The sequence below is a fragment of the Impatiens glandulifera genome, chromosome 2, assembly GCF_907164915.1.
Source record: "Impatiens glandulifera chromosome 2, dImpGla2.1, whole genome shotgun sequence".
In the NCBI taxonomy this organism is placed as follows: Eukaryota; Viridiplantae; Streptophyta; class Magnoliopsida; order Ericales; family Balsaminaceae; genus Impatiens; species Impatiens glandulifera.
Window position 1 is genome coordinate 21,307,953 of NC_061863.1, and position 72,089 is coordinate 21,380,041.

General features: G+C 32.4%; 4 protein-coding genes across 4 annotated transcripts; 2 read left to right on the forward strand and 2 right to left on the reverse strand.

The window, feature by feature from the left end:
- The first annotated feature begins 9,868 nt into the window (after positions 1-9,868).
- On the forward strand, positions 9,869-14,840 carry LOC124924491. The gene is made up of 7 exons (XM_047464523.1): positions 9,869-10,133; positions 12,926-13,062; positions 13,154-13,234; positions 14,030-14,104; positions 14,194-14,238; positions 14,317-14,508; positions 14,579-14,840. The coding sequence occupies exons 1-7, from the start codon at positions 9,869-9,871 to the stop codon at positions 14,747-14,749; spliced, it is 966 nt and encodes a 321-aa protein (XP_047320479.1). The 3' UTR covers positions 14,750-14,840.
- Positions 14,841-27,951: 13,111 nt separating this feature from the next.
- On the reverse strand, positions 27,952-30,290 carry LOC124926414. The gene is made up of 6 exons (XM_047466638.1): positions 29,690-30,290; positions 29,507-29,587; positions 28,682-28,756; positions 28,548-28,592; positions 28,278-28,469; positions 27,952-28,207 (listed from the first exon to the last, which is right to left on the reverse strand). Exons 1-6 carry the CDS (start codon positions 30,215-30,217, stop codon positions 28,037-28,039), a joined length of 1,092 nt encoding a protein of 363 aa, XP_047322594.1. The 5' UTR covers positions 30,218-30,290; the 3' UTR covers positions 27,952-28,036.
- Positions 30,291-47,060: 16,770 nt separating this feature from the next.
- LOC124927048 (serine/threonine-protein kinase AtPK2/AtPK19-like) lies at positions 47,061-48,781 on the forward strand. The gene has a single exon (XM_047467388.1). The coding sequence runs from the start codon at positions 47,348-47,350 to the stop codon at positions 48,716-48,718; it is 1,371 nt and encodes a 456-aa protein (XP_047323344.1). The 5' UTR covers positions 47,061-47,347; the 3' UTR covers positions 48,719-48,781.
- Positions 48,782-50,059: 1,278 nt separating this feature from the next.
- LOC124926132 (flocculation protein FLO11) lies at positions 50,060-52,947 on the reverse strand. The gene is made up of 5 exons (XM_047466307.1): positions 52,508-52,947; positions 52,201-52,306; positions 51,897-52,017; positions 50,818-51,813; positions 50,060-50,740 (listed from the first exon to the last, which is right to left on the reverse strand). Exons 1-5 carry the CDS (start codon positions 52,680-52,682, stop codon positions 50,318-50,320), a joined length of 1,821 nt encoding a protein of 606 aa, XP_047322263.1. The 5' UTR covers positions 52,683-52,947; the 3' UTR covers positions 50,060-50,317.
- Between the last annotated feature and the right edge of the window lie 19,142 nt (positions 52,948-72,089).

Here is a 72,089-nt window from a genome sequence, read left to right on the forward strand (position 1 = left end):
AAATATGACCGTTGGCATATTTCACTTATAAAAGGAGCAGCTGAAGAGGAGTAAATGCGGGACACTGTGGACAATTAATTTACAAGTGATAAGAGTGTGTTCTATCTCTAGAAAGCTTAAGTGCTAAGTTGAAGTGTGTATTTACAATTTTGGTTAAAATTGTACGGGTGTTATCGAGCAGGAAATAAGTCTCGATCGGATTGTGTTTGTATTCCTTAGTGAATATCCTTCTCGCGGTTTCGAGAGGAAGGGTGACGTAGGAGTTTTATCTCCGAACATCCATAAAAACCTGTCTTGTTATTTACTTTATGCCGGTTCTACATTCTAACCGATCTGTACTAATCCATTTACACCGCTATAACCGATTCAACACTACCTAAACCGAATCACTAAGATCCAAAACCAACCCAGCAACTTCCAAACCTTTCTTATCCAAAACCGGTTCTGCCTATCCTGTGTGTGTGCTGCTTCAACCTGAAACAAACCTCTTTCGCGCTTGAACCTGGTTCAAGGGTTTGTGACAGTTTGTGTAGTATTGAAACCCCGGTATTAATCTTTAACAGGATTAATCACCACCTTTTGAGTGAGACGCGCTAACTGGCCCAACCCCGGTCCTCCAGCCGCGACCTAGATCCTAACAATTGGTATCAGAGCAGTTAGTTTCAATACTCAAGCAAGCATGTCTTTCGATAGGCCCCCAATGCTAGAAGGTGATGACTTTGCCAACTGGAAGGCACGCATGCACCTACACTTAATCACCATGGATGATGAAATGCAGTTCATAATAGCCGAAGGACCGATAATCATATGATTTATGCTTCTAGTTCATCTTATATGAATTTTCTACTCTACTTCATGTCAGTAGGGGATCAAGTGATCCCCTACTAATCTTTAACAAGACATGTCTGATTTTGAAAATCTACTGTCTAACTGTTATTACACATCTGACTTATACTAATCAACACGTTATTAATATAGTAAGGTTACAATGGACAATTTTACCCTTACCCACAGATTTACATTTACTGTTATTACTGAAGGTGATCTTTGGTCTTGTGTATTTTGTTATTTCAGTCAATAGTCAGCTGTTTCTTGTCATGTGTCTGGAGCAACCGATGTTCAGATACCAAACAGATTCCTCTATGTAGCTGTCCTAATTTACCTACACATATATATATATATATATATATATATTTACAGCTTTGGTTCCCATATTCACTTGGGTCCACGGTTGATCAGTCCCTTGGGGATCCATATTTGAGTTATTTTATAGATCTTCCATTTTGAGTTGTTAACAGTGCATATGATTTAGACTCACCAGACGTCTTCCTGCCTACTGTTGATCCCTTGACTTTAGGAGGTGAGTTTTAATGAAAACTTCTTGACTTTCTGTAAAGAATCAAAAAGTCACCCTAATAGAGTTATGAACAGTAGAAATGTCAATAACAACTATCTCAGGATGAAAGGGATCAAGGTCACCAGTTTTGGTTCTTCCACTCAATAGTCGAGCGGACAGTCAACCACCCTCTACAAATTATCTTCTTTCTCTATATTCCCAACCCTAGTGAAGATAAGAAAGCTAGCGATTCAAGAGTCGACTACGAGCTCTAACATCAAGAATCTTGACTCTATTGAAGAGACTGTTGAGACTGCCTCCAAGTCAAAGAAGACAAGATTGGGAGAATCCTCTCCTGTAGAGGTATTTCCTAAGGTAGCCTCTGAATCTACTATGGTCATAGTGCCTGCCAAAGTCCTTACTATGGGACTGGTTAAAATACCAGATGTTGTATCTACTGGCCAGGTTGTTGAAACCCTAACTGTTAAGACAACTATTAACCCTACTACAGCACAATCGGAAGCACTAACTCCAAAAGTTGATGTCCTTATTTCAGCCGTATCTCTAGTGGCCATTAAAAGAAATATTCAAATTTCTAGAGAATTGTTTTTAGGGGAATTGTCCCTAATGCTGAACAGCCTGCCAAAGTTGTAGAAAAGGGAAAAGACCATATTGTCTATGTCCCCGAACCTCTCTCCACTGTGAAACAAGCAATCAATCTCATCATGGAGGAGGTTAAGACAACGGCATCTGAGAGGCTGAGAGTCTTCAACAGGTGGAGCAATATAAGGCTTCACTGGAGGGTCGATCAATTCCTTTACGGTGTCGATCTCAATCAAAAATTTAAGGCATTGTTATTTATGGATAACTCTGTTCTAAAGTGGGCCTGCACTAAGAATGTCCAAGAAGCTCTGAAGAGGAAAGAATTGATCGCGGCCATCGCTAGAGGAGGTGCCCTAAACCTGATCCTAAGCCAAAGGCATGCCAACTATGACCCTCTGGAGATAACAACTTGGCTGGATACTAGGGTCAACATTATATTGCAACAGATCCTACACTCTTTTAGTTCAATTGCCTTATCGTTCATTCATGGCACAAAGTCCTCTAGTAATGCTGAACAACAAAGGGGGACTCTTAGGCAGTGTTGAACAATCCAGATGCCGTAGAGAAACTATTCTTTGTTGAAAAGTTGTCGTCCCTTGTTACTGAGCAATAAATCCCCTTGGTTGAAGTTCAGCAGCCTCTCCCTGTTATAGAGCAGTTGCCCATACAAGTCGATGAGCTGCAAGTCAACCAAGATGTTGAGCAATAATAGCTCCCTACTGTTGTTGAGCAACAGTTATCTCAAGTTGTTGAGCAGTCATCTTCCCATGCTGCTGAGCAGCACTCCTCTCATGCTTTTGAGAAAGAGATCTCAGAAGCTTCTCAACAACATTCCTTCCATGCTTTCGAGAAGGAGTTCTCCGATGCTGTTGGTCAAGACTCCTTATTTGTTTTTGTTAAGCAACTTTCTTAGGCTACTGTGCAGATCTCTTCAGACTCGGAGCCAAAACTCAGTCCGGCTATCGCGAAAAACCCTTCTACATCCAAACAACAATCCATCACAACTGAGCAGCAACTTCTTAGAGCTGCTTCAAGTCACTCTAAAGAACCCTCTAGGAATATCAAAGAAATTTATGATGACATCCAAAGGGTTGATGGCCTATCTCAAGCATTGATTAAGGTGCCTACTCCCCGAGCATCTTCGTCTTAAAAAGATCTAGCACCGTCTGTGATCTAGGAAAGCACTCATGTCCCTCCTCTTCAGATTCTTCCTGTCGGTTCCCATCTGACACAGTCGACTCCACATGCCTTAGAGGAGTCATCTCGAGAAATAGTGGATCTTCAAAGTATAATCCAAGACATCATTGCACCTCTGTAATAGAGCATTGCAGATATCGTCGATGAATTGAATTTCCTCAAGGAGCAGACGACTACTACCTCAAAAGCTTCGGCATCGAGAACTTTGGTGCAAGATAATATCCTTATCCAAGTTTCGAGAAGCTCTATTGAGGTAACGATCATCAACAAGTCCATGACTAGACTGAAATCTATTCTACTAAAAAATTCCTATAATCAACACACAGTTCTCTCCGCAAAAATTGATACTATCGGTATGCAAATTGCCGAGGTAACAAACTACCTCAAGAATGTAGCAGACAACCATATTGAAGATGCTTAAGCTGTTAAAAAGGGGAAAGTAGTCGAGGAAGAAGATCAGGTAGCGGGAAGCTTGGACGAAGAGGAAGGTTGTTGTGAGTCAACTAGGAGCGGACTCAAAAGAAATCAAAAGGGGGGATATCTTATTCTAATATTTTGTGTATTTATGTTCATATATAAATATATAATTACCTTTAAATCTCCCTACTCTTATAACTTAGTTTTAACATCATCAAAAATGGGAAAATTGTTAGATTAAGTTAAAGAAAGAAAAAGGGGGAAATCACTTAAATTAAGATTAAAGAATAAATATTTAATTAAGTTTAATTAAGAAAAACGCTTTAATTGATTAAAATAAACTTAGGATAATAAAAATCAATACGAAGTAGTTTTGATGATGAGTTAATAATTGAATAATACTAAGTTATGAAAATGTTTAAAGCGCATGTAAAGCTGAAGAGGCGCGAGCAGTTGACGTCAGCAAAGTTGAAGACGCGTTGGCAGCAAGGTTGCCAACAACACAGTTGATTTCAGCACGTTGGCAGCAGGCTTGCTTCAATAGTAGGGTTGAAGAAGCACTGATAGCCGGCTTGCGTCATCAGCAGTCTAAAGAAGTGCTAGTAGTAGCCTCGCTTCAGCAGCAGTCTATAGAAGCACTAGTAGAAACCTCACTTCAGCAACAGTATAAAGAAGCGTGAGTAGCGGCCTTACTTTAGCATCAGTCTGAAGAAGCACTATTAGCAGCCTTGCCTCAGTAGCAGTCTGAAGAAGCGTTGGCAGCATCATTGCTCCTTCAGCACAACTGAGTTACGCTAACAACCGTGTAGAGAACAGTAGCCTTCCTACGTCAGCATAGTAGAGTAGTGAATAGCAGCGTTGTACGAACAATTGTGTTCGCTATCAGCAGTCAGTCACGTCATCTTAATACGCCAAAATGTACAACTGCCACGTACACAACTATTCCACTAACCCGTGCAGTACTATCTAGTACATCATATTCTAAACGAATATTCCACGCACTACCATCCCGTACGCCATGATCCAACAAATATTATTCTTGCGTACTATCTCGTACACTTGGCGTACAACCATCAGAAAGCTGACACGTATCTATGAATTAGATTCGACCGTTGCTACACTTCAGATAGAAAAATATATCACAGTACAACGACAAATCTCTCTCCTACGCGATCTTCATTTCTCTCTTGGAAATTTTGAATCTATCGATCGCACAATCTTTGAATTGCTTAGCTTTGTGTTTACTTTCTCTCTTGTTGATTTTGTAAATCACTACGTTAAGTTGAGCGATATTTTACTATACTACTTGTGTGTATTTTCATCATTGTAAGTTGAACATAACGTTGTCTGTTCAATAGAGTGTGATAGCTAGAAGTTTAGAACAAACAGCTTTTAAGTCCTGAGTTCTGATTGGGTTTGTGTAGTCGCTATATAGATCAAAGTCTTCTAGTGGAATCCTATTGGAAATAGAAGAAGGAGTGACGTAGGAGTTTTATCTACAAACATCCATAAAACCGTGTGTTATTTCCTTACTGCGTATTACAGTCCGTTTTCTGCCGCTGTAAATCTATCAAGTACTTTCTACACTTGAATTTGTTCAAGAGCTTGCTAGGATTTTTTGAAGATTATAAACAAATTTTAATCTCTAATAGAATTAAAATCGCATTGAAAGTCAAAATTATTACAACAATATTCAACCCCCCTTATATTGTTGTCATTGATCTTAATAAGAACACTCGATGTTCTTGGACCGAGTCTTGTAGGACCAAGGACTGAAAGATAGGACCGAGAATCCTTGGTCCTGACCGTGACAAAGAACCGAGAAAATTGACCTAGGATCAAGACCAATGACCGATGTTCTTGAATTAGGTGCGATTCTTAGGACTAGTGTTCTTGAGTTGAGATCGAGAAATCCGACCGAACATTTTTTCCTATGACCAAGAAACCTAACCTAGGACCGAGACCCTCAACTCTTAGGACCGAGCATCCCACGCCCATGACCGAGGAACCTAGTCTCGTGCTAGTCTAGGATCAATATGTTTTTACACATAAACCGGTAATTTGAGCCAAGAAACTAGAGCCCTTGGCACCCTAACCTAGGAATCCTGGTCCCTCAACCGAGAATCACGAGCCCCAATTGAGAGCTCCATCGGTCTAGACCGAGCCTCTCTAGTCCCCGATTGATAAAAACGGACCCAAGCCTTAGGACACCGATCGTAAAGTCTATTTGGTTCCACTTTTCAAAATGCAAAATTATTTTTGTAATTTGAGGACCCCAATTTATTTTCAAATAATCCCAAAAGGTAGGGAAATGATTTCAAAATATTTTCGGGGTATTTCCCAAACAAATATTTTGACTAAGGCCTCGTTTGGTGTTTATTTCTAAATCCTAACTCATTTTTTTGATATTTTCAGGCTCTTTACTCAGTCTTTTGTTAGATAAGAGTGCTCAATGGCCATCACCTTGGCACCTAATTATAATAATTGAATATTATTTCAATTAATAAAGGCATCTTCTTTGTTTCATACTATTATTTATTTGTAAAAAAAGGTATTTTCTTAATATGAATTTGTTGAAGTCCATGGTATGATACTAGTATAAAATCGTTTATAATAGTGATCATGAGATAGGCCACTTATTATATTACATAACGTTCATATAAAAAAGGATCCTTAGTCATAGGTTTATTGAGATAGGATATCATTAAACTGGTAAGACTAGTGTGTGTTGCATTGCTTGATTTGATCAAGCGAGTGTTCCTATGACTCGGGACTATAATTGATAATCTGAATGAACATACATGTGGTTGTTGAGGCGTTAACAATGCATTGGAGTGTCCTGCATGAGACCCCTCATAGTAATATATTTATTCTATGTCAATGGTGCGTCTCATAGATACTATAATGAATTATCCTTAGACTTGAGGTGCTCAAGTAAAATCATATATATGGATCATGTACTTTAATACTAGTTACGATCGATCTATAAAAGGGTGATCAAGAGCTAGTGGTTAGGTATGTGGAAGATATATAGTGATAATGTGAGTAGCCAATAAAGAAGTCACAACTCTTGTACTAGGAACAAGAATGAATATACTCAAAGGACTCTTGTCGAAACACTACTTTCTAGTCCATGGCCATGGCATTATATCTCAGGTTGATGGTCTCTCGAGGATAGACTTAAGATAGTAGTAAGTTTTGGTATGGCAAGAAAAGTAGGCTTGAGTTGGATGCGATATTTCGGTCTAGTGGGAGCTGACAATCAATAACCATACTCAAATAACTAAGTTGAGTAAAGATGTGACGAGATGAACATTCACAAAATAAATAGTTGCGGACAGGTTCGACGCTTCGTCAAAGCTAATACCAGTAAACTTTCTAGAGCATTAGGAGTCACGCGCGTTTTACTATAAACATCCTCGTGAATGGATTATAATTAACTGGTTAATTATAATTAGTTAAAAACTCTAGGGGACTAATGAGTCACACGCAATAGAAGAGTTAAATTAAAATGTAAATGGAGAATAAATTATGAATTTATTCATGGATGATAAATATTAATAAATATTTAGAATAAGTTTTATTTTGGAGATAATATAATATTGATTAAAGATTTTATATTATTTATAAACCATTTAATTAGAGGAATTAATAGTGATTGATTAAATGTTTATATTTTAAATATGACATTTAATTATTAATTATTATTATTAATTTATGATAAATGGAAAGATACTTGAAAAAGGGTGATTGACGTTTTCTTTTATATACAAAATTTTTTAATTATTATAATTAAAAAATAAATTAAATATAATGAAAACATTATAAGAGATTATATAAAATAATGAGTTTTTCTAGAAAATAGATTTGACTCTCTCTTTCTCTAGAAAATTGTTTTCTCTTTCTAAAGTTTGTTCAAGAAAAAGAAAGTTGTTAGAATATAATTTTAGAAAAAGTTTTAATAATGAATGGATAAAAAACTAAATTCAATTAAATATATAAATTAAATTATATATATAACTGTTAAGTCATATCAAGTATATTAATTGTTTTAAAGATAACAACAAGGTGTTGTAGTATAGTGGTAAGTACTTTCACCTCTCGTACAGGTAACCAAGGTTCAAGGATTTAATACTTCAGTATTAAATGGTTATAATATTTAATACTATGGTATTAAATGGTTCTAGTATTTAATACTTCGGTATTAAATGATTTCAGTATTTAATACTTCATTGATAAATGGTTCAAGTATTTAATACTTCGGTATTAAATGGTTCCAGAATTAGATGAGATCGGTATTTAATACTTTGGTATTTAAATTAGGACCGGTTATTGATCAAAAGTGGTATCTAAATAAATGATTTTCATTACCTGATCAATCTCAGCTCCAAATTAAGCTTCCGCAATAGCGCAGTTTAGCAAGCAGTATATCACAAATCTAGGATAGGTAGACTGACGCAGCAACATAGACAGTCCTAAAGCAGATTGTCATATACCAAAATTATTAAAATCTTCTGAAATGAACGTTCATAGTACAACAGACTCCATTAAATGAATTTTGGTTTTCTCTCATCAAGAAAAGACAAGATCAATGAAGATTTTATCTGTTGTACCATTCTAAAGCTTAGTCAATAAAAGGAGGAAGAGTGTCATTTGAAGTCAACATGTCCATTGGTGAAGAAAATATGACCGTTTTTGTGTGTTTTGCATATATAAGAAGAATAAAGGAAGAACAGAATAAGAGACGTGAAGATATGGGCTCTCTTGCTAATCAAATACACTCTCTCTACAAACATATTCAAGCTTTTGTTTCAGCATATTTTTTTTTTGTGAGAGTGTCTTCATACCAAAAATCATTGTATCAAGTTCTTTGTAAGTTGATAGAGTGTCTATCAACAAGTGTTGTGTGTGCTAGGAGTTCGAAAGCAGGCAACAACTAAGTCCTGACTGTTAGACTGGGTTGTGTACAAGTGTGTTGTATTTAACCAAATCTTCTAGTAAATTTTCAACGGGCGCGAAAGACATAGTGCGAAAGCCCTTTTCTGAGCGTAACTAAACAACGAACTCCTTATGGAAACTCTGATGTTATTAAGTTTTTATACGTACACCAAAAGATTTTTTTCCAAATCTTTAAACCAAGCATCAAAGCTACATCTTTGTACAAATCTTTTTCTTAAATAATGTTTTATTTAAAAGAGATTTTTGGCGTGTAAACCAAGGCTATATTTTTATACATTTGACCAGCTCAGTCCGGTCCGATTTTTAAATCGGAACCTAAAAACTCGAGGAACCGAACGTAGGGGCCGGAATACGGGAGGGCGCGTACAATTTTTTGGCGACTCTACCAGAGATACGTTTGATTTTTAAATAATTTACTAGCTATATAAATTTTTATTTATAACATTTCAAACTTTCATAATAGTCCACTTTAAAGGGTTCATCACTCCAAAGGGTACCTATGCTTTATCCTAATAATTGTCAAGGACCAAACGGGTACATCACCCAAGATTACGTGAAGAAGTACCAGATCATAAATCTATACTTCTACGAATTACGTGAAGACCGGTCATACCGATCTATGACCAAGAGATGTTGTGTGAGGAAAACTTAGGGATCTTGAATTGATCCCCCTTCGACTTTGATACATCCGTCATGATGTAACCTTAGCGATGGTGGGGAGAAATTCCAAACCAAACCTCGACCACACCTTAGAACACAAAACCCAATTACTTTACCCAATCGTTGTTTGACGTCCCCAAATAATAGAACCTTGAAAATTCAACATGTACGTGCTTATTTATTATACATACATACATCTATAATAGATATAATGAACATCTCTAAGCATGTTTGCTTTATCAAAATCAAACAACATGTTTGTCAAATGATTATATAATCACATAATGACCCTAATAGAGAATGAAGATCTGTTCCTTTGGAGCCACCATTTCCACAAGACGGAATGGTATTATCGAGGCTACGATCTAAATGACGCCCTCAAGTACACTCACTTTCGAATCCGCCATAATTTTATGATGGAAATTCAGAAAAAATGAGATTCAATACACATGGCCTTCATCATAGAAGATCATTAGATCTGCCCGACTATTAAGGAATTTAGAGCAATCATGATGATCAATAACAAGAACATCCTAACGCTCAATCCTTTTATGGAGTCTATGTCTCTTAGTCGCCCTATTTATGAGGAATTTGGGTACACAAAGACTACGACGGACAAAATCCTGGCAAGGACATACTTGACCTTCCACGCTGGATAAAGATCAATACTTAGGACAGAGAGATTCCACTTAATTTATGTACCTCCCTACTCACCATGAAGATCTTGATGGACTACTTTCTCCTCGCCCCGTCAAGCAACCTCCCACCATACTCCAAGATACTGTAAGTGGCTTACCACCTCAGGAAAACAAGGATCCCACTAGAATTATCCCAGCTGCAACATTACTAGGTCTGAATGAATCCTACTTCACCTACTATTTAAGAAAGAGAGGGGCTCCCATCATTTTCTATGTATGGCTCTTAGAAAAACTGGAGTGCATACCTCCCCTAGTAGTGAGATGTGTGTCGCTATTCAATGTCGACGCATTAAGAGTGTCACGCTAGAAGAACCAATCCATCACAATGATTCCATACGCGAACTCCTACCATGGTATGGCATTAAGAAGATGACCTATTTAATGAGCGATCAACCCGTAATTGTACTTATGGGTCTTGAGTGGGTCACTTCCTACTACATCAACGAGCTTTTTAAACAGTTTCGACGAGGTTGTATGCCTCCATATCATGATTGCGTGATTGCAATAGACATGGTTATTGACCACAATACCTACGCAAGCTACCTAGATCTGTAGAATGATACAGTCAAGATGGGTATCCTAAAGGACATAAAGGATTATTTAGATCAAATTATGGAAGAGTATCGACGTCAACAAGAAGAAGAAAGAGAAGGTTCCATCACCTCTACCTACTGTAGTATGACTCGTTACCCTTAACTAAAAAACGGAAATGAGGGGACTTTAGCTTTACCACTATTATGTAGCCAAAGGAATTAGAAACTAGTAGATATAGTTAATGGAACTCACAAACCATGTAACACATAACTCTGAAATTTTAAATTGCAAAAAGTCAGAATTCTATAAAGCAAATATATTAAATACTACTTATGAGATGTTCATATTATATGCCATATTATTTGCATATACATTTTCTCTTGTTTTTACAATTACAATACTTACCTCAATCGTAGTTCGCTAGTCGCTTTGAATAGACGACCCCATAAAAAGAGACCCAAAAACTAGACGTTTTGTGCGACAATAAATGGATGAAGGAACTCCAAGAATTGACACGGTATCTCTGACCGAGTTTGCTTAAATGAAAGCTACTCTTCAACAAGTAACAGAACAATTGTCAGTATTAAGCCTACAATTCCTAGTCAGGATTAGTCATCCTCGTCACGACATCCACAACAATCTATTTCACCTATCTTCACACCAATCTGGTTTAACCTTCAAACTCGTCGTAACATGGAAGAAACCTCTCTTTATGATGAGTTGAAGATGAGGATAATAGGTCGATTAGGACCCCATTAGGAATTACTATCGTTGACCCCAATAACGTCCAAGAAGGCGTAAACCCTACGATTATTCTTCCTACGAAATACGAGGTACAAATGGCTCAATTGAATGTCAAATAAGACAAGAATCGAGCTTAGTTAAATCAATTAACCAAAGGTAGCATTGATGAACACTATGATTGGAAAAATGCTATAAAGACTACTAAACGAGCAGTCATCCCATTTGGTGTAAAGTTGACATCATTATCAAAATACGTCAGTAAGAGTGACCCAGCTGCTTTATTCCAGATATATACGACGACTATGACACATTTACATCTAAGAGAATCGGCGATTCTCCATCTTTTTACACAATATTTAGATGATGCAGCCCTACGTTGATATCACCCAAAGAGCGTAGTGTACCTTCAAACTATCGATGAACTCGCATCAACCTTTATAGAACGATTCAACATGCATCTCAATTTAGAACAACCTGAAAAGAAGCTTAAAACGTGAAACAATGTGAAAATGAATTTTTTTTTGATTTATCGAAAGATGGAAAGTAGTTGTTGAAGAAATCAATTTTTTGCCCAGCAAACAAAGACAAATTGATATAATCTATATATATATAATGATGCTTAATTTTTAAAGTGTCCGGATTGCCGGGTCGAGAGCTGTGATTAATTTGGATACTTGGGTCGGATTGTGGGTTGACCCGTTTTTAAATTTAAAACGGTTAAAAATAAAATTAAAAATGCTAGAGGTATGTTTCGAACTTACGACCTAACAAAACAAGTACAACTCTTTAACCAACTAGGCTACAAAGACTTTATATTTTAAATTCAACACCAAATTTGATAAACGCGGGACGTTTTAATATTAATATAAGTTCAACTTTTTAACTAACTAATCTATATATATAATGATGCTTAATTTTTAAAGTGTCCGGATTGCCGAGTCGAGAGCTGTGGTTAATTTGGATACTTGGGTCGGATTGTGGGTTGACCCGTTTTAAAATTGAAAACGGTTAAAAATAAAATTAAAAATGCTAGAGGTATGTTTCGAACTTGCAACCTAACAAAACAAATACAACTCTTTAACCAACTAGGCTACAAAGACTTTATATTTTAAATTCAACACCAAATTTGATAAACGCGGGACGTTTTAATATTAATATAAGTTCAACTTTTTAATTAACTAATATATAATGATTGTGGGTTGACTCACCCATAAACTTAAAATGGTTAAAAATAAAATAAAAAATGTTATTCGTAATTTTTTTTCACGATTTTTATATTATTACTCGTGCAAATGCACGGGTTAAATGCTAGTTTTGGATAATGCTAATAACCGCTATTTTGTTGGATTTGTCGTTAAAACCTTCCAAAAATGAAGAAACTCCTCAAGATTGGTAATAATCTCGATGAAGCCTTTGAAAGGGAAATAAATGAGGTTAGAATCATGAAGACATATATACTACTCTTGCGCGACCTCAGAGAAAAGACAAAATCGAAATTCATCGGATCACAACTGTTTGGCAAACTCCGCACTCTCCTAAGCCAAGTCCGAGCAAACCTATATAAAAAATAATAATTTAAATAATTAAATTAAAAATATATTTAATAATAAATTATAATATTAATAAAAATGTAAAAAATAATAATTAAGTTTAAATAGTAAACTGTATTATTTTAGAATGAGAAGAAGTTATATTTTATGAATTTATGGTTTTTCAAATTAAAAACCTTCCTTCATATAAAATAAATAAATAAATTATTTTCTCCTCCTCCCCATTCACTTACCTTTCCGTCTTCCATGGATAGATCAGAAGACAATTGTGAATAGATCCAAAATGGTAGCGAAACAAGTTATCAGCTCAAGATCTGCTCTCAGTTTGGGCTTCATCTCCCAATTATGGGTGGATACAAATTCTGTAAGTCAGTATTCTTTGTTCGATTTTCTTGTGTGTTTTGAAGAGGTAGAAGACTGGAAACCTGATTCAAACTCATAATAAACTTTCTCAGTGGCTGGTGGTGGTTATAGAGGTTCGTCCAAGCCTTCTTTCTGGGGAATCAGAAAGATTTCTTCTTGATGATGTTAGTCAGGTATATGATATATCATCTCACTTTAGTTGTAATTCTTACTTTTGTATATATATATATATATATATATATATATATATATATATATATATATATATATATATATATTGGTTATCTGAAGACTCTATCTGAATCATGATTCAATTTTACCAATACAGATCCTACCTGCATTCATACAAATACAACTCTGTAATCATGATTCAGTTTGACCAATATCGGATAGATAGTCGAGATATAAATTGCATTAAGAAGGCACCCAATTTCATATCCTATGATGGTTAACCTTGTTTGATAGCATACAAGTGCCAACCAACCAACATTGATACAAACACATAATCATACAAAATGGAAACCATGCAGTCAATGAGGAAATTCAAGCACTTTAGAAGAATTGGGTGTAGTTTCTGAACAATTGAAATATTGAAAGGATGCCCAGTTGCAAATGGCTTCTCCAAGTCCTATGAAATATCCTATATATATGTTACATCATGTTTCTATTATATACTATCTATAATCTAATCTTATGAAAACTACAAGTGTATCTAATCCTTATATGTTACATCACATTCTTACATTCTTATTGCGCCATTCAATTCCTTAATATTTGATTTGTATTTCTAGTTTACTTTGGCACAAATTATTATTGCTCCACTCTTCTTGTTAACTGGATATTGCTTATTATTGCTCCAATCTTATAGTTTTTCCTTTTATTTTGACAATATAGTGTAATCTATCATGTACAAGTACATAAATGTTCAGTTTGCTGATAGAATAAGTTATGATTATGTTGGGATCTAGGTAGGTGATGTTGTGCTCGTTCCAGATGAGAGCGTGATGGAAAATGAAATGAAAATGATTGGACTGGAGACGTTGGTATTACATGTTATTTATTAATTGAGACAAGTCCTATAACTGTATGTTCTTTTCTTTTTCGCTATTCAATTGATCTGGTCATTTGTCAGGTAGGATATGATGTGGTAACCGAAGGTCAACGAAATATGGGAAAGGTATTATCTTCCACCAATGTTGACAAATCGCTAATGAAAGCTCAATTTCAATATCTATCTACCAATCTTTCTTGCTAGGTGCGTGGTTATACCTTTGACATCAACACTGGAGCTATAGAGTCTCTAGAACTTGATTCCTTTGGAATATCTATCATCCCCTCAACTTTGGTAAGCACCTATTCTTTGTTTGTGGAGGATGTGGTTGAAGTTGAACCCGACATGGTTGTGGTTCATGAATCAGCAGCTTCACGCATACAAAGGCTCACCAAGGTATATCACTATTTTGCATTATATAGTTTGACTGTAATTGGATATGTTAAAGAGATTTTGATGTTGATAGGGTTTATGGGACACTCATCTGATGGGAAACTCGATTAATGACCCAATAAAAGATTCCGATATAGAAAGTACGACAGAACTTGATCAAAAAAGAAACCGAAAGCCAACAAAGTTGAGGAAGAAATGGATCGATGCATTGGATGGTTTGGAACTTCCTATGGACTTTTTGTGATTGGAGAAATGAACCCCATATATATTTTACATAGCTCAGTCTCTTTCTTTTTACAAGCATATATATAAAATTAAAATTTAGTTTTTTTTCTTAATTAATTTTTTTTATATATATAAATAAATAAATTGAATTAAAGAGGGAGAAAATATATAAATTAATTAGAAATGATAATGATTTTTTAATAGAATGAATTATCATAGAAATTATTTTTTATTTTCTCACTAATCTTAATTTATCTTTTCATATATTTAAATATATATAAATAAAATTTATTTATTTTTAGATTAATTTTTTTCTATAAATTAGATATAAAAAGATAATTATATATATATATATATAATAGAGTAAATAAAAAATTATATTAATAAGAGATAATTTATATAAATTAGATAGAGAAAAAAATTTATTTCTATTCATGTGCCTTAATATATATGAAAAAGATTTTAAACAAATATTATATTTATATAAATTAATTAAGAAAGATAGTTAAAATAGATTATAGGAGAGAGAAATTTAATTGACACTTTAAAATTAAACAAACTATCCAATATAATAATTTAAGTTTTATTTCAATACATATAGATAATAATTTAAGTTTTATTCCAATACATAAAGATATTAAGAAATAAGATTATAATAAACATCATCCTACTCCGCCCAATTATGTATTTTAGAAAAAGTTTTGTTATCACCGCTCAAATAGAAACCATCATCTTTAACCACCCAATAACAATCAGCACTACAAGTAGCAATTATATTATTATCAAACACATTGAATAATGTAGTTTTTCTATTCGAACTAAAATAACAAAAGTAGACAGTAGTCCCAAAAAAATTAATTCGAAAACTCCATTGGAAATCCATGCCTTGATGTAATGTGTGAAAACCGAGATCATCGATGGGGTTGGGCGACTTACATCTTATTATTAGTGGTGTTCGAACATTTGTCAGGTTGTTATTAACATGCACAGTCCTGTTGATATTATATTTAACTACTTTTTTGGTGTTATTCTCGCCGATAGCATAATTAGTTTGAAAAATAAATCCAATTAAGATAAATAGAATACTTAAACGTACAGACATGATAAAATTTAAATAACTCATAAGAAATTATTACTAAAGAATTCACATTCACCACGAAGCTTAGTATATTCATATAAATACACATATTTGAGCCATATTGAAATCGATAATAACTTTATATTACTGTAATATTACTTAAATCTGAAGTTAATAGAAATTTTTAATTTTGAATTATCCAAATTAATTATATCCTTAAATAAATAATGTTATTAATGGAAAGTGATATTTTTTATTCATGATGAACCTTTAAAGTGGACTATTATGAAAGTTTGAAATGTTATAAATAAAAATTTATATAGCTAATATTTTATTTAAAAATCAAACGTATCTCTAGTAGAGTCGCCAAAAAATTGTACGCGCCCTCCCGTGTTCTGGCCCCTACGCCCGGTTCCTCGAGTTTTTAGGTTCCGGTTTAAAAATCGGACCGGACCGAGCTGGTCAAAGGTATAAAAATATAGCCTTGGTTTACACACCAAAAATCTCTTTTAAATAAAACATTATTTAAGAAAAAGATTTGTACAAAGATGTAGCTTTGGTGCTTGGTTTAAAGATTTGGACAAAAATCTTTTGGTGTACGTATAAAAACATAATAACATCAGAGTTTCCATAAGGAGTTCGTTGTTTAGTTATGCTCAGGAAAGGGCTTTCGAACTATGTCTTTCGCGCCCGTTAAAAATTCACTAGAAGATTTGGTTAAATACAACACACTTGTACACAACCCAGTCTAACAGTCAGGACTTAGTTGCTGCTTGTTTTTGAATTCCTAGAACACACAACACTTATTGATAGACACTCTATCAACTTACAAAGAACTTGATACAATGATTTTCGGTATGAAGACACTCTCACACACACAAAAAAAATGTTGAAACAAAAGTTTGAATATGTTTGTAGAGAGAGTATTTAATTAACAAGGGAGCCCAGATCTTCATGTCTCTTGTTCTGTTCTTCCTTTAATCTTCTTATATATGCAAAGCACAGAGCAACAATCATATTTTTTCTTCACCAACAAACATGTTGACTTCAAATGACACTAGTCCTCCTTTTATTGGTTGAGCTTCAAATGGTACAACAGATAAGATATTCTTTGATCTTGTCTGTTCTTGATGAGAGAAAGCTAAAATTCATTTAATGGAGTCTGTTGTACTAAGAACGTTCATTTCAGAAGATTTGAATAATTTTGGTATATGACAATCTATTTTAGGACTGTCTCTGCTGCTGCGTCAGACTGTCTATCCCAAATTTGTGATATACAGTTTTCCAGACTACGCTGCTGCGAAAGATTTGGAGCTGAGATTGATTAGGTAATGGAAAACATTTATTTAGATGTCACATTTGATCGTCCTAATTTAAATACCGAAGTATTAAATATCGATCTCATTAAATACTGGAACCATTTAATACCGAAATATTAAATACCGATTTCATTTAATACTGAAGTATTAAATACTGGAACCATTTAATACCGAAATATTAAATACTAGAAACCATTTAATATCGATCTCAATTAATACAAAATGCATTTAAATAACTCTGGTCACCCGTGTGATAGACGAGAGTACTTACCACTGAACTACAACACATTGTTGTTATCTTTAAAACAATTAATATACTTGATATGACTTAGTAGTTATAAATATATATATATATATATATATATATATATATATATATATTAACTTATATATTTTATTGAACTTAGTTTTATCCATTCATTATTAAAATCTTTTCAAAAATTATATTCTAACAATTTCTTCCTATTTGATTATTTAATCTAAATATTCAAAACTTTGTAATCGTTGGCTACTTATATTAAGTTAATTTTCATTTAATTCTAACAATTTCTCCCTCTTTGATTATTTAAAATAAATTATCAAATTATGCTATCTATTTCTTAATAATTTCTCCATTTTTGATTATTTTATCCTAAAACTATCAAAACCAACCAAGTTTATAATTAAATCAGTTTAGACATTATTGTAATCCAACAATCCTAAAATATAATTCTAAGGTAAGAAAACTTAGACTCGAGAAGTGTCTTCGTGAGGATGTTAGCCACTTCATGCTTGTTTCCTTCATATGTTGTGTCCGTTAGTAGCCGACTATTCAGATGTAATGTTGATTCTTCCAAGCTTCTGTCTTGATTTATTTGCATTCATAGACAATAACAGATTTGGTACTCATTTTTCTTTGGTTCCGTGGCTTATTAGTCCCTTGAGAATCCATACTTTGATTATTTTTATGGATTTCCAGTTGTGTGTGAATATACTGTATTTGGCAGATTGCTCTCTACCTGCTGATGATTCTTTAGCTTCAAAGGATGGTTTTTGGTAAATATTTCTTGACTTCCTGTTAAGTTTTTCCTTGACATACCAACTGGTTGTCCTTCTCTCAGGTTTCAGGTAGCTTAAAGTTGGCTTTACATAAATCATCTAATCCTTTGAAGTTAAATCATTGCAGCTTGAATTAGTTTCTTTAGTAGTTAAACTACCCCTGACAAAACTCGTTGTCTTAAGTATGTCTTTTGTCGGGTTTAACTTTTCACAAGACTTGTTTGGGATAGCACTGTCAAATCCTAAACCGAATTTGTATTTGGTAGGCCTTAACATACTTATTTGTTGTCTAACTGCATCTCCAGACTTCGTCTAGAAACTGACCACATATGTCAAACGTTAGTTTTTAGAAAATAGAGTTTGAACATTTCCCTTGAGTTTCTAATTCTCAGATGAGAACTGAACCATTTTGTTTTCAAAAACTTTTTGTTCAGAGATTTAAGATGAAGAAGAGTTAACAGTTTCATATTTTAATTTCATCTCATTAAAAGAGTTTGACAACTTCTTGTACTAAATGACCATGTCATTAAGTGCAGCAGTTAAGTCATCTCTTGTAAATTCTTCAGAGAAAAAATCAAATGCCTCAGATTCTTTCTCAGCCGTGAAACATGTATCAACTTTATCATCACTGTCGCTGGATGATGAGTCATCCGAATCGCTATCGACCCATTTTCCCTTGCTTTCAGCAGCCATCAGAGTCTTCTGCTCTTTCTGGTTCTCCTTTATTTGGTCGTTTCCCTCACACACTTGGATTAACTTCTCTCAAATTTCTTTAGTAGAGGAGCATAGCTTGATCTTACTGAACATATTCTTGTCCAACGACTTATACAGAATATTTTTGGAAAATTATCCAAGTTATTCATCTTCTTATCTTCAGTCGTCCATTTGCATCTTGGCTTGTCAATCTTTATCGGACCATCAGTAATAACATACATCATGTCATCGTCTTGTGAAGCCAGATGCACCTCCATGCGAATCTTCCAATCAACATATTCTTCAATGCAGAACATGGGGGCTCATTGATGAAAGACATGATGATATTCGAATACTTGAGAATATAAACAACTTTCTTTGATACCACTTGTTAGGATCGGGATTGCCAAAGGAGACTGGAGTCTCATAAAAGTGAACGTTTACACACACGCTGATTGATAATAACATTATTAGAGGTTGATTATCTCGTTTATATTCTTCGCAAGACGTCATAAACTCTTGAACTGAGTTCATGTGTAGAAGTGTTTGTTTCGACTTGAAGAAATACGAAGGGATTAGGATAATGCGAAAAGAACACAAGACACAAGAGATGTTTATGGATGTTCGGAATAAACTCTCCTACATCACCCCTTCTTCTCGACCTCAAGAAGGATACTCTTCTCAACCTTGAGAAGAGTATTCAATAAAAGATTTGGTTAAATACAACACTTGTACACAACCCAGTCTAACAGCCATGACTTAGTTGCTAACTGCTTTCAAACTCCTAGCACACACAACACTTGTTGATAAATACTCTATCAACTTACAAAGAACTTGATACAATGATTTTTCGTATGAAGACACTCTCACACAAAAAAATATGCTCAAACAAAAGCTTGAATATGTTTGTAGAGAAAGTGTATTTGATTAGAAAGGGAGCCCAGATCTTCACATGTCTTGTTCTGTTCTTTCTTTAATCTTCTTATATATGCAAAACACACAACAACAGTCATATTTTCTTCACCAACGGACATGTTGACTTCAAATGACACTAGTCCTCTTTTTATTGACTGAGCTTCAGAATGGTACAACATATAAGATCTTCATTGATCTTGTCTGTTCTTGATGAGAGAAAGCCAAAATTCATTTAATGGATCCTGTTGTACTAAGAACGTTCATTTCAGAAGATTTGAATAATTTTGGTATATGACAATCTACTTTAGGACTGTCTCTGTTGCTGCGTCAGACTGCCTATCCTAGATTTGTGATATAATGCTTGCTAGACTGCGCTGTTGCGAAAGCTTAATTTGGAGCTGAGATTGATTAGGTAATGGAAATCATTTATTTAGATACCAAATTTGATCAATAATCGGTCCTAATTTAAATACCAAAGTATTAAATACCGATCTCATCTAATACTGGAACCATTTAATACCGAAGTATTAAATACTATAACCATTTAATACTGAAGTATTAAATTCTCGAACCTTGGTCACCCGTATGATAGGTGAGAGGTGAGAGTACTTACCACTGTACTACAACACCTTGTTGTTATCTTTAAAATAATTAATATACGAGTATAAAGGAAAAAAAAAATAGTTTTCAAGGAAGACAGAGAAAAGCTCTGAAGATTTCAGCAAATTCTCTCATCACGAACGACACGATCGACATGAACAACACAATTGGCACAAACGGAATGATCAGAACGATCGGCAAGATATCAAGGTCGCGGTTCACTTGTGGTGTTCGCAATTGCTAGTCGCTTTGGGTCGCTTTCGGCACGATCGACACGATCGGCACAATCGGCACAATCGGCACGAACGACACAAACGACACGGTAACTCTAATAACTTGGTCCTTCATTCAGCTGTAAAACTTGATTGGAAAGTTAGGGTTTCTGTTTTACCCTGTTATTCAATAGATAGGGTTTCTGGTGTAACCTGTTTTATAATTACTCTATTTTGTTGTTGTTTCTTATTCTTCAATAAAATGGGAAGAAAGAAATGCAATAAGAATAAGGAAGTCAAAGAATTTTTGTTGGAAGGTTTAATGGAGGCAGATGAAATTGAAATTGATAGGAATCTTGAAGAAATTATCCAGGAAAAACAGGAATGCAACAAAGGTCAGGAACCAATTGTTGATAAAAATTCTGAAGAAAATGTAGCAAGAAATCAGGGAAGAAAGAAGGAATTTGGAAGGTTGGTTATAATGAAAGAGAAAATCTCTTTGGACTGAAAAATCAAATCACAAAACTCCTAATGCACGCAAAGGAAGGAGAAATTATGCTCAATAAAGAAAAAAATGCAGCAAACAACCATCCAATTGAATGTACATTATCTTAAGGACTGGAATTTACTACAGAAGGAAGAGTATGAAAAGATAGTAAACTGGTCAGTTGAAACAATGAGGGAGCTGATGAAGTCCCATAAATCTAAGACCTATACTATCAGGAGCAATTCCAGCTGGACAGTAAACGAGGTCTGGAAAAATAATACAGGAAAGAAAACAGAGGATCATGCTTTTAAAGGAAAAATCTACTTGGGCAATGTTAAAATAAAAATGAAGGTACTCAATTCTCCTTTTGAATTTAAACTGCCAACTAAAGTGGAAGAAAAATATGTTAAAGAATGGGAAAATGTAGTGGTTGGAAAATACATAGGGAAGAATAGAGTATCATTCTCAGTCACCAAAAAAGCCTTAATGAAACAATGGGAGCAGAAGGGACTAGTTAAGATTTCTAAAAATATACACGATCTCTATTTTATGCAGTTCAAGAAGGAATCAAACTTGGTTGATATTCTGAAATATGGGCATACTTATATTGGATCAAATTGTATGAAGCTGGAGAGATGGTCTGAAAAAGTAAACCTGCTAAGAAAACCAAAAGAAACAGCCCATATATGGTTTAAGCTTTGGAACATCCCAACACACATGTACAATGCAAAAGTTTTAAGTCACATTGTAAGTTTATTGGGAAAATCATTATACATGGACCCAATTACAGAAGGAGGAGAACAACTTACCTTTGTTAGAATAAGCATTGAAGTGCATCCTCGAAGTACGCTGCCAAAGAACATGACAGTATTTGACAGAAAAAGAAAGTCTACAATCATGGAAATCTCATATGAATGGAGGCCAGATATGTGTGTTTTCTGTGATACTTTTCAACATGTTAGCACTAAATATGAAAAAGCAGTTGAGGAAGAGCATAAAATCCTAAAAGGCCAAGAAGAAGAAAAGTAGAAAAATGAAACGGAAGAATCAAGAATCAAAGAGCATATTGGGAAAGTTAAAGAAATCATCAAAGAAAAAATACAGAGAAAGAAATCAAGGAAGAATTAGAGAAGGAAGAAAGTAATGATATAGAGGAAGAAAGCAAGGTAGAATCAAATAATGAAGAAATAAACGAAACTGATGAAATAGGGGATACTGAAGAAGATAAACCTAAAGACAATGAAGATGAAGAGGCAGAAGATGAAATCAAAGATACAACAGAGAAGAAAAACACAGAAGAAACTAATGTTGTTGATCCTCAAACACGTAAAACTGAAATTGATAAAAGTAGTGACAAAAGCCTGAAATCCTGAAGAAGAATACATTTTATTATGTTAGTATGAGTTCATATAGATGAATATTAAACAATAAGAGCAGACAAACATCATCATCAACTTCAAATCAATCTCCCTTTATGAAGAACGCAAGAAGAATGGGACTTGAAAGAAGACAATATGGTCAAAAGGTGGATATGGAGACAACATAGGTTGGGATAGCTAGATTTTAGTCTTTGTTCATTATAATCTGTGTTTTGTAATGTGATTTGACTGCCACCATTCAGAAACTTTTGGGTCTTTTATTTGTCATCTTACAATCAAAACTAGAGTTTGTCTAGTTTTGATTATTGATCCCTCCCACTTTTGGGCCTTTTAATGAAATGGTGTTAAACTGTTTTCCCATAAAAAAAACAATTAATATACTTGATATGACTTAGCAGTTATATATATATAGTTTAACTTATATATTTAATTAAATTTAGTTTTATCAATTCATTATTAAAACCTTTTCTAAAATTATATTCTAACAACTTTCTTTTCCTTGAACAAACTTTAGAAAGAGAAAACAATTTTCTAGAGAAAGAGAGAGTCAAATCTATTTTCTAGAAAAACTCATTATATTATATAATCTCTTTATAGGATGATTTCATTACATTTAATTTATTTTTTAATTATAATAATTGAAATGTTTTGTATATAAAAGGAAATGTCAATCACCCTTTTTCAAGTATCTTTCCATTTGTTATAAATTATTAATAATAATTAATAATTAAATATCATATTTAAAATATAAACATTTAATTAATCACTATTAATTCCTCTAATTAATTGGTTTATTAATAATATAAAATCTTTAATCAATATTATATTATCTCCAAAATAAAACTTATTCTAAATATTCAATAATATTTATCATCCATGAATAAATTCATAATTTATTCCTCATTTACATTTTAATTTAACTATTTTATTGTGTGTGACTCATTAGTCCCCTAGAGTTTTTAGCCAATTACAATTAACCAGTTAATTATAATCCATTCACGAGTATGTTTTTAGTAAAACGTGCGTGACTCCTAATGCTCTAGAAAGTGAACTGGTATTAGCTTTGAAGAAGTGTCAAACCTGTCCACAACTATTTATTTTGTGAATGTTCATCTCGTCACATCTTTATTCGGCTTAGTTATTTGAGTATGGTTATTGATTGTCAACTCCCACTAGACCGAAACATCGCATCCAGCCCAAGCTTACTTTTCTTGCCATACCGAAACTTACTACTATCTTAATTCTATCCTCGAGAGACCATCAACCCGAGATATAATGCCATGGCCATGGACTAGAAAGTAGTGTTTCGACAAGAGGCCTTTGAGTATATTCATTCTTGTTCCTAGCACAAGAGTTGTGACTTCTTTATTGGCTACTCACATTATCATTATATATCTTTTACATACCTAACCACTAGCTCTTGGTCGCCCTTTTATAGATCGATCGTAACTAGTATTAAAGTACATGATCCACACATATGATTTTACTTGAGCACCTCAAGTCTAAGGATAATTCACTATAGTAGCTATGAGACGTGCCATTGACATAGAATAAATATATTACCGTGAGGGGTCTCATGCAGGACACTCCAATGCATTGTTAACACCTCAACAACCACATGTATGTTCATTCAGATTATCAATTATAGTCTCGAGTCATAGGAACACTCGCTTGATCAAATCAAGCAATGCAACACACACTAGTCTTACCGATTTAATGATGTCCTATCTCAATAAACCTATGACTAGGGATCCTTTTTGATATGAACGTTATGTAATATAATAAGAGGCCTATCTCATGATCTCTATCATAAACAATTTTATACTAGTATCATATCATGGACTTCAACAAATTCATATTAAGAAAATACTTTTTTTTACAAATAAATAATAGTATAAAACAAAGAAGATGCCTTTATTAATTGAAATAATATTCAATTATTATAATTATGTGCCAAGGTGATGGCCATTGTCATAGTCTTGATATTCCAATCATCATAGTCTTCATTTGAGAACATTGGGATTTTGTTTAGGAGAGATATTATTTTGGTATTTGCGATTTCTTGAGAATAGAAAACTTGGCTTTAATACCACTTGTTAAAATCGGTGACAACAATAGAAGGGGAGGTTGAATATTGTTATGCTAATTTTGACTTTCAATGCGATTTTAATCTTGTTATAGATTAAAATATGTTTCTATTCTTCAACAAATCGTAGCAAGATTTGAACGAATTTAAGTGCAGAAAGTACTTGCTATATTTGCAACAGCAGAAAATGAACTGTAAGACGCAGTAAGGAAATAACACACGGTTTTATGGATGTTTGTAGATAAAACTCATATATCATCGCTTCTTCCGTTTTCAGAAGGATTCCACTAGAAGACTCTAATCTCTATAGTGACTATACAAACCCAGTCAGAACTCAGGACTTAACAACTGTCTGTTCTGAACTTCTAGCTATCACACTCTATTGAACAAACAACGTTCTGTTCAACTTACAATGCTGAAAATACACTCAAGTAGTGTAGTAAAATATTCCTCAACTTAACGTAGTGATTTATAGAATCAACAAGAGAGAAAGTAAACACAGAGCTAAGCAATTCAGAGATCGTGCGATCAATAGATTCAAAATTGCCAAAAGAGAAATCAAGATCGCGCAGGAGAGAGATTCGTCATTGTACTCTAATGCCTTTTTATATCTGAAGTGTAGGAATGGTCAAATCTAATTCGTAGATACGTATCAGCTTTCTGATGGTTGTACGCCAGGTGTACGGGATAGTACGCAAGAATAATATTCGTTGGATCGTGGCGTACAGGATGGTAGTGCACGGAGTATTCGTTTAGAACGTGGTGTACTGGATAGTATTGTGTGAGCTAGTGGAAAAGTCAAGTACATGACAGTTGTACATTTTGGCGTATTAAGCTGACGTGGAAGACTGTTCATAGTGAACAAAGTTATTGGCGCAACGCTGCTGTTCGCTACTCTATTAAGCTGACGTAGCAAGACTACTGCTCGTTACACGGTTGTTAACGTAACATAGTTGTGCTGAAGGAGCAAGGTTGTTGTCAGCGCTTTTTCATACTACTGTTGAGGCAAGGCTACTACTAGCGCTTCTTTAGACTGCTGTTGAATCAATGTTGATGTTCGTGCTTCTTCAGACTGTTGTTGAAGCGAGGCTTCTGCTAGCGTTTCTTTAAACTGCTGATGACGCAAGTTGGCTACCAGCGCTTCTTCAACCCTGCTGTTGAAGCAAGCCAACTGCCAACATGCTGAAATCAACTGTGTTGTTGGCAACTATGCTGCCAACGAGTCTTCAACTTTGCTTACGTCGGCTCTGATGCTCGCGTCTCTTCAGCTTTACCTGCGCATTAAACATTTGCATAACATAGTTTTATTCAATTATCAACATATCATCACTACGTCGTATTGATTTTTATTATCCTAAGTTCATTTTAATCAATTAAAGTGTTTTTCTTAATTAAACTTAATTAAAGATTTCTTCTTTAACCTTAATTTAATCGATTTCCCCTTTTTTTTCTTTCTTTAACTTAATTTAACAATTCTTAATTTAGTCTGAAAATTGTAAGTTTGTATCTTTTGATACAAATTGTGAAAACATGATCTGTAAGTTGTTGTTAGCTCTATTAGAAGTACGAATCACAACCCCTAATCCTAAAACCAATCAATTGAGCCGTAAGACAGTCTATTTTCCAAAACGATTTCTAGGACAAGATTTGGGAACTTTCGAATTATGTCATCTAATAGCCTAATTTTTGTTTCAATAACTTCTAAATGATGTTTATAGTCAAACATGACCCAAACAAGAACATCAATCAAGCTCTGTAACAAACTTTAAAACTGAAATTTTAAATTTTATTTCAAAATTTTCAGTTCGATCAAACATGATCGGGATGGACGTTTTATGATTTTAAATTAATCCTAACATGTTTACAAACATGTTAGGCATATATTTGAATCAAAATTCAAGCTCAAAAGCTTAAGAATAATAAATTCAAAATTTTCAATTTTACAAATTTTATTTTGACATTTTAAAAAGTGATGATGACAAAATTATAATTTAAAAAAAATAAACTGTAATCTAATATATAAATTTAAAAAAAAAAACTTTTTAATACAATTTTATATTTTTGTTACTTTTACCTTAGAAACGTAATATCTATTTTATATTAATTAATTTTATATTATAATACAAATAAAATTATATCACTTTAACTTTAATAAATTTTAAACAAATAGAGATGAATAAAAAATATCACTTTCCATTAATAACATTATTTATTTAAGGATATAATTCATTTGGATAACTCAAAACTAAAAAGTTTCTATTAAGTTAAGATTTAAGTAATATTACGGTAATATAAAGTTATTATCAATTTCAATATGGCTCAAATATGTGTATTTATATGAATATACTAAGCTTCGTGGTGAATGTGAATCCCTTAGTAATAATTTCTTATGAGTTATTTAAATTTTATCATGTCCGTACGTTTAAGTATTCTATTTATCTTAATTGGATTTATTTTTCAAACTAATTATGCTATCGGCGAGGATAACACCAAAAAAGTAGTTAAATATAGTATCAACAGGACTGTGCATGTTAATAACAACCTGACAAATGTTCGAACACCACTAATAATAAGATGTAAGTCGTCCGACCCCATCGATGATCTCGGTTTTCACACATTACATCAAGGCATGAATTTCCAATGGAGTTTTCGAATTAATTTTTTTGGGACTACCGTCTACTTTTGTTATTTTAGTTCGAATAGAAAAACTACATTATTCAATGTGTTTGATAATAATATAATTGCTACTTGTAGTGCTGCTGATTGTTATTGGGTAGTTAAAGATGATGGTTTCTATTTGAGCGGTGATAACAAAACTTTTTCTAAAATACATAATTGGCCGGAGTGGAAGGATGTTTATTATAATCTTATTTCTTAATATCTATATGTATTGGAATAAAACTTAAATTATTATCTATATGTATTGGAATAAAACTTAAATTATTATATTGGATAGTTTGTTTAATTTTAAAGTGTCAATTAAATTTCTCTCTCCTATAATCTATTTTAACTATCTTTCTTAATTAATTTATATAAATATAATATTTGTTTAAAATCTTTTTCATATATTAAGGCACATGAATAGAAATAAATTTTTTTCTCTATCTAATTTATATACATTATCTCTTATTAATATAATTTTTTATTTACTCTATTATATATATATATATATATATAATTATCTTTTTATATCTAATTTATAGAAAAAAAATTAATTAAAAAATAAACAAATTTTATTTATATATATTTAAATATATAAAAAGATAAATTAAGATTAGAGAGAAAATAAAAAATAATTTCTATGATAATTCATTCTATTAAAAAATCATTATCATTTTTAATTAATTTATATATTTTCTCCCTCTTTAATTCAATTTTTTTATTTATATATATAAATAAAATTAATTAAGAAAATAAACTAAATTTTAATTTTATATATATGCTTGTAAAAAGAAAGAGACTGAGCTATGTAAAATATATATGGGGTTCATTTCTCCAATCACAAAAAGTCCATAGGAAGTTCCAAACCATCCAATGCATCGATCCATTTCTTCCTCAACTTTGTTGGCTTTCGGTTTCTTTTTTGATCAAGTTCTGTCGTACTTTCTATATCGGAATCTTTTATTGGGTCATTAATCGAGTTTCCCATCAGATGAGTGTCCCATAAACCCTATCAACATCAAAATCTCTTTAACATATCCAATTACAGTCAAACTATATAATGCAAAATAGTGATATACCTTGGTGAGCCTTTGTATGCGTGAAGCTGCTGATTCATGAACCACAACCATGTCGGGTTCAACTTCAACCACATCCTCCACAAACAAAGAATAGGTGCTTACCAAAGTTGAGGGGATGATAGATATTCCAAAGGAATCAAGTTCTAGAGACTCTATAGCTCCAGTGTTGATGTCAAAGGTATAACCACGCACCTAGCAAGAAAGATTGGTAGATAGATATTGAAATTGAGCTTTCATTAGCGATTTGTCAACATTGGTGGAAGATAATACCTTTCCCATATTTCGTTGACCTTCGGTTACCACATCATATCCTACCTGACAAATGAGCAGATCAATTGAATAGCGAAAAAGAAAAGAACATACAGTTATAGGACTTGTCTCAATTAATAAATAACATGTAATACCAACGTCTCCAGTCCAATCATTTTCATTTCATTTTCCATCACGCTCTCATCTGGAACGAGCACAACATCACCTACCTAGATCCCAACATAATCATAACTTATTCTATCAGCAAACTGAACATTTATGTACTTGTACATGATAGATTACACTATATTGTCAAAATAAAAGGAAAAACTATAAGATTGGAGCAATAATAAGCAATATCCAGTTAACAAGAAGAGTGGAGCAATAATAATTTGTGCCAAAGTAAACTAGAAATACAAATCAAATATTAAGGAATTGAATGGCGCAATAAGAATGTAAGAATGTGATGTAACATATAAGGATTAGATACACTTGTAGTTTTCATAAGATTAGATTATAGATAGTATATAATAGAAACATGATGTAACATATATATAGGATATTTCATAGGACTTGGAGAAGCCATTTGCAACTGGGCATCCTTTCAATATTTCAATTGTTCAGAAACTACACCCAATTCTTCTAAAGTGCTTGAATTTCCTCATTGACTGCATGTTTCCATTTTGTGTGATTATGTGTTTGTATCAATGTTGGTTGGTTGGCACTTGTATGGTATCAAACAAGGTTAACCATCATAGGATATGAAATTGGGTGCCTTCTTAATGCAATTTATATCTCGACTATCCGATATTGGTCAAACTGAATCATGATTACAGAGTTGTATTTGTATGAATGCAGGTAGGATCTGGATTGGTAAAACTGAATCATGATTCAGATAGAGTCTTCAGATAACCAATATATATATATATATATATACAAAAGTAAGAATTACAACTAAAGTGAGATGATATATCATATACCTGACTAACATCATCAAGAAGAAATCTTTCTGATTCCCCAGAAAGAAGGCTTGGACGAACCTCTATAACCACCACCAGCCACTGAGAAAGTTTATTATGAGTTTGAATCAGGTTTCCAGTCTTCAACCTCTTCAAAACACACAAGAAAATCGAACAAAGATACTGAATTCAGTTATGACTTACAGAATTTGTATCCACCCATAATTGGGAGATGAAGCCCAAACTGAGAGCAGATCTTGAGCTGATAACTTGTTTCGCTAACATTTTGGATCTATTCATCAATTGTCTTCTGATGTTCCCTTTATTATTGATCTCCTTCTTCTGTCTTATCCTCTCATCGCTATCTTTCAATTTCTCCACGCCAGTCTCCTCGCGAAGGTCGAAGAAATCAGAATCTGCATCGCTGCGACCCGATTTGAGCTCAATCTGCCGCTCACTCCGTTGGACGAAAAAATCATTTTGGTTCTGTTTTTCTGGCTCCTTCCAATGATTTCCGAATCTGGGTCGTCTATTTTTTAATTCGTTTGGTTTGAGACAAGAGATGACGAGTGGGTATCCTTTGTCTGAGGTTGAAAGTAGCTGCTGCAATCGACCGATTCTAGAACTGGAGATACATATATGTGACACAGATTGGACGGTAAAACAAGAATGGGGGAAGAGAATTGGCGTTGAAGAAACGCAATCGGAGATGGAGAAATGAAGGGAAGGCATGAGGAATTGCGTGAAGATTTCTCAGCTTATTTCTTGAGCAGTTCAATCAACTATCTATCATCCATGGAAGACGAAAAGGAAGAGAAAATAAATGATTATTTTTTTTTATATGAAGGAAGGTTTTTAATTTTTTTTTTTAATTTGAAAAACATAAATTCATAAAATATAACTTCTTCTCATTCTAAAGTAATATAGTTTACTAATCAAACTTAATTATCATTTTTTTACATTTTTATTAATACTATAACTTATTATTAAATATATTTTCAATTTAATTATTTAAATTATTATTTTTTATGATATAATTATTATCATAACTTTTTTAATTATATTTTATTATTTATTATTTATAAAAAATTAAATATAAAATTTTAAATGTTATTCATATTATAAATTTATAATTTTGATCTATGGTTTAAAAATTGTGTTAATTTTTTCATAGTAAATCTCTATTACAAGTAATTGAATTTAATTTTTTTTTTTTATCAAAATTTTATTATAAATAGTCTAATCTAACATTTTTATTGTGTTTTTTTACTACAATAAATTTTTATTATGAAAATTTTTATACAATTTTTGTTTATTGTGTTATCCCTCCACAACAAATCTATTATACTAAATTTAATCTAACTTTTGTATTGGGTTATCTCTCAACTATTTAATAAATAAATAAATAAATAATCTCAAATTATTTTACCATCATTAGATGAGATTGATTATATATATCTTAAATATTAAACAAGAAAGTTGTCTATATACTTTTAGTTTATGTTTTTTAAATTTATTTAATATTAATTATTAATAATTGTTATTATCTCATCTATCCAAATTTAAGACATTCAACAAAAGAATATAAAATGATATTATTTTAATCATGCTTCCATTGCCTTTTAATAAAACTAGCTACCACAGCCACACAATTGTAATCATCATTATTATTGAAAATTGAATTTAAACCTAAGATATACAAGACAACTAATTTTTGTTCAATAAGATGTATCAATTATATTCTAACAGAACCAAAAAGAATTCAATGTATGCAACATCTCTATAGAAACAATACCAGTGCTATGACCCTATTTAGTAACATTCGGAATTAAATAGAAAACAAATCTCCCCACGCCAAGGCAAACCTCACGACATCATTCAAAGTTATGGAATCCCTTCCGATGAAGAGAGTAGACTTCATATTGCTATAAAAATCGGGTAGTGATTGAAACAATATCAATGCTAGGTCTTCATCATTCATCTTTACATCAACCGTCTCCAAATCAAAAAGTATCGTGAAGAAATCATCGATGTGCTCCTTAATTGTTTTGTTGCCAACCATCTTATAGGTAAAGAGTTTTTGTTTCAGAGATAGCCTCTTGACAAAGGACATGCTCATGTAGATTTCCTCCAACTTTAACCATAGGGAATCAAATGTGCTCTCATTCAAAACCTTTTGCAACACTCTATCGTCAAGACTTAATAACAAGATTGAATGAGCTTTCTGCAAGATGTCTTTCTTCTCCTTCTCGGTGTAAGAGCTTGGCATGTTACCTTCTCCAAGAAATGCATCACCGACACCTTGTTGCACCATCAAGGCCCTTATCTTGGTCTTCCAAAGGAAGAAATCATTCTCCCCTGTGAACTTCTCAATGACAAACATAGTTTCCATTGATCAACTTTGAGAAAACTGATGTAAGTACTCAAAGATTCTTCCAAGAACTCCAAGAATTTACCCTAGAAGAAATCAAGTAAATTTCAGCAAACAAATGTAAAAGAGAAAATCAATTCAATAGAATCACAAGTGTTTACAAGATCATACACTTAACAAGAATTGCTCCAAGAAATTCAACATAAACTTTTGTAAGAACTCCAAGAATTTACCCTAGAAGGAATCAAGTAAATTTAAGCAAACAAATGTAAAAGACAATCAATCCACTAGAATCACAAGTCTTTACAATGATTACAAGATCATACACTCAACAACATATGAAACATCATTCCCAACATTTAGTGACATTATGTATTCAAATATTGATCCAAAAACATGATTCAAATCGTAATGGACTTGCGAGTTAACTCAGGTAAAATCAATAACACGAGAATTACCTTCTTCGTTCTTTCCAATTCTTCGGTCGTCTACCGGTGTTGCTAATGGTAACTGAGATCACAACGTTTGGAGAGAAAAAAAGAAAAGAGATGACTAAAGACTAAAGAGGGGGGATTTCAGGGATGCGGGAGGTTTGAATATATCAGGGTTATATTATATATATGCATTTAGGACGGTAGCTCATAATTTATAATGATATATTTAATTACAATTAAAAAAAAGTTTTATCAGGATATTAATTACAAACTATGTAAAATTTCATGCGTTGTGTAGTTATTGAGGAAGGTATAAATGATGCACAATAAAAAAAATTAAACAACCAAATTATACTATATTCTTACATTATACAAAAATATACGTGACAATAAATAATATGTGTACACTCATAAAGTTCTAAGAAACAAAGGCAATATTCCAAAAATGGAGTCATGCTCGTCCATATGTAAAGGTTCTTAATTAAGTTAAAACTAAAAAAAAAAAAAACACCACAAATACAAAAACAAACAAAAACAAAATATATTATAAATGATGGATAATACAATCATTTATCTCAATCGGATAAATACATATAAACACATTATTCAAATATATATTTGGTATATATTTGGCTGCCATGATATGTCTCATAATTTTTTTAACAATAAATAACCTTAAATTGTTAAGTTTAAAATATGTCCAAAATCTAAATTTACTCTCCCATTAAGACCCTAATTTGACAATTCAATTATTTATTTAAATTTAAAATAATATTTTATATAAGCCCGTATTCTTGGTTGGGTTACTGAAATAACTAAAGAGAGAAAAAAAATTATAATTAGTGATGATTTTGAAGATGTCCGAATATTTTTTTTTAGATTTAAATGATATATATATAAAAATAAAATAAAATTAATAATTTAACATATAAAATATTTTAATATTTTGGTTAATAAATTGATTAATTTAATGGATAAGAGGAAAGTAAAATAATGTTTGATTTTTGGGGGTTATTTAAAATTTTAAATAACCCAAAATCGAATTTAGGTTTTTCTAACCAAGCCTTGACTTGCCTAAAAAGAGGAAGATAGATTCCTATTGAGCATTGAAAGGAATATCTCCGAAACCAACCCCACAATTGAACACGGCCGCTCTCCGGATCACTCGGGGGGAAATGGCTCTAAGGTGCATTCAAAGCGTTAGGAACGATGGTCAAGGTTTGCCGTAACATAAATAAAGAGATGAGTTCGATTCAAACATCCAAACAGAACCACAGCTACCTCGGTTGTTGGAGGTCTCTCCGATCCTCTCCCTGTGGTCGAGCGGAAATCCTTGGCTTACTTTACTGAAAGCTGGGCATTAACAAATACAACATTAATTTATTTAATTTGAATAGATTTACTAACCAGCTCAATTAGATTGAGAAAATTAAATATTTAGAATTTAAATTGAGTAAATTAAGGGTCTGATTGGATTTGAGATTTTTTTTAAAAAAATTAGTTATTTAAATAGTAATGATGAGTTATGATAATGAATTTTTATTTTTGGATAAAGTACTTAGATGTATTAATATATAATGATAAAATAAAAAATAATAATTTAAAATAAATAATATTTTAGTATTTTTGTTAATGAACGGGTGAAACGAGAGTGAATTTTTTTTAATTATTTATTTTAAGTATATGATTGAAAGGTCTTTCTCCACTATCTTCAACAATTTATGAGCGTCTGCCGAACAGTCAGCCTAAAAGTCCTGATAGTGATCTAACTCCTGCCAAAGACTTCGCAGTTCAGCAAAATAGACCAACAGACTTCTATTTTCCTGTTTTGTTTCATGCACCTTCTTCCTTATCTAAAAGACACTTAGGCCTTATTACCTTTTTTATTATTTCAAAATAAAATAAATTGAATACTCTTACAGGCTTACAGTTAAATGGTTAGTAGGATAGTTTTAAACGTGTGTATATATATAGAGAGGAGTGATAGAGTAAAAAAATTCTCTCACCAAATTCCCTCACCTAATCATTTCTCATATATATAAAAGAAAATTTTAAATTAAAATTGATTTCTATGAACATTAAATTGAATATATATATATATATATATATATATATAAAAGAAAATTTTAAATTAAAATTGATTTCTATGAACATTAAATTGATTTGCGGAAGCGTGATTGAATCAAGCACTTATCTCCAGCTATTGTTTGTCTCCCAATAATCGTCGATGAACCTTCACTAGTAAAAAATGGTTTTTAACAATGGCAAAAACACTCGGTGAAAGCCTAATTGTCGTTGGTGATAGTTTTCACTGAGGGCGACAAATGCTCTCAAAAGGTGTCAGTAATTCAACTATCAATGAAGGAAAAAATAGTATTACCGATTGCATTTGCTGTCCTCGGAGATAATATTATCAACGATAGTGATTAGTTCTCTCGGTGATAATTCAATTATTTTACCAAGAGTAGAGCCAATTCTTTCGGTGATAATCTGAAATATTGTTGAGAGCCTTTCTTTAGCTCTCGGTGATACTCTTAAATGATTACCGAGAGCATACGTCTATTGCTCTCGATGATAATGAGTTTTTTTTAAATAAAATGTTTGTAAAACCGATTATACATATTTAAACCAAAACAATTTCAGAAATCATACACAATTTATAACAAAAATATACCAAATTTTATATACCAATAAACCAAAATCCTAGTTCATCCAAAAACTAAAGTTCTAAAAGATAAAAGCTATTTCTAATTAATATATCATAATAGTGTCTCGACTAGACAGATTTTTGATTCTAGAAAACCAGAGGGTTGCTCAACATAAACATCTTTATTTAGTTTACCATTTAAAAATACATTTTTTACATCTATTTGAAAAACTTTAAAATTCTTAAATGATGCATAAGCTAGGAAGATTCTGATTGCCTCAAGTCTAGCTACAGGTGCAAATGACTCATCAAAGTCAATGTCTTCCTCCGGTCTGTATCCTTGGGCATCCAATTGGGCTTTGTTTTTAATAACTAAGCCATATTCATTAAGCTTGTTTCTAAAAACCCATATAGTTCCAATGACCGATTGATCAGTCAGTCTTGGAGTTAGATGCCACACTTTATTTCTCACAAGTTGGTTTAACTCCTCCTACATAGCATTGATCCAATCTGGATCAAGCACTGCTTCACCAATTTTCTTGGGTTCAATTTGAGAAATAAATGCGGAGTTGGTCATTTCATCCATTAATTGACGTCTTGTCCTACGAGGAGAGTTAGGATTACCGGTTATCAATTCTGGTGGATGATTCTTGTTTTATCTGAAGTTGGGTCCTAAAGGATTAGTCATCTGACCAGATGGCTCTGCGATGTCCGAACTCTCAACATCTTGTTGAACAGGAGTTTGAACGTTTGGTTGGTTCTCAACCGAATCAGCCACATGATCAGACAATGGAATCCGTTTAGCCAGAGTTTCATCCTTACACACAGACTCAAGACTTGTCGCTTCCAATCTGCTAGCAAGGTCGATGGGATCAATGGGATTACTTTCAACAGACTCATCACAAACAACATGTAAGGATTCCTCAACAGTTTGTGTTTTGTTGTTGTATACTCTGTAAGCCTTACTTACTGAGGAATAATCCAACATGATTTTAGCATCTGCTTTAGCATCAAAAGCAGTCAGATATATAGTCCTTCCCATTATTATGAATAAAACATTTACACTCAAATATTTTAAAATAAGAAACTATAGGAATTCTCACGTAAAACAGTTCATAGGGTGTTTTGTCAAAACGTTTGTTAATTATCGACCATATATACTTTAAATAAAATATTTTATAAATATATAATATCTATATGGCAATCTTTTTTCTATTTTTTCTGTAAAATTAGAATTAAGAGGCTTCAATTTAAAGTAAAAAATAATTTCCAAAATATATGAGCTCAATAATTTATATTTTTTTTTATTGAAAATCATAAATTAGTTGGAGTAGAAAATGAGACATTTAATTTAGCAAATATATCTGATATACCTCACGGCAATAAATAGATCTTTTAAAAGCCAGATTTTTGCAAAACTAATGCATATCTTTTCTGAACCAATTTTCAAAGTAACTTGTTTATATTTAACAAGAAAAGATAGATCTAATTTCTTAAACCCTTATTTTCTTTCAACTTCTCTAACTAACTTACATTTTTTATTATTCTCAAATTAACTTACTTACTATTATTATTATTCAAAGTCAGTTTTCATATTTTAATTTTATTTATTTATTTATTTTTATTATATTTAAATTTATTATTAAATATATATATTTAAAATAATCATTTTTATTAATTTTTTTTATAAATTAGATTATTTATATTTTGATGTATATGTTTACATTATTATTTATATTTTAAATTATATTTTAATAAATTTTATAATTTTAATTTTAATATTTACATTTACATTTCAATTATTATTTATATAATATAATAAATATTCATTCTACTATCCTCATAAATAATTGATAAATGTTAATATATTTTAACCATGACTATATATAATAATTTATAAAAATAATTACAATTATTCTTCTCTAAATTATCTAAATTATCGACAATTTTACTTAATACATATTTGTCTACATATAACCTTTTTGGCAACACCTCCCACAAATTATGGTTTTTCTTAAGTTAGTCATCTCAATTTGAATACACTAACTTTGAATTCGATAATTTTTCTCTTTCTCAAAATTTCATTGGGAATAAAATTATCATATTTCTTTCAATTGAGAATGTCAAATATTAATTTTTTAAGTATATCTGAAATGAAATCGTTAACACTATATTTTATGTTAGGTTTATTAGTTGATAAACATTTTTAACTCATGTTTTTATTATTGTTTCTCAAATACTTAATCTCGTTATTTTCCTGTTTATTTGGTGACACTTTGAACAATCATGTTTTTTTATAATGTTTTTTTCATTATATTTAAACAATTCTTATTTATATAAAATATGATTAAACTTTTTAAAATAAAAATAAAAGTTATATAAAATAATAATTAAAAGTAAATATATATTAAAATATAAATAATTAAATTTATAAAATTAATAATTTAAAATATTAATTTATATATATATATATATATTAAAATATAAATAATCAAATTTATAATAATAATAATTTAAATATTTTAATAAAATAATAATTTAGATATATATATATATAATAATAAATTTAAATATAAAAAATTTAAAAAATAAAAAAATTGAGTTTGAATAATAAAATAAGTTATGAGAACGAATAAACAAAATAAGTTAGTTTGGGAAGTTGAACGAAAAACAGAGTTAGAGTTAGTTAAGAAATTAGATCTATATTTTCTTGTTATATATATATATATATATATATTTATTGATTAGTTTTTCTTTACCCTTCTATAGTTTTTAAGTAATTTTATAATCTTCAAATATTTATAATAAATAATTATGTGCTTTCACTATTTCTAATTGGAAAATTTTTAATTTGATAAATTCCTTAACAAATTAAATTACTTTAGTTTAACTTATTGAATTTTCATCCGAGATATGATTGGGGCAGGGAATTTGAGAGAAAAAATTACGTGGCAAAATCTTAATCCCGAAAAAATAACAATTTTTTTTTTCTATCATTATCATTTTTTTTTCAGTTAGTTATGTGGTGACACGTCATCTTCTCTCAAATTCTCTCTTATTACTCCTCTTTTCAAACAATCTTAATCACCACAAATTCTTATTTCTTAATTAAGAAATTAAATGTCACGAATACCTAAAAAAATCTCTAAATAGTTTTAAAATAAGAATACCAAATAAATCACACAATCCAATGTTCCCAAAATAACTTATATAACTTCCAAATAACTTTAAAAAACGGAGTATTTTAGTGGCTTATTTTGATATATTAATATAGGGTTGTTAAGTTTAAATTATAATCTTATTTTAGTTATAAAACTTATATTAACATTTTATTTTGTCTCCATAAAACTTGGCATTGTTTGATCTGAATTATCAATCACCAACCAGGCTCAACTTTTGTCAATAAAAAAATGTTTTATCAATAATCAACTCGTTTTATTTCTTCCTTAATTGTTTCATATCTATTCAATTTAATTTACATGTTTCTTATTGGAATATTAAATTTAGCTGAACAAATTCTGTAAAAAAAAACTCACATATTCCTTTAAAAAAATGTCTCAATTATTATTTGAGACTCTAACTTAATCAGTTTTATCATAAGAGGCTTAGAATTTTAAATTGCTACATTTGAGATTCGGATTTTAACATTTTTATCTTTATCCGGTTTGGTTTGTTTTGCTAAGCCGACTATTCATAAATGACATTTAATAATTATTTGACAAAATATATAATACCATGTTCGATACTATAACAGACTTAGGAAAAAAGTCCTCAAATGGCCAAAATTAAAATTTTAAATTTCAAACCTCAGCCGAGTCCACATATACTAATTAAGCCTTAAAAATCAACAAAACATATATATAATCTCTCACTTTTTAAGTAATTTTTTTTGAGTTTTAGACATATTTTCAGCCACAACTCCTTATACAATCATTGCCTGATGTATATGTATTGGGGAAGCTCCTATCGTCGTCAAAGTCGTGAGATGTCGAAGAAATGAAGAGTTGCAAGATTGCCATAATTTGCTACTGGTTAGGATATATGTACATATTGGTTGTTCATTAGATTTCTCGAGGTTGGTTTGCTGGAGTTCTAGATGTATCAAGGTCGATTGAAATTTTTAGAGGGAAGGTTTCGCAATGGATAAAGCTACGTCTGGAAAAGAAGAGAAAAATCCACTCAAGACATAGCACCGTATAACTAAAAAAATTATGATAATTAGACATCGTTTACAAAATTGAGAATTTGATCTATTCGGATTGAAAGTTTAACTAATTGGGTTATCTTATATTGGATGAGTGTGGGAGGAATGATTTGCCATCATGTCATTAGTTGAAAATAATGGTGTTTAATATTTGAAATGAAGGTCTAATTGAATTCGAATTTTATTTTCGGTTTTTTAATCGAATTTCAAACTAATTCGAATTAAAATACGGCAAATGAGAAATATGAGCCTCATCTTCCATGAATCATCCTTATCAGAGTATCCGACGAAAATGTCTTCAAGCTCTTTCAGTCTAACATCATTTTTACCCTTAAAATATTTGAAGACAAGGGGTGAACATTCTTCAACCTCCTCCATCAAAGGAAATCTGCCAAAGTTGAGACTTGTCACCAATGCATAATCTTTAATGCCCCAGCAGACCTCCTTATCATTGACCAAGAACCTTATCTCCTTCGAATTTGAGCTGATTTTTTTGATAAACATCTAATGGAGTATGGTTCATGAAAAATATAATGTCGAGGTTTGAAATATATACTGGAATTGGGTCTGCAAAACTCTATCCAAAAGATCATGGTGAGTAAACCTCTCCTTTATCTTTGCCAAGCTGGGACCGGTGGATTTCCATGAAACACGACCATTAAAATCATTAATAATGGTTCCGTTTGGTGCCATCTACAAAAACAGTAAAATCATATACACAATCATGTTTGGTGGATCAAAAACAGTAAAATCATATTAATAATTGAAGCCACGCACCACCCTAACGCCCCACGCCCCACCCACGCCCAAGCCCACGCCCCACGCCAAGCCCACACCCACGCCCACGTTCCACGCCCAAGCACACGCCCACGCCCACGCTCAACGCACTACCCCACGTCATCCCCACGCCCAAGCCCACACCCAAGCCCACGCTCAACGCACTACCCCACGCCCCACGCCAACCCCATGCCCAAGCCCACGCTCCACGCATAACCCCCACGCCCAAGCTCACGCTCCACGCAAAACCCCCACGCCAACCCCACGCCCAAGCCCACGTTCCATGCACAACCCCCACGTCATCCCCACGCCCAAGCCCACGCTAAACGCACAACCCCCACGCCCACGCTCAACGCATTACAATTCTCAGCATTCACAAACCATTCTCAAACATTCTCAGCATTTCAAATATTCACAAACTATTCAAACTATATCATTCTCATCATTTCAAACCATAAACTTAAACTAAAACCCTAAAACCCTAAAACATTTCATACTCAACATGCAAATATACCATTCTCAGCATTCAGAATAAGCAAAAACCATTCTCATCATTTCAAACCATAAACCTAAACCTAAACTAAAACCCTTCTCATCAAACATTCACAAATCATACAATTCTCAGCATTTCAAACCATAAACTTAAATTAAAACCCTAAAAACCATAAACATTTCATACTCAACATGCAAGAGAGGGAGAAATAGACGAACTAACCTGAGATATGTTGGGCGAACGTTGGGGAGTCGGGCTAGAAGTGTCCGGGGCTTGGCGATCGTCGAAGAGGCTGGCTGGAAGCGTCTTGGCTATCGTCGGGGCTCGAGGGGTTGCGCGTCGTCCTATGGCGAACGTCGGGGAGGGGTTGCGCGTCGTCCTTGGCTATCGTCGGGACTAGAAGCTTCGGGCTTGGGCGGGGAAGTGGGCGTCTGGGGGAAGGTGGGGAGGGGGAAGTGTAAAGGTCGGAGGGTCGGGAGCTGGGGAAGAAAGAGGGAAATTGATTTTTTTTTTTTAAAAAAAATGTTAGTAAGGGTAAAATTGGAAATTTTTTAAAAAAAATGTTAAAAATAAAAATGGAAATTTTTAAGGTTAAAAATGGGATTTTGAGGGTCATTTGATCAAATTTTCCTTTTTAAGTTGAGGCCAAATAAAAACTGAATTCATTTTTTATTATATATTTTATTAAATATAATAAAATAATTATATATTTTATTAAATTAAATTTAATAAATTGTTAACCCTTCAAAATTTATATCACTCTAACCCCTAAAATTTATTAACATTGAAGTAAAAAAAAAATACAAGTGCAATTATTATAATAAAGAGTACAATTTTTGTAGGTATGTTCAATATTTGGTCTAAATCCAATATCCGACCTAATTCGAATAAATCAAATTCGAATTTTAATATTCGGTTCGTTTCGAATTTTCTTAATTTTTTTTTAAAATTAAGGAACCCGAATTAAGTAATTCGAATGACCCGAAACCCGAAACGGAACTGATTAACACCAAGGAGAATTTTTTATTTATTTATTTATTTTATTTTTTTGACCAATCTGACATTGTCATCCTCTTCTCTAAATTTCTCTTCAAAATTCTCTCTTTATCATTTTTTTATATTTAAAAGAATATAGTCAAAAAAAAAAAAAATATCTTACATATTATTTAAAAATTGTCCCAAACTTAATTTTACTTTTATTTAAAGGGTTGAACTCGAAATGAGTAAACTAATATCCAAATTTTAACATTTTTAACTAAAAAGTTGTTGACATATAAAGAAGGGATAAATATATATTTTAAATTAATAAAATATTTGACAATTAAATTTATTTAAAATAAATAAATAAATAAATATTAAAATTGAAATATAAAATAGTTCAATTTAAAGTTGGAGACAAAATAGTAACCTAGATCCTTAAAAAATTAAAAAAAAAACATTATACATAATCTCCCAGCTTTTAAATAAACAAATAAAATAGAGTTGCATTTTTAAGGAATATTCCAGCTCCCATATTCCTCCATCCAATAATAATGTTCCACGTTAACGTCAAATATAAGTGGAGAATCGTTTTGAACAGTTTTTTCGGATTTTGACCAATAAAAGTGCGATCTGTTAACCGCCAAAGGAGAGAGAGAGAGCGCCCATATATATACCCCATCAAGAAAGGAATATATTCTTCTTCTTTGCAGAACCATTCTTCTCTTTGTTTGCCTCCTCCATTGCTACTCTTCCAGCCTTTCCCAAGGTAAGCATATTCAATATGTATAGCTTCATCTATTGAATGAATATGAATGAATGAATACTCACAAGTGTAATCGCCAATTCGATTGGCATAAGAGTCAGGGAAATCTTCTTTTCCTTTGTTTGTTTCCATTCTAGTAATCCCCATGGAGAATTTCACACAATACCCATGATTAAAACGATCTTGCATTTATTGATCTAATTAAAATATAGATCTTTAATACTATATGCATGATGATGCAGTTGAATGTGACATGTTTCTTTTTCTTTTGAATCTTGAGTAAAAATAATAATTTTAACCTTTTTGTTTTGAACTCAGAAAACAGATTTGATAGCAAGATATATTCATGAATTCAAGATTTATTGGGGGATCAGTTGTTTCCTGTAAGACAGGAAACAAGAACAGCAACAGCAGCAGCTTCTTCTGGATTTTAGTCTGCTTATTTCCAAAGACTACAACTTTGATTAAGTGTGTGGTTAGAATTCCTTCAATTAGCAAACCAGAGACCTTTGAAGAGCTCCCTTAGTATTAGTATTAGTAGTAATTGGAAGTTGGCCATCTGTATACTGCATTGAGAATCACTTTGTTGGACTTAATTGTCGGTATGGTTTCATCACAATTACCCACTTTGGCTGAAAATAGATTATGCAAATCTTTCCTTAGCAAACTTTTCACCCCAAAGAGCATCCCCAAGTATAATATCCGAGATGATCTACACCCAGATTTTTCTGATGTTTTTGGTCCTTTTGTGCCATCATCTCATGAAGTTGTTCAAGTCCTTTTATTTCTTCCTTAATTGTTTGTCATATCTATTCAATTTAATTTATATGTTTCTTATTGGAATATTAAATTTAGCTGAGCAAATTCTGTAAAAAAAAACTCACATATTCCTTTAAAAAATTGTCTCAATTATTATTTGAGACTCTAACTTAATCAGTTTTATCATAAGAGGGTTAGAATTTTAAATTGCTACATTTGAGATTCGGATTTTAACATTTTTATCTTTATCCGGTTTGGTTTGTTTTGCTAAGCCGACTATTCATAAATGACATTTAATAATTATTTGACAAAATATATAATACCATGTTCGATACTATAACAGACTTAGGAAAAAAGTCCTCAAATGGCCAAAATTAAAATTTTAAATTTCAAACCTCAGCCGATCGAATCCACGTATACTAATTAAGCCTTAAAAATCAACAAAACATATATATATAATCTCTCACTTTTTAAGTAATTTTTTTTGAGGTTTAGACATATTTTCAGCCACAACTCCTTATACAATCATTGCCTAATGTATGTGTATTGGGGAAGCTCCTATCGTCGTCAAAGTCGTGAGATGTCGAAGAAATGAAGAGTTGCAAGATTGCCATAATTTGCTAGTGGTTAGGATATATGTACATATTGGTTGTTCATTAGATTTCTCGAGGTTGGTTTGCTGGAGTTCTAGATGTATCAAGGTCGATTGAAATTTTTAGAGGGAAGGTTTCGCAATGGATAAAGCTACGTCTGGAAAAGAAGAGAAAAATCCACTCAAGACATAGCACCGTATAACTAAAATAATTATGATAATTAGACATCGTTTACAAAATTGAGAATTTGATCTATACGGATTGAAAGTTTAACTAATTGGGTTATCTTATATTGGATGAGTGATAAAAATGGGAGGAATGACTTGCCATCATGTCATTAGTTGAAAATAATGGTGTTTAATATTTGAAATGAAGGTCTAACTGAATTCGAATTTTATTTTAGGTTTTTTAATCGAATTTCAAATTAATTCGAATTATAATACGGCAAATGAGAAATATGAGCCCCATCTTCCATGAATCCTCCTTATCAGAGCATCCGACGAAAATGTCTTCAAGCTCTTTCAGTCTAACATACTTTTTACCCTTAAAATATTTGAGGACAAGGGGTGGACATTCTTCAACCTCCTCCACCAAAGGAAATCTGCCAAAGTTGAGACTTGTCACCAATGCATAATCCTTAATGCCCCAACAGACCTCCTTATCATTGACCAAAAACCTTATCTCCTTCAAATTTGAGCTGATTTTTCTGATAAGCATCTAATGGAGTATGATTCATGAAAAATATAATGTCGGGGTTTGAAATATATACTGGAATTGGGTCTGCAAAACCCTATCCAAAAGATCATGGTGAGTAAACCTCTCCTTTATCTTTGCCAAGCTGGGACCGGTGAATTTCCATGAAACACGACCATTAAAATCATTAATAATGGTTTCGTTTGGTGCCATCTGCAAAAACAGTAAAATCATATACACAATCATGTTTGGTGGATCAAAAACAGTAAAATCATATTCATAATTGAAGCCACGCACCACCCTAACGCCCCACGCCCCACCCACGCCCAAGCCCACGCCCCACGCCCCACGCCAAACCCACGCCCAAGCCCACGCCCACGCTCAACGCACTACCCCACGCCCAAGTCCACGCTCAACGCACTACCCCACGTCCCACGCCCAAACCCAAGCCCACGCCCAAGCCCACACCCAAGCCCACGCTCAACGCACTACCCCATGCCCCACGCCAACCCCACGCTCCACGCATAACCCCCACGCCCAAGCCCACGCTCCACGCACAACCCCCACGCCAAGCCCACGCCCAAGCCCACGTTCCATGCACAACCCCCACGTCATCCCCACGCCCAAGCCCACGCTAAACGCACAACCCCCACGCCAACCCCACGCCCACGCTCAACGCATTACCATTCTCAGCATTCACAAACCATTCTCAAACATTCTCAAACATTCTCAAAAATTCTCAGTATTTCAAATATTCACAAACCATTCAAACTATACCATTCTCATCATTTCAAACCATAAACTTAAACTAAAACCCTAAAACCCTAAAACATTTCATACTCAACATGCAAATATACCATTCTCAGCATTCAGAATAAGCAAAAACCATTCTCATCATTTCAAACCATAAACCTAAACCTAAACTAAAACCCTTCTCATCAAACATTCACAAATCATACAATTCTCAGCATTTCAAACCATAAACTTAAACTAAAACCCTAAAAACCATAAACATTTCATACTCAACATGCAAGAGAGGGAGAAGTAGACGAACTAACCTGAGATATGTTGGGCGAACGTTGGGGAGTCGGGCTAGAAGTGTCCGGGGCTTGGCGATCGTCGAAGAGGCTGGCTGGAAGCGTCTTGGCTATCGTCGGGGCTCGAGGGGTTGCGCGTCGTCCTATGGCGAACGTCGGGGAGGGGTTGCGCGTCGTCCTTGGCTATCGTCGGGGCTAGAAGCTTCGGGCTTGGGCGGGGAAGTGGGCGTCTGGGGGAAGGTGGGGAGGGGGAAGTGTAACGGTCGGGGGTCGGGAGCTGGGGAAGAAAGAGGGAAATTGATTTTAAAAAAAAAGGAAAAATGTTAGTAAGGGTAAAATTGAAAAAATTTTAAAAAAAATGTTAAAAATAAAAATGGAAATTTTTAAGGTTAAAAATGGGATTTTGAGGGTCATTTGATCAAATTTCCCTTTTTTAAGTTGAGGCCAAATAAAAACTGAATTCATTTTTTATTATATATTTTATTAGATATAATAAAATAATTATATATTTTATTATATTAAATTTAATAAATTGTTAACCCTTCAAAATTTATATCACTCCAACCCCTAAAATTTGTTAACATTGAAGTAAAAAAAATACAAGTGCAATTATTATAATAAAGAGTACAATTTTTGTAGGTATGTTCAATATTTGGTCTGAATCGAATATCCGACTTAATTCGAATAAATCAAATTCGAATTTTAATATTCGGTTCGTTTCAAATTTTCTTAATTTTTTTTTAAAATTAAGGAACCCGAATTAAGTAATTCGAATGACCCAAAACGGAACTGATTAACACCAAGGAGAATTTTTTTTTTTTTTTGACCAATCTGACCTTGTTATCCTCTTTTCTAAATTTCTTTTCAAAATTCTCTCTTTATCATTTTTTTATATTTAAAAGAATATAGTCAAAAAAAAAATATCTTACATATTATTTAAAAATTGTCCCAAACTTAATTTTACTTTTATTTAAAGGGTTGAACTCGAAATGAGTAAACTAATATCCAAATTTTAACATTTTTAACTAAAAAGTTGTTCACATATAAAGAAGGGATAAATATATATTTTAAATTAATAAAATATTTGACAATTAAATTTATTTTAAATAAATATTAAAATTGAAATATAAAATAGTCCAATTTAAAGTTGGAGACAAAATAGTAACCTTGATCCTTAAAAAATTAAAAAAATATTATACATAATCTCCCAGCTTTTAAATAAAAAAATAAAATAGAGTTGCATTTTTAAGGAATATTCCAGCTCCCATATTCCTCCATCCAATAATAATGTTCCACGTTAACGTCAAATATAAGTGGAGAATCGTTTTGAACCGTTTTTTTTCGATTTTGACCAATAAAAGTGCGATCTGTTAACCGCCAAAGGAGAGAGAGAGCGCCCATATATATACCCCATCAAGAAAGGAATATATTCTTCTTCTTCTTTGCAGAACCATTCTTCTCTTTGTTTGCCTCCTCCATTGCTACTCTTCCAGCCTTTCCCAAGGTAAGCATATTCAATATGTATAGCTTCATCTATTGAATGAATATGTATGAATGAATACTCACAAGTGTAATCGCCAATTCGATTGGCATCAAGAGTCAGGGAAATCTTCTTTTCCTTTGTTTGTTTCCATTCTAGTAATCCCCATGGAGAATTTCACACAATACCCATGATTAAAAATGATCTTGCATTTATTGATATAATTAAAATATAGATCTTTAATACTAGATGCATGATGATGCAGTTGAATGTGACATGTTTTTTTTCTTTTGGATCTTGAGTAAAAGTAATAATTTTAACCTTTTTGTTTTGAACTCAGAAAACAGATTTGATAGCAAGATATATTCATGAATTCAAGATTTATTGGGGGATCAGTTGTTTCCTGTAAGTCAGGAAACAAGAACAGCAACAGCAGCAGCTTCTTCTGGATTTTAGTCTGCTTATTTCCAAAGACTCCAACTTTGATTAAGTGTGTGGTTAGAATTCCTTCTATTAGCAAACCAGAGACCTTTGAAGAGCTCCCTTAGTATTAGTAGTAGTAGTAATTGGAAGTTGGCCATCTATCTGTATACTGCATTGAGAATCACTTTGTTGGACTTAATTGTCGGTATGGTTTCATCACAATTACCCACTTTGGCTGAAAATAGATTATGCAAATCTTTCCTTAGCAAACTTTTCACCCCAAAGAGCATCCCCAAGTATAATATCCGAGATGATCTACACCCAGATTTTTCTGATGTTTTTGGTCCTTTTGTGCCATCATCTCATGAAGTTGTTCAAGTCCCTGCAAATGATCAGCCAAAGGTTATCTATCACCGTTCACAATCACTGGTTGGTCCTTCTTCCAATTGTGTTAATCAATCATTGATATTGAGCAAGCATGACGATGTTAAAGAAGTTGAAGAACTTTTGGCCAGTGATTCAGTCATTAAGGTGCCCACCAAATGTGATTGTATCGATGACAACGTCCCCACTATAGGCCTTGAAGATTTTGAAGTTATGAAGGTTGTAGGGCAGGGTGGATTTGGGAAAGTATATCAGGTCAGAAAGAAAGGTACTTGTGAAATATATGCAATGAAGGTAATGCGAAAGGACAAGATAATGGAGAAGAACCATGCTGGATACATGAAAGCAGAAAGGGATATTCTGACAAAGATTCAACATCCATTTATTGTGCAGCTTAGATACTCTTTCCAGACCAAATACAGACTTTATCTTGTGCTTGATTTTATGAATGGGGGACACTTGTTTTTTCAGCTATACCATCAAGGGCTCTTCAGGGAAGATCTGGCACGCATATATGCTGCAGAGATAGTTTCAGCAGTGTGTCACCTTCATGCGAATAGCATAATGCACAGGGATCTTAAACCCGAGAATATCTTATTGGATGCAGATGGGCACATTATATTGACTGATTTTGGATTGGCAAAGCAATTTGATGACAGTAATAGTAGATCAAACTCATTGTGTGGAACTGTTGAATATATGTCACCTGAAATTGTTCTAGGCAAAGGGCATGATAAGGGTGCAGATTGGTGGAGCGTTGGAATATTATTGTTCGAGATGCTAACAGGAAAGACACCTTTCTGTGGAGGAAACCGTGAGAAAATCCAACAGAAAATTGTGAAGGAGAGAATAAAACTGCCGGGATTCTTGACCAGTGAGGCTCATGCTATCTTGAAAGCGCTGCTACAGAAAGATCCAACAAAGCGAATGGGAAATGGGGTGAAGGGGAGCGAGGAAGTGAAATCACACAAGTGGTTCAAGGGGATTGATTGGAAGAAACTGGAGGATCGAAAAATCCAGCCGAGTTTTAAACCAGAAATTGGAGGCACTGATTGTGTAGCCAATTTTGACAAGAAATGGACTGATATGGCTCTGCAGGATTCTCCAGCTTCAAGTCCAAAGACAACTTCTTCTATAAATCCTTTTCGGGGATTTAACTATCAGAGACCTTCAACAACAACTGCTTTTAATTGAGCACTAGAAGAACAAGACCAAAATTACAACCTTTGGTTTGGGGATACTAGTAGTTTGATTACAGTTGTGGCTGTCAGTTATTCGGTTGGTGTTTGAATTATGTTTTTTTTCTTTCAAAATTTATATTATTAGTAGTAGTTTGCTTAGCACCTCCCCTTTTGTTGTTATGTTTTTTCTTTGAACCGTTTTGGTCTTGTCATGTTTTTGCTTAAGCTATTCTTTTTATTTAATGAAATTAACCTTATTAAAAGAATAAAAGCTCTTCATTTGATTTCAAATGTCTCAAGATAGACTCAGACTTATTTAGTAAGTAAATTGTTATTTGAATATTGAATTTTATCGTTTTTAGAGTTCGAACTTAAATTTTGTCAAGTTCGAATTATCATAATTTTAACTATATGAAACTTTTTTTAAATAAACAAAACATCCCCATAATCTAACTTTTATTTTTATTTTCTTAATTAATTTGTCCCGTGTAAATAAAATGCGTGTTTTAAATAGAATATTTTTTGAGATATTTGGTCTAAGAAAAGATTTAAATTTGTTTGAAAAAAAGATAAATTCGGTATTATTTTTCACAATATCATTTTTTTGAACGTATTTGTATTTTTTCAAAATTTCTTTTCCAATACGTGTTTTAAACTTTCAAATACGAGTGCTTTAAAATTTGTGTAATGTTTGTGAATAATTAGAAAATAGAAGAAAAAAAGAGAGTTGTTATATATTTTTTATAAATATGATAAATTAATTGAGAAAAAAAGTAATACGCTTAAAGTTGAAAGACAAACATTTGTTCATCTAAAAAAAAGTTCATCATCTAATCCAGTCGTCTCTTCTTCTATAATAATGTTGCGGCCTATCTCCATCATCTTTTCTTTTAGTTAAAATACTTCAAATTTGTATGATTTGTTCATACTATGAAGAAGAGAACCCTAGAATAGCCATCATTGCCATTGGTGAAGATTTTTTTTATCATATCAATGATAGCAATCAATTTCTTGGTACCCTTTTAAGCTTTAATATTGACTACAATTAGATTTTGTGAAATTATTGAATAGAATCATATTAAATATTTGACGATACATTTTGTCTAAAAAAAAAATAATCATAGCTACCAACTACACATTGTCTATGCCATAAAACTCTATGTCCAAGACTGTCAAAACCAAATACCTTATGTCTTGAACAATTGAATTTCCCTTTTTTTTAAGTCAGAGTTGCATAAATTTTGAAATGCATTTTTTTATATGATTTACAAAACTATTGATTTCATTAGTTTTTCACCTAAAAATATTTCATGACTTTTTTTTGCTTTTACTGATTCTGACATATGAAATAATGTACAACAAAACAAGGGCATCCTTAATTTTCTCATACCTCACAAGTCACATCAGAATGAAACAATAGTAGTAGCCTAGTAGTACATAAATGCATCTTCAGGTAATTTAAAAGTTTTCAAATTTGAAAAATAAATAAATACACTACCATTTCTTAGAGATAAAAAAAAACCATTATAAAGAAAACCACATAATAAAAATAGAATAAAATACATGCAAGTAAAAAGAAGAACCTGCTTTTGTTTTTCTTCATTCATGTCTGTTATAAAGGATCAAACGGTTCAGGTAGAAGCTCGAAACCATGATCAAATATGGAACTTTGATCAGACTTGTCATCAATACTATGTAACCAATTCGTATTCTTCAAGTCCTCTTTCAACAGGATGGCATCGTATCGTGAACTTTCATATATATCTGGTTCATGACTCATTCTAGCAGATGATAGTCTCCCGTTTCCATTGCTGTTCTCGAATCCATTTTCAGGATACCGATTTATATAATCACTGTTTTCCATAATGTGACCGTTGTCGTATGGAGACAACAGGTTTCCATTTGAATTGTGACTGTATGCGCGAGTTGATTGCCCTTTGTTATTATTGTTGGCTGACCGAATGCTTTGAGGGAAAAGTGACGAGCCTGTGAGCGATCGAATGTTGTTGCTGGTGGTGGTTCCGTTTCTGATATCCTGTATGAAGTAATTGAACACAGCTTAAGCAAACAAACATAAACTTCCAATCTATGAATTATAAAACTAGTATATACCATGTGTCTCATAGCCATGTCCATTGACTTCTTTGAGATGTTTCTTCCAAATCCAGTACTCTCCATGGCAGAAGATATGTTAGAACTCTTTATTGGTTTCCTCGAGGTTAATGATGAGTCCGAGACATACCCAACTTTGCGGGATTCAAATCCATCAGTAGCTTGGCCATTCCCATTCGCACGCCCCCTAGTATTGGTTTCCGTTAGCCTTCCCCTGTTAAGAATGGGGGATGACTGTCTTCTGGTTAAATTAGCAGGAGTTGGAGGAGACTCCAAACTAACCTTTGAAACTGAGCCCGGTCTAGAGCGACCAGCAGAGAGTGGCCTATCTGGTAAGGTTGTCCTTAAATTTGGCGGTACATCGAGAAGGAAATCAGGGAGGATCAAGGGAACTGTTGGTCGAGATCGCGAACTAGGTGAACTTGGCCTGGAAGAAGGTGCTGTTGGTCCAGCTCGTGAACTAGGGGAGCTAGGACGGGATATTGATGTTCTTGCAGGCTGCCCGTTTGTTAGATAACGCCCGTTTGATGGGGAAAGAGCGGATGTTGTTGTTGGAGATGATAAAGTTGGTGGTGGATTCCTACGTGTAGGTGTTGACGGTCGAGATACAGCTCGAGGAGCTATTGAGTTTAGGGTGGCAGGAATTTGAGATCTAGAAGAACTGGGAGTTGAGGGCCTTGAAGTTTGGGATGGTTTAGTAGTTCTATCCATTGATGAGCTGGGTGGCCCTGGACGAGTTCTTGATGGAGTTGAGGATCGAGAGGAAACTGAACGGCCAGATGGTGTGGATGGTCTTGTAATAGATGAAGAAGAGCGAGTTGGGGTGGATGGTCTTGTTGTATAAGATGAAACTGAAGCCGAGCTAGTATTGAGGATCGAGGATGATTTATTTGTATACGAACTATACTGTGAACTGGAAACTGAAGGACGGGTCACTGAGCTGCTTCTTACTGGTCTGGATGATGCGTGATTGCTCTCTGAATGCGAGACTGATAGCTGAAATATGATAAACAGCAGGGAAAATGACTTGATCAGTTAACTGAAAGTAGATTTTTAAATGGATAAGCTAAAGAACATACTCTTGATGCCTTAGCAGTGGAAGATGATCTAGACAAGCTTTTTCTTGAAGAAGCTAATGATGCCCGAGTATCAGATCCATCCGATGAAGGAAAAAGAGGAGTTTCTGGAGGAGTAAGAAGCCTGTTGATATGAAAAATCACAAACACAAAAATGTCCTATAAATGCACATCTTCTTGAATCAGCTGTTTGGATAGATAGATAGATAGAATAGATCCAATAACACCAAACCAGATCTAACTATTGATGGAAGATGGGACTTCAGATGTACATATATCATCAAGCAAGGTTAAGCAAACTATTTACCAATCATAATCATGTTTTCCACCATCAGTTGATGTTAGTAGATCTTCGGCACCATTCCTAGTCAATTTGACTGATCCAACTGAAAGTCTCCCCAATTTCACCGAAACTGTTAAGACAGAAGCCAGAAACACAAAAACAGAGAATAAGCATAATCAAGTTGCATTAGATGCAATACAAATTCTAAACATGATCGATTCACAATTCAAAAGGACATCTTTCGGAAACCCATTTCAATTTATATTTACTTTCTTCGTTTGCCGCTGAATAAAACAATCTGAAGAGAACGTGAACATGAAGAGACACTTACCGTCCGATTCATCAGAGGAAACAACAGATAAACTCCGACGGTTCTTAGAAAACAGATCCAGTTTATTATCATCAGAATCCTTAGACATTCCATTGAGACTAAGACCTCGTCGGTGCAGTGCACCGACTGGAACATTCCTACCGCCGGTTGAGAATTCCTTCAAGGATCGATTCATGTTTAAAATTGAACGTTCTGACAAGACAGACGAAGAGCAGGGGAATAAGCTTCTCAGTTGGTGAAGAAATGAGGCCGAATTCGTTTTGTATGAGTCATGATGGGAAGAGCGAATGAGAGGGAGAGTAGATCTGTAGTTAAGGAAGGGAACGATAGAAGTGAGGCTGAAGTTTCGCTTTCTAAGATCTGCAGAAGGAGAGAGAGAGAGAGACAGTGTAGAATCCTGTAACTATCTAATCTATACTTCCTTCCATGTTAGCGAAAAAGGAATCCTTCCCTCCACTATTTTTACGGCAGCCATTTCTTTAACAATCATTCTATTAAGGTCTTGTTTGTTTTAACTTAACAATAATTTTTTTTTTCATTTAATTTGTAATTTGTATATTTGTAAATTTGTTTCAAACATAATATAATCTTAATTCATAAAATTAAAAGTATTATAAATTAATCAAATTTATTATTAGTTTTATTCAGTTAAATTTGATGATGACCTCATAGCATCACAAATCTAACCAACCATTAATCTCGTAAATAATTTTTTTTACTACTATTTTCGTCATAATCATAAATTCTAAAAGGCACCGTGATATCATATTTTAAAAAACTATTTTTTTAATAAAATTATATGAACGATTATTTTATATTATATATTATAATATATTGAAAATTTATATTATTATAAAAAATAATCTTAATACTATTATAGAATATAAAAAATAAATAAATACAGATAAGATAATTGGTATACATTAAATTTTGTTTATTATTGTTCGCAATAAACTCAAAGTGAGATAAAAACATGAGGAGACATAAATATCATTATAGTCTGATTTTCGGTGAATTACTAGTCAAATCAGACATTCCGATAAAAAAAACTATCACATTATAATTGTCATCCTATCTGAAAATCACCCCATTTTTTTTTATAAATTTAATTATTTATATTTTAATATATATATTTATATATTGAAATTATTAATGTATATTATATAATAAATATTTACTTTAAAAAAAATATTAGTTAAATATGATAGTGCTACTCATTTTTATAATAACTTTTTGTAATTATCTCATATTTAAGTTTTATTGTTAAGTTTACCGAAGATAATTAATTTTATTTAAATTTTATATACATAATTTAAAATGTTACTTTGTCTATATTTACTTATTGAAAAACTTTTCAATTTTGACTATCAACTTATTATTCATCAAATATTTTACTTGTTTAATTTTTAACACTAAACATAATATTTAATAATTTAAAATGTTGATTGTAATATTTTTATTAATTATTAAGTTATTGTATTATTGTGATTAATATGTTTTAAACTAATTAGTATTAAGTAAATATTTATGAAAATATTAAATTAATAATTATTATATTATACAAATTTATAATTATTATATTGTAAAAATCAATAATTTATATATATATATATATATATATATATATATATATATATATAAATCATAAAATTTATCTCCTTTTCCCGAGGAGGGGAAGTTTAAATGTATAAATAATAATATAAAATAATAATTTATCTTGTATTTAAAAAAAAAAATATCTTTTAACTAAGATAGATTTAATTCTTTATATTTTAATATATATGTTTATACATTTATATAAAATAGATAACAATGTATAAAGAATATATATATTTATACATGTATATGTATTTGTAACTAGTTAAGTAAATATTTATTATATTATATAAAATAATAATTTAAATGTATAAATATATATTAAAACATAAAAAATTATATTTATAAAAATTATAATTAAATATAAATAATTAAATTTATAAAATATTATTTAAATATAATATAAATAATTAAATTTATAATGCATTTAATAAAAAAAATATATAATTAAAAAAATTGATAGATTGGATATGTGAAATTTGGAGACTGTATTATTTAAATACTAATCAATTTAAGATTTTTTTAAAAGAGATTACTTGTTAGACCAATTTATTTATTTTATTTCATTTAATGTAAATTTATTTTTTTAATTTGATCCAAATTTAATTTTAGTTATGATATTCATAATATTTTTTAAATAATTATATATTTTGTCATATATAACAAATAAAAAATTTTACCTCATAAAATATGATAACAATAATAATAATTATTAGTTAATGAAAATGATTATAACGTACCAAAAATAATAATTTTATATTGCTTCTTCCTTTAAATTAATATATATATATATATATAATAATATTTATTTGATTTTTCATAATGTAAATTAGTTTTGAAAGTTATAATATTAACAAATTTTTTGGAATTGTAACACTACTCAAAAGGAACTTTACAATACAAGTTCTGTAAGTTAAAATAATTATAAAATAAGGTAGAGAGAAAGTCACAATGATCAGTAATTGATACATTTAGAAAAATATCACACAATCTTTAAAATATAAATTATGTTTTTGATAATATTTCCAATGATCAAACAATCAATGTCTTAACAAATTTTATTTTTTTTAACTTACCTAAAATGCGAGAATGGTATTTATCAATTCAAATGTTAATTCAAATTAGAACAATATTAAATAATTAAAATTTAAAACATTATATTCAATTTTTACCTAAAACAATCTGATTTAAAAAAGATAATAAATAAAGTTTATGTAAAAAACACAGAACTGAATAATTATTTTTTGGTTAACATTTCCATTTTGATCAAATGAAAGCATTTTGACTCAATTCATATCACTCAATTTTAATTTATTTTTATTGTTTAAATAATTTATTTATTTATATTTTTATATTTGGATACAGATGTGGAAAAATCAACTATTTTTAATTTATGTATGAGTAAGTTTAATTTTACAATGTTTCAAGATACAAATTTATATACAATTTTTTAAAGTCATTATCTAGATTCATTTTTATAATTTATTTTGCAGTTGAATTATGCTTTTGTCTTCTCCAAAAATTGAACCCAAATGATTTATTTTCTTATATAAAATCGAATTGATTTTAGAAAACATTTTTAATTTATTAAATGACATGATTTGACTTCATTAATATTTTAGCCACCATTTTTCTTTTCATTATACGTTATTATTATTAATCATAGGCATATTTAAGTTTACTTTTAGAATTTTATAAGAAAGATTATGTAAAATCACTTAATCATTACATGATCATTTAATCACATTCTATGTAAAGAACCATCTAAAGGTTTAAAATATATATCAATATTTAAGTATTTTTAAAGTAACTTTAAAACTTAAAAGTTCCTCAAATAGATTTATTAACAAAGAATCCTTCGTAATCACAAGTCTGATTCTGATTCAATGTTAAAGTTTATCATTGTGTTTTAATAATTTCTTCAAATAAACATGATATTTAATGAATTATTTATATTTTATATTTTGATCCAAATATAATACGAGTAACTATTAATGATAATATATATTTTTTTATTTGTTTAACTAACTCATTTATACATATTAATATTAAAAATTTATTTAACTAATTTATTATTAAAAACTATGACAAATTTCTCATGTTACAAAATTAATTAAATATGTTAAAATTTATAAAAATTATTTAAATATTTTATAATTAAATGTAAGACAATAATAAATCAATGTCATTATAATCGTCGTAATCAAATTTCAAATAAATATTTTAGCATTAATATTTATATATTAATGTTAAAGTTAAAAAAACATATTAAAATTAATAATCAAGATAATATGTTTTTAAAATTATTTAATAAATTCAAATGAAATGTACAAACAAAATTTTAATTAAATTGATGAATATTGTATGAATCTATATAGAAACACCTAAAACTGAAATTGTGTTTAAACAATTTTTTTTTTATTAATATTAATAATTAAAGTATATTCTAAACTATCATTTTATTTAAATTAATATTAAAATAAAATATTTTAAAATTTTAATACTCTTAATAAAATAAAATAATTTTTTTTGTTCAAACTAGGGGTGTAAGCAAAATCGAAAAAACCGAATCGATGAAAAACCTATCGAAATAATTATAAACCGATCGAATTAAGTTTTGAGACCGGTTCATAATTTCTTGTACCGACCATGGCTGGTTCGGTTGACGGTTTATATAATAAAACCGACGGTTTAACCGACCGATCGTATATATACGTGTTTTTGATATATTTATAAATACATATCCTTCTAGCCTAGTGGTAAATAATGAACCTAATATTTTTTTTAGGATTCGAATTTTGACGCGCACACATATTTATTATTTTGTATATTTGATATTTTTTCTTTCTTAAACTCATTATGATTTAATTAACTAATACTCTAATATATTTTTTTTAAGTTAAATAATTATTTTATTACTTAATTTATTTGAATTTTATTATAGAACTCAACTAGTTTTTTTATTTTTTAGTTTAGTATATTATATATATATATATATATATTTTTTTTGTTTTATAAAAATCAACTATTTTTTTCATTCTTTAGTTTATTATATTATATATATTGGCTAATTTTCAAACGATTAAACTGATAAACCGACCGAATCGATTTTATAACCGACGGATGAAGATTTTGAAAAACCGACACCAATGGTTGGGATGAATTTGTCGATGAAAATCGACCGAACTGAACTGCTTACACCCCTAGTTCAAACTGAGATTATTTACAAATAAAGTCATAATTCCAAAATAAGAGAAACTATTAAAGAGAAATTTAAATATCGTGCAGTTGCAACCATCACACAAATTTGAAAATGAGCAAATAATAAAAAATTTGAACACCAAAATCTAATATTTTACTACATCCACGGCTACCTTCTACATTCACATTGAACATTTTGCTTCATGAAACTCGTCATTATCGACCAAACACATACCCTCACTTTGGGCATTTTACTCAAACTGATTTGTCATTATCGATCACATATACCCTCATTTTGTGCATTTTGATTCAATTTAAACCATCATTCTCTTAATCTCTCAAATTTGCACCCACACCATTTTAAAATATGACAATTCTCTTAATATCTTAAATTCGCTCCCACATATACCATCATCATTATCATTTTTATCTTTATAATACCCTGGATCAGCTAGGACATGAACCATTGTCTCATGTTTGAAATATGAACACTTTAACCACTACATTATTTGTGATTATTGAATTTAATTTATAATTTTATGTATGTATATATAACTGAGGTAATATCAACTAAATTTATTTATTATTTGACCTAATATCCGAAAATGGTCGATTGGGAGATATCTAATCACTCACCACACCTACCATCACTTTGCACATTATGCACTAACTAACTTGTCTTTATTAATCACCTCTACCATCACTTTGACATTTTTCTCCATTTCGAGTTATCATTCTCTTAATCCCTCTCTCAAATTCATACCCACACATATTACCATCATTATCATTTTAATCTTATAATGCCCTCAAGTTTAAAATGTGAACACTTTAACCATTGTACAATTTGAGATTGTTGAATTTAATTTATAATTTTGTGTATGTATATATATTTTATATATAAACTCATAAAAGAAAGACAAATAATCAAACAAATTAATTTATTTTTATTTAAATATATCACAAATTAAATTTTAAATAGGTTGTTAGATATATATTTAATCTTATCATATACCACTATCATTATCATTTTAATCTTTATAAGCACTAGCTAGGACACGAACTCTAGTTTCAAGTTTAAAATGTGAACATTTTTTATTTTTTTGGGGGGAAAATGACAAATCAAATGTGTTTCTGTATTTTCCTAGACAAGCCTAGGAAAATTTAGTTCGTAACAGTCTGAAATAAATGAATTACACAAAACACAAACAATTGAAAGCGTTTATCTAACTAAAAAATTTTCTGTTCTCGTGACTTCTTTGAATGTGATTTTCTAGTTCCAGCTTAGTTTCCAGTTTTGCTCAGTCATGGGTACTCATCTCAGCATTTGTAGATTTGTGCTTATGTCGAATACTATATATTCCCATGTCTCCTCTACACTTCTTCTTATTCTCGAGTGCACCCTTGCGTTCCTTTCTCGCCATATGTAATAGACGATTGTACCAAAGTCACTTTTGAAAACACTTGACTTGAAACTTTTTCCCTTCGTTTTGTGTATGAATTCCTTTTTTTTCTCTTTTCATTATGTGGGTAGGCTAACCATTTCCATGCTTCTGGCAAACTTCTTCCATAGCTTCGATGTGTAAGGACAACAACCAAATAAGTGATCTATTGTTTCTTCATTCTCTTCACACAGTAGACAACTTGGATCCAGAATTTCCATGTACATCCTGATGCATTCTCTCGTGTTTAGCCTTTCCTGGAATGCAAGCCATATGATGAATTGATGTCTCAGGATAACATTTGACGACTAGACCAAATTAGCCCAATCTACTATTTGCTCATTCTCTCGGATGGTGTTCCACACTTTACTTGAAATCGTCTTCCCGTTTTCCTTGGCTTTCCATTGGTGTACGTCTGTTCTTTCGTTGAATTGGATGTTACTGATATGTTCGAGAATGCGTCGCCCCACCGATATTCGTTTAAGAAGCGAATTCTATAACCTGTCTTTAATGTCTCTAACCTTGGCAGCTAGGTAGTCCCGTCTGATCCTCACGTTTCTGCATTCCTCTTTATTGATTAGCGGTTGGTCCTCATATCAGGGATCATGCTAAAAAAATGTATTTTTGCCGATTCCCCAGCTAATGTCAAAAAGTCCTGCAATATTGTTTCTTAGCTTAATGATTTTCTTTAACGACCATCTCATACCTTCACTTATTTTGGATGTCCAAACTCTTTCTTTGTCTTTCATAAACCGAGTGTGGACCCACTTGATCTAGAGTGATTCTTGTTTGCTCTTGATGACCCATAGGTGCTTATACATCAATGCTTTATTCCATTCAACATAGTTCTTGAGCCCTATGTCGCCTTCTTCCTTTGGTTTGCAATGTGAGGTCAACTTAACCTTCTTCCCGTCTCTCTCGCTGCTTCCCCAAATAAAGTTTCTCATTAGTGCGTCAAGTTCTTTCATTACCTTCTTCGGGAGCACGAGTTGCTAAAACCAATAACCGATTATTCTCATTACCATGCTTTTGACCAACTCAATTCTTCCAGGATATGTAAGTTTCTTTGTTTCCCAACCGGAAATTGAGTTCTTCACTTTCTCGATCAGTGGTCTACAGTGCGAGATTTGGATCTGTTTTTTCGTGAGTTGTATGCCTAAGTATCTTACCGTGAAGCTTCATTCTGCAATGCCCATGATGTTATAGATGTTTGCTTTCGTTTCCTCTTTTACTCCTCCGTAGAATGCCAAGCTCTTGTTCTCGTTGATAGTCAAACATGTAATCTCATTAAAAAGTGTTAGTACAACTCTTACAGTTTTTATGGAATCAACATCAGCATGCGCGAGAATGAACAAATCGTTAGCAAAGCATAAATGGGTGATCTCCTCCTTCTCACAGAATGGGTAGAAGATGTATGGTCGATTCTTTCGGAACATAGTAAAGACGCTCTTAAAGATTGCCATGATAATGACGAAAAGGTAAGATCATAGAGGATCTCCCTATCTCACGCCATTTTCATGAAGTAGCCTCCGTGGATCCCATTGACGCTAACTACAAAATGAGAAGTAGAAACGCATTGCATGATCCATTCTAGAAAAATCATGGGAAAACTCGATACAACCATAAAGTCTCGAATGACTTCCTATCTAACAGAATCAAAGGCTTTTTTTATATCAATTTTGAAAGCCACTCTTGGAGATATTTTTCTCTTCCCATAACCTTTGAGGAGGTTTTGTATGAGCAGAATGTTATGTGAGATAGTACGACCGGGAATGAATGTAGATTGATTTAAACTAACTATTTTACCAATGACATTTTTAAATCGTTTTGAAAGAATTTTTGAAATTATTTTGTAAACGACATTGCAGCATGAAATCAGTCTAAAATTTTGAACCTTTTTGGGAACTGAGGTTTTGGGTATAAGAGTCAGAACTATAATGTTCCACTACTTGAGCATCTTCATATTCTTAAAGAATTTCAGAACCCCTTCCGAAATATCGTGACCCTCAATCGGCTAGTTTTCCTTGAAGAATTGAGCATTAAAATCGTCTAGATCTGGGCTTTTATTACCGTTGATGTTGAACAAAGCCTCTTTTACTTTAACCCGTTTGACAACCCTAATTAGATCTTGGTTGTCTTCAACAGAAACCCTTTTATAGATAATCTGGTATAAGGTGTTCAAATGACTTGGTTGCACGTTCTTTGTACCCATAAGCTCTTTATAGAAGTTGATGGCAATATCTTGTACCCCTTTTTGTCCATATACATATTCACTATCATCATTCTTCAGCTTGTAAATATTATTTCTCAAATACCTATCCATACATTTTCGATAGAAGAAGGCAGTATTCTTGTCACCGAGAGAAAGCCAATTCTGCCTTAATTTCTGTTTCACAAAATTCTCCTCTAATAAGCTTAGCTTTATTAAATTGTCAAGGGCATCTTTTTCTTCCTCGTTAAGTTGCTCATCATTTTCTTCCCTATGTAACTTTCTTTGGACTTCTTCTAACTCAATTCTATCTATTTGAACTCGTTTAGAGATGTTACTAAACTTGATAGGATCAGTGTAACTAATAGAGACTGAGGCCTGACTATTGATAACAACTTATGACAAACGATTCGATTTTAACTCTGTTAGAAGTTAAAAATATGCTTTTATTCTTCACAAATCCTTCGAACTCTTGAAACGATTTCAAGTGCAGAAGTGGTCATCGGATTTGAAGCTTTGAACCAATGAAAGATGAATGACAGAATGTAAAGAATACAAGGAGTTGTTTATGGATGTTCAGAGCAAACCCTCCTACGTCACCCCTTCTTCCACAACTGGAAAGATTTCACTAAACTCTTTGAATCAAATACAATTTACTTAACATGCTAACACTTTGTTGAACAAAACAACCTCTGTTCAACTTACAATATTATGAAAAATATTCTCACAGCTAGACAGTGTTTTGATTCTCTCTCTTAAGCTTGAATAATGTAAGAAATCAGTAAGTGCAAGAATAAGCTTGTGAATACAGTTGATAGAATAATTCAGTAATTCAGTAAGTTAGTGAGTGATTCGTCCGTTGTATTTGAGCATCTATTTGTATTAGAAGGACACCAACAGTCAAATCTTCTTCATGGACACGTGGCAAGCGTCCATTGGAAGTCTACCCATAGGACAAGAGTACAACATACTCTGAGCAAATGGATCGTGGCTGTACCGAACTGGCAGTGCGCCGAATATCCTCTATGATATTGTCTTGTACTGGAAAAACCATTGGAAAGACATTTGCGTACGTGGCGTTCGTTTAATGGATACAATTAGCTGGCTTGTCAGACTGCACAGAAATGAGTAGAGCAAAGTAGTAGACAGGTAGTTGATCGTGGGTAGACGTATACTAACTTCAAACGGATGCTGAAGCGAGGCATTAGACGTGCTCCATTAGACTGCCTAGTCTAATAGAGTTAGACGCCAATGTCTAACTGCGAGTTCCATTAGACCACTAAGTCTAATGGAGTTAGACCGCAACGTCTAACTACGCATCACTTCAGACTTGTCTGAAGGAGTTAGACGCCAACGTCTAACTACGTTTCCCATTAGACTACCTAGTCTAATAGAGTTAGACTTCAACATCTAACTACGTATTTGTTAGACTACAACGTCTAACTACGTATCACTTCAGACTTGTCTGAAGGAGTTAGACGCAAACGTCTAACTATGTTACCCATTAGACTACCTAGTCTAATGGAGTTAGACCTCAACGTCTAACTACGTATCTGTTAGACCGCAACGTCTAACTACGTATCACTTCAGACTTGTCTAAAGGAGTTAGACGCTAACGTCTAACTACGTTTCCCATTAGACTACCACGTATATTTTTACTATAAATACATAACATATTATCATGATATTATTAAATCACTCATAAATTATAACATATATTTTTTTATCCAAAACTTCAATTCTCTCAAATAAATTTTTAACATTGGCAATTGGTCTTCTTCTTATTTAGATGATGATAATAATACGATGATCATAAAGGCTTTTCTTCAAAAACAAGAAATGGTATATCGTGTTATCACTAATAACAATATGATCATCCAACAACTTCTTAAACAACAAAACCACCAAGTATTACATGATAGTTCAGTTCCTAAACATATTATTATCAATCATGATCGGAAGATTGTTGATCGTAGGTTGTATAATGATTACTTTTTAGATAATCCATTATACAACAAGACCATGTTTCGTTGGAGATATCGAATGTCTTGCTCGTTGTTCCTTCGAATTATTGACATAGTCAAAGATGGCAATCGCTACTTCCAACAACGATCGGATAATATAGGAAAACTTGGATTATTTCAAATACAAAATATTAGTTTTCATATGTTGGCATATGGTGTTCAGATAGATGTCACATATGATAATATTAAAATTGGAGAGTCTATTTCAATTAAAAGAATGAAAAGATTTTGTCAAGCTATGGTTGAGATATTTAGTGAACATTATCTTAGAAGGCCAACAACAAATTATATTTATAGACTTCTCTATATTGGCAAGAAACGTGGATTTTCATACATGGAAGGTGGAAAAATGTCATACCACGTGGGCTGGGAAATATGCAGGCCGTAATGGAAAACCTACAATTATTCTTGAAGTTGTGGTAGATTATGATCTTTAGATATTACATGTGTATTTCGGTTTTCCAGGCACCAACAACGATACAAACGTGTTAGAGTAATCTCATCTATTCTCAAATTTCACTTAATGTATTTCTCCTCCATCCCATTATATAATCCAGGGAAAATAATATAACACTGGCTTATTATTTAGTTGATAATATATATCTAAAATGGTCTACCATTGTACAAACAATTCATGAACCACATGGTCTGAAGAAAAAATATTTTGCAATGAAATATGAATCATATATTAAAGACGTTAAACATGCATTTAGAGTTATCCAATCACGTTTTGTAATTGTAATAGAACTAGTATGGTATTGGAGAAAAGAAGTGTTGCATGATAAAATGACTAAATGTATAATTTCGCATAACATGATTATTGAGGATGAATGTAACCTTAGTGCACCTATTGAAATTGAAATCGAAATGCTTTCATCGGATGTCGAAATGATGATAAATGAAAATACTCGATTTCAAGATTTCGTATCTCGGTACGAAAAAATAAGAGATAAATAAGCTCATATTACACTTCGTAATGTATTAATTGATCATTTGTAGGAGTAGTACATCAATTCTGAGAATTTATACATCGTCTATTTTACGTTTACAAAGTACTTTTTAATGATGTTTGTTTTGATGTAATTTTCTTACTCGTTTAGTGTATTTGAGTTTAATTAATGATGTTTAATTTTTTTTAAAATGTTTGTTTTATTGTAATTTTTTTGCTTGTATAGTGTAATTTGAGTTTATTTAATGATATTTAATTTATTTTGTTGGGTCAAAGTATTCTGACTAATGGAATTTTGATGATGAGTTGGTATAAAACTTAAACTGAGCCGTCTAATTATTTTTGGTGCAGGTGTATCGAAAACATACTATATTAGACTAAGTCTAAATGAGGTTCATTAGGCTTATTGGCTATTAGACGCATTAAGTTAGACGTGCAATATAACGGATGCGTAGTTAGACGTGCAGTCTAACAGATGTAGTTAGACGTGTAGTCTAACAGATACGTAGTTAGACGTACAATCTAAAAGATACGTAGTTAGATGTGCAGTCTAAGAAATATGTAGTTAGACATGCATTCTAACAGATGTAGTTAGACGTGCAGTCTAACAGATACATAGTTAGACGTGTAGTCTAACAGACGTAGTTAGACGTGTAGTCTAGCAGATACGGAGTTAAACGTGTAGTCTAACAGATACGTAGTTAGATGTGCAGTCTAACAGATACGTAGTTAGACGTGCAGTCTAATAGATACGTAGTTAGACATGCAGTCTAACAGATACGTAGTTAGACGTGCAATCTAACAGACATAGTTAGACGTGCAGTCTAACAGATACGTAGTTAGACGTGTAGTCTAATAGATACGTAATTAGACATGCAGTCTAACAGATACGTAGTTAGACATGTAGTCTAACAGTCGTAGTTAGACGTGCAGTCTCATAGATGTAGTTAGATGTGCAGTCTAATAGATGTAGTTAGACGTACAGTCTAACAAGCGTAGTTAGACATCCAGTCTAACAGATGGAGAGTTAGACGTGCAGTCTAACTCCTTCAAATTAGTCTGAAGGGAACCGTAGTTAGACGTGTAGTCTGACAGATGGAGAGTTAGACGTGCAGTCTAACTCCTTCAGATTAGTCTGAAAGGAATCGTAGTTAGACATACCGTCTAACAGATGAGAGTTAAACATGCAGTCTAACTCCTTTATATTAGTCTAAAGGGAACCGTAATTAGACGTGTCGTCTAATCCCATTAGACCGGGTGGTCTAATGGATCCTGCTATTAGACGGGGGCGTCTAACTTCATTAGACTTGTCAGTTTAATTGAAAAACGTCTAATGCCATGCTTATTGCTTGAAGCCAGCATCCACGATCAACTAGCTATATGCTACTCCTGCTCTACTATTCCGTGTAGATTAGTACGACAGCTAGTTGCAACCAATTAATTAATGCCACGTAAGCAAATATTATTCCCACTACTTGTTTCTTGTAGGATAATCCTAGACGAATATTCGGCGCACTACTAGATTGGTACGGCCACGATCCTTGTGCTCAGAGTCTGTTGTACCTGTGTACTATGGAGGCTCTCCACGTGTCATTATAGAAGATTCGACCGTTGGTTCCTGCTCTCTATTTAAAGATTCTCAAGGACAACGGACGAACTACCAGAATTCGAGTGAACAAGTCGCACAAGAGAACTGCTTACTGAACTTACAATCTCACGAATTGCTTTCTTGCTTTACTGTGTGTACATCAATAGTGAATCCTTCTAGTGGTTGGAAGAAGGGGTGACGTATGAGAGTTTGCTCCGAACATCCATAACCAAACTGTTGTGTCATTTATATTTTGTCTTCTCTTCTTTCATTGGTTCTTAACTTTAAACCTGAGCAAACGTTTCCGCACTTGAATCGCTTTAAGAGTTTGCAAGGGTTTGTGAAGAATAGAAAGTGATATTAATCTCTAACAAGATTTCTATCAAACCGTAGGATTGGTGTAATCAATAGAGACGGGGGTCTAACTATTGATGACAACTTCTGAAAAACGGTTTGATAGAATTCCTGTTAGGGATTAATATCACTTTCTATTCTTCACAAACCCTTGCAAACTCTTGAAGTGATTCAAGTGCGGAAACGTTTACTCAGGTTTGAAGCTAAGAACCAATGAAAGAAGAGAAGACAAAATATAAATGACACAACAGTTTGTTTATGGATATTCAGAGCAAACTCTCCTACGTCACCCCTTCTTCCAACCACCGAAAAGATTCACTATACTTCTTTGAATCAAATACAATTTACTAGCTAGCTAACTGTTGAACAGAACAGACTCTGTTCAACTTACAATATGTTTAAGAATTTCACTCAGCTATATAGATTTTGATTCTCTCTTGAACTTGAAGATGTACAGATCAGAAAGTGTAAGAGTATGAGTAAAGCTAAAGAAAATCAGTACGCTCGTAAAACTTGTTATTCGCTAATAACTCTGGTAACTACTATGTTGACTGTTGTCCTTGAAGATCTCTATATATAAGACAAACACCAACGGTCGAATCTTCTTGATGGACACGTGGCAAGCGCCCATTGGAAGCCTCCATAGTACAAGAGTACAATAGGCTATGTGCACAAGGATCGTGGTCGTACCAAACTGGTAGTGCGCCAAATATTCTTCTGAAACTGTCCTTTATTGAACAAGTAGTGGAGGAATATTCGCGTACGTGGCATTCTTTCATTGGGTACAAATAGTTGTCGTACTGGACTACAAGGATGAGTGGAGCAGGAGTAGCATATATCTAGTTGATCGTGGGTAGACGAATGCTATCTTCAAGTAACTACTGAAGTGAGGCATTAGACGTACTCTATTAGACTTCCAAGTCTAAGGAAGTTAGACGCCCTACGTCTAATAGCGAAATCTATTAGACCACCAATTCTAATGGAGTTAGACTGCACATCTAACTACGTATCTATTAGAATGTGCGTCTAATTACGTATTTGTTAGACTGCGCGTCTAACTACGTATCTGTTAGACTGCGCGTCTAACTACGTATCTGTTAGACTGTGCGTCTAACTACGTATCTGTTAGACTGCGCGTCTAACTACGTATCTGTTAGACTGCGCGTCTAACTACGTATCTGTTAGACTGTGCGTCTAACTACGCATCTGTTAGAATGCGCGTCTAACTACGTATCTGTTAGACTGCGCGTCTAACTACGTATCTGTTAGACTGCGCATCTAACTACGTATCTATTAGTCAAACTCGTTCATCGTTTCTACGGGACGTATTTTGATGTTATCAAACTTCTGAGTGGCAACCATGATTTTGTTCTCTTTGGTTTGTTCGTTGCCCTCATTGAGTTGAATAATCTTCTCCCATACTTCCTTGGTAGTGGAACATGCTATGATCTTTGCAAACATGTTTTTATCCAGGGTACTATATATGACGTTCTTGGCCAAGTTGTCAAGGTTGTTTTTCCTTTTATCTAAATTGGTCCATTCGCATCTTTCCTTTTCAATCTTCATCGGGCCGTTAGTGATAACATGCCACATGTCGTCGTCTTATGAGGCCAAATACACCTGCATACATAGCTTCCAATCAATGAAGTCTTTACTTCGGAACATGGGGGCTTGTTGGAGGTAAACATGATGATGTTCGAACGCTTGAGAGTAGAAACTAGCAGCTCTGATACCACTTGTTAGGATAGGGTACAACGATAGAGATGGGGGTCTGACTATGTTGTACGCTTACACACTTCGCTTTGATATTAACTCTGTTAGAAGTTAATATCCGTTTCTATTCTTCGCAAGTCGTCACAAACTCTTGAACTGAGTTCAAGCGGGGAAATGTTTGTTTAGACGTGAAGAAGTAAGTAAATGGGATTGAAAGGAAGTAACACAAAAGACTAGGGATTTTATGGATGTTCGGAGTAGAAACTCCTACGTCACCCTTATTCTCAACCTTGAGAATGATATTCACTAGAAAATTTGGTTTGAATACAACACTTGTACAAACCCAGTTTGACAACCAAGACTTAGACACTACTTGTTTCCGAACTCCTATCACACACTCCGTTGAACATAAACAAATTCTGTTAACTTACAATACTCAGGACTCACACAGACTAAATAGTATGTAATACAATTTTAGTATTCTATCAAACTTGAGATCTTTTAGGACTTTGAGAGCTTGAAAGAGTAGTGAGAACAATCGGTGTTTTTACTTGTGAAAGCGGTTGATCGTTCAAGATCTGGTAAAAGCTTGGGTATCGCAAATTGTCCTCTATCTTGTTCTTAAGTATGCGAACTGCAACAGACATATAACAGACATATTTGCTTCAAAAGACGTCTATCCTAATTCGATTGGTTGAGTTCTAGAATAGTACATTAGGAATGATCCTATTTGATCTTGTCTGTACTTGAATAATAGTAAGCCAAATTTTCATTAATGAGATTACGATGTACGAGGAATGTACAACTCAGAAGGTTTGACTTGTCTTGGTTCATAGTAGTATTTTATATATCTGATTCTGCTCATAAGGAATGCTTATTCGGGAACTAAGGTTGATCAGGTACATGAAAGTGCTTATCCAAACTGTCGAACTTGGGAAATATCGGAGACGCTTAATGTAGAGCCGGATTGGTAAATTTCCAGAGATGTTTATCCAAAACCGATTTGGATAAACTACCGGGTGTGCCTCTTGATAAATAAATGGAAGATTAAAATAACAGAGACGTTTATCCAAAAACTGATTTGGATAACCGGGTACGCTTCTTGATAAAGTATCAGATGCTCGCAAAATACTAGGCGCGTGCTTATATATAAGGCCGAACTGCAAAATACCGGATATGTCTCAATATAAAACCGAAGATAAAATACCGGATGCGCCTTTATAAAATACCAAAGTCACAAACTACCAGAGGCGTGTATGTAAAATACCGAAATCACAAACTACCGGAGGCGTGTATGTAAAATACCGAAGTCACAAACTACCGGAAGCGTGTATGTAAAATACCGAAGTCACAAACTACTGGAAGCGTGTATGTAAAATACCGAAGTCACAAACTACCGGAAGCATGTATGTAAAATACCGAAGTGAAGATAAAATCGGGATCGCTTCTTTTATAAAACCAAAGTTTGATCAAATGCCGAATTTTGATCAACTATCAGACAACTTTTTCTTTCCGGTTTTCTTCAATCTGCACAGAATTGATTTAACACAATTCAGTTCTTTATTTATATACTTATAGTTAATATTTTTATTTAACATATATATATTTTGAAATATTTTTTATATTAATTAATATTTTATATATTTAATTTTTATATTTAATATACTTTTTTATAATATTATAATTATTTTATTTATTTTAATTTGGCGAGGTTACAACATTTGAATTTGCAGCCACGTCCCAGCTTTCGGAAGGCCCTGATCGTATCACATTTTGTAGTGACTAAACATAATATTTATCATCTACTTATACATGGATATTTAAAGAGAAGTTAAAGTCCAACAACCTCTCCCCTCTCCTAGAAAGTCAAGTTAAATGATTATACTCCATTTATGATTAGATCGGTTATTGACCCATCTGTACCGGTTGGAGAGTTTAATATTGGTTAGTATTTGAGTACCTTGCTACTAATAATATATAATTAGATACTTGCTTAAAATTGTTTTTTGTTTGGTTACTTTCATAAAAAAATTACTATTTTTACAGTTATAAATAAATAAAATTGTTTCTATCCTATTTAAAGAAAAAATAACAATAATATATATTACAAATTCATTCTAATTAATTATGCATATATACTCAAAAATAAAATCAAGGTTTGAACAAATTGTTTTTTATATATGTATAATTAAAACATGTTTCCTAATATATCTCATTTATATTAATATTCGAATATGATATTTTATAAAAATATATATATATATATTTTAAAATAAATTTATAAATATATTTATCTTGAGATCTGAGTGCTTCCAAATTGATAAACTATATGGTAATTAATACAAGGGCCCACGTCATGCCACCCATATACATTGATTCAGTTATTGTTTTTAGTTCTTAATTAATTAAAGTGGGCTCCATATATATGTGTATATATATTTGTTTTATTATTTTTCAAAACCAACTGTATAAACAACCTCCACAAAGTTTACAAAAGAAAGAAGAAAAACAATACCGTCCATAAAACAAAAAAAATTGATAACTTAAAAATATATATTACACCATATATATGAATATGATAGAAAGTATAATAATAAAAATATTAAAACTTAAAAAATCATAACTAAAAAAAAAATAATAATAATAATAATAACAACAATAATAATAATTGTATGAGACAAAAAGTTACGAATTAAATTCTCACTTAAAATATTCTTAAAAACTCTATCAAGATCAAGAGGGTGTTTAAAGAAACAAAGTTAACGATAAGATTTTCTCAATGCATATCCAATGTAACATATAAATCATAACCATATTATATCAGTATTTATTTATATGTAGAGACGATCCAAAAATTAAGTTTAAAAATAAATTATTATGAACTTAAAAAATTAAATAAGAAATTATAAATAAAAAAAGTGTATGAACGTAAATTTTGTCTTTTATTAGAGAATATATATTAAATAATGAATTAAATTAAAAAAAAAAATAGGTGTCATGTCACCTTTGAGCAGTACAAGCTTTAATTAATTTTTTTTTGGGTAGACCGAAATCCACTTTAACCCTAACATAGATATGTCTATACTTATATTTATCTTATGCTTATTTATCTTTTCCGGGTGTTTGGTTTGGAAGTAGGTTCTTCATGTTCATCCTCAGGTTCACTTCCCTCCTCTTCATCATCATAATCCTCCTTCACTAACTTCCCTTCTGTAAATCCCTCAAAAAATTCATCAGTTGACTCATCTATTTGTTCAAAGTCCTCACCACTGTATAACCTCTTCTCCATGGAGGACTCTTCCATCTCAGTCAGATCCGTTGTCTCCAGGGCAGTCTTTATCTCGATCAAGGTGTTCTTCCTGTTGGAATGATAGACTAACAACCTTGGGCGTAGAGGATCATTAAGCTCATTCTTTCTAGCAAATTTAGGAACAAAACCTTTGATGACCTCGTATGTCCACACTTGAAATGCCAGTGCAAACCCATAAATGTTATAAGCAAAAGGAGCATAAGGATCAGTACTCTTCTTCTTCTTCTTATAATATTTGTGACTGAGATGTCTCATGTTCTTGTTCAAACCCTTGAGGGTGGCTCTAAAGGTCACTTTCCCCCAAGGAAATCGGAGGAAACTTTCCTCGTCTTCGACCATGTGGAGGATTTTGGCAAATACCACCCTCCTTGGGTCAAATGAAAATAGGTACTGGCAAATCAAGCATACCAGCCCCATCTTCCAGGCATCTTCCTTATCTCTACATTTCAAAAAAGCAGTCTCCAAGTCTTGCATTACTACACTCGACTTCCCTTTAAAATATTTTACCAACAGAGGTGGACAACCTCGGCATTCTTCTTCGTTCACCTCAGGAAACCTTCCGAAGTTTAGGCCCGTCACCAAGGCGTACTCTTTCATACCAAACACAAGTTCTTGCCCATTGATATTGAAAGTAATCTCCTTGGAGGTTGAGGTTACCCTCCTAAGCAACATGTGATGTACAATAGTTCCTGAGAACTGGAACACTGGCGCAGAGACTATATATCGGAATTGGGTATTGTACACCTTCTCCACAAGATCCATTTCCTCAAACTTCGTTACAATCTTCTTAAGGCAGAGGGCACTTTTCCAAGAAATCCGTCTAGGGAAATCAGGAACGGTGGTTTCTGCCATCTACAAAAGGAACAACAACAAAAATGTAAGATCATATACATAGACCACATCAAACGTTAAGTACTTAACGAAGCGTTAAGTACTTAACGAAGCGTTAAGTACTTAGCGAAGCGTTAAGTACTTAGCGAAGCGTTAAGTACTTAGCGAAGCGTTAAGTACTTAACGAAGCGTTAAGTACTTAACGCTTCGCTAAGTACTTAACGCTTCGTTAAGTACTTCGCGAATCCCTAAACCAGAAACAATAACCAACAACCAGAAACAAACATGCAAATATAATGCAATAATCAATAACCAGAAACAAACATTAAACGCTAAACCTAACCAAATAAACTGAAACAGCCAAAACC

Excerpts from the sequence above, each read along its gene's own strand:
- LOC124926414 (XM_047466638.1), bottom strand. The coding sequence starts at position 30,217 with ATGCCTTCCCTTCATTTCTCCATCTCCGATTGCGTTTCTTCAACGCCA. Across the intron at positions 28,757-29,506 it reads TTCTTGATGATGTTAGTCAG|GTAGGTGATGTTGTGCTCGT; the intron begins GTATATGATATA and ends GTTGGGATCTAG. Across the intron at positions 28,208-28,277 it reads GCATACAAAGGCTCACCAAG|GGTTTATGGGACACTCATCT; the intron begins GTATATCACTAT and ends TGATGTTGATAG.
- LOC124926132 (XM_047466307.1), bottom strand. The coding sequence starts at position 52,682 with ATGAATCGATCCTTGAAGGAATTCTCAACCGGCGGTAGGAATGTTCCA. Across the intron at positions 51,814-51,896 it reads CCACTGCTAAGGCATCAAGA|CTATCAGTCTCGCATTCAGA; the intron begins GTATGTTCTTTA and ends ATCATATTTCAG. Across the intron at positions 50,741-50,817 it reads ACATGGCTATGAGACACATG|GATATCAGAAACGGAACCAC; the intron begins GTATATACTAGT and ends TACTTCATACAG.
- LOC124924491 (XM_047464523.1), top strand. The coding sequence starts at position 9,869 with ATGTACCTCCCTACTCACCATGAAGATCTTGATGGACTACTTTCTCCT. Across the intron at positions 13,063-13,153 it reads TATGGGTGGATACAAATTCT|TGGCTGGTGGTGGTTATAGA; the intron begins GTAAGTCAGTAT and ends AAACTTTCTCAG. Across the intron at positions 14,105-14,193 it reads TGATTGGACTGGAGACGTTG|GTAGGATATGATGTGGTAAC; the intron begins GTATTACATGTT and ends GTCATTTGTCAG.
- LOC124927048 (XM_047467388.1), top strand. The coding sequence starts at position 47,348 with ATGGTTTCATCACAATTACCCACTTTGGCTGAAAATAGATTATGCAAA.